General features: G+C 40.7%; 1 protein-coding gene across 2 annotated transcripts; it reads right to left on the bottom strand.

Annotated features, from left to right (window-relative positions):
- Positions 1–16472: 16472 nt before the first annotated feature.
- IL18R1 (interleukin 18 receptor 1) lies at positions 16473–55907 on the bottom strand. 2 transcript variants are annotated; one of them, XM_082672069.1, is made up of 11 exons: positions 55605–55907; positions 50342–50427; positions 46130–46373; positions 42528–42693; positions 39896–40046; positions 33211–33273; positions 29115–29235; positions 25792–25931; positions 23586–23747; positions 20999–21157; positions 16473–18733 (listed from the first exon to the last, which is right to left on the bottom strand). In XM_082672069.1, the coding sequence occupies exons 2-11, from the start codon at positions 50397–50399 to the stop codon at positions 18378–18380; spliced, it is 1620 nt and encodes a 539-aa protein (XP_082528195.1). In that variant the 5' UTR covers positions 50400–50427; positions 55605–55907; the 3' UTR covers positions 16473–18377. The 2 variants fall into 2 exon arrangements, with proteins under 2 accessions (XP_082528195.1, XP_082528196.1); XM_082672070.1 differs by lacking the exons at positions 46130–46373; positions 55605–55907 and having other exon boundaries at positions 50342–50429.
- Positions 55908–60948: the final 5041 nt, after the last annotated feature.

Genomic DNA, 60948 nt, shown 5'->3' with positions numbered 1-60948 from the left:
AAAGACAATTTCCCATGGGATCAGCAATGACTACCCAGGGAACACATGTACATGTAGACATTTGGTCTGGTGTAACAGTAAGTATTTAATTCAAATAATATTATTATTGTTCTCACATGATCCATGGTAGCTATATATCCCATTGCCTAGGAATTACAGAAAATCAAGAGTGTAGCTCCTGCTCTCAAAGATTTTACAGTCAAGACAAGCATTTAAATTCGGCAAAAACTCTTTTTTTTTTGGCGAAGTAAATTGTCCAAAGTCATACATTTAAAAAATGATGATGCTGGAATACAGATACCAATAGCTTAACAAAACCCAATCTAAACTAAACTGCCAATCTTGGTCATACACATTTGTACAACAACTATTTGCTGAATTCTTGTTATGTGGCAAACTTTATGCTAGATATTATAGGGACTATCTATGCCCTTTTTTGTTTGCTTTTTTGTTTTTTTAATTTTTATTGGAGTATAGTTTCTTTACAATATTGTGTTAGTATCTACTGTACAGCAAAATGAATCAGCTATATGTATACATATACCCCCCCTTTTTTGGATTTCCTTCCCATTTAGGTCTCCAGAGCACTGAGTAGAGTTCCCTGTGCTATACAGCAAGTTGTCATTAGTTATTTATTTTATACGTAGTATCAATAGTGTATATATGTCAATCCCAATCCCCCAATTCACCCCACCACCCCACCTTTTTCCCTTGGTATCCGTATGTTTGTTCTCTATGTCTGTGTCTCTATTTCTGCTTTGTAAATAAGGTCGCCTATACCAATTTTTTTCATATTCCACATATATGCATTAATATATGATATTTGTTTTTGACTTACTTCACTCTGTATTACAGCCTCTATGTCCATCCATGTCTCTACAAATGACCCAATTTTGTTTCTTTTTATGGCTGAGTCGGCAAACATTTTGAACCCCTCTGCTCTCCACCTTTCCCACAAAATGCTCAAAGCACTGTAGATAGGTTTATTTCATAACCACCAGTTTTTGTTTTTTTTATAAAGTCTCCATATATGTGGAGATGGAAAATTTGCTAATTAGGTAGCAAATTTATTAGTACAAAATAGTTTATGAAAAAGAATTGTGTTAGCAATCCATTTTGAAAATGATTTAAGTTCTTTTCTCAACTTATATTTGCTGGTTAGGAAATCTAGTGGAAAAAAATATATACCATTGTCTTACCTGTATTTCCTGTCCTTAAGACGTTGAAAAAGAGAAAGGAACTTCAAGTCTTTCTTTCAGTGACTGCCGGCTTTTCTCTCTGAAGATGAGCATGTGAAAATATCCATTTTCAGAGGTCTACAATATCTCTTCCTAGTCAGAGAGATAAAGGGAGAAAGTACATGTAACTCACACAAGTTTGTAAATAATGAGCTAAACCTGGAGAAAAAAAAAAAGGAAAACCTTTAGTATTTTGTAAATGACCACTGACATTGTCAAATTCATGGTCATATGGAGGAAAATCAAATTAATGACCTCTATAAGTAGAAGGAAATGACCTGAAGATGAAGCATCTAAAACTCTCCCCAGACCAACCTCCTTGACTAGATAAGGTTTGTGGTTAGGTTTAGTTGAAAGAGTGAGTAATCCAACTTCCTTTACAGGAATTTCCTGTAAAGATTATTAGCACTCAACAGTTTCTCAACTGTGGGTTTTGGGTTTTTGGTGGTTTTTTTTCGTTTTGTAAAACTAACTCCCAAAAATGTAACCTTTATGATATAACCTAAAACTGTTGTTATGATTAACTTTTTTTGAATTCTGAAAAAGAAAAAAAACATCTCTCTAACACCATTTGTTTGAAACAATAATTTATTGATACAGACAGGGAAATAAATTTAAACTCTGAAATCACCAAGATTTTCTGGTACCTCTTCATTGAAACAAAGATTCAAAATATAACATATAATTGAGAACCCCACTGTTCCTTTGATAGAAGAAATAAAATCACTTAATAAGAACCCTAGGCCACTCTGAGACCACTCTGGTCAGAAAGAGCTTTATCTAGAAAGCAACTTGGTTAAGCTTAGATATCACCCATCCTCAAGAGGCTGACATTCTAACAAAGAGAAGGCTGATTCTTCTGAGCATATGAATGCTCCAGGGCTGCTTCTACACATAACTAGAGGATAACATAAAATACAAAAGAAGACTACATTTGCTTTGGGATGAAGGCAAAATGAGTGTTTCCCTGAGGTGGAAGAGAGAAGAGGGAATTAGCATTTATAACTAGGAATGAACCAAAAAAATATATCTGCCCTGGGTCACGAATCTGCCTAGGATTCCAAGAGGATATGAGGCTTTTTACAGCCCTGCTTCAACACAGGTCATAGGGAGCAGCTGAACGATATTCCGGGCACATGAAGCTCCAGGCTTACAGAGTCATGTGAGAGCAACACAGTGATAAGAATAAAGGCAGGATCAAGTCATACTAAGTTCACAGACACCCCAAAACACACCACTGGCTGCGTCCTGCCCACCAGAAGGACAAGATCCAGCCCCAGCCCCCAGAACACAGGCACCAGTCCCCTCCACCAGGAAGCCTACAAAAGCTACTGAACCAACCTCACCCACTGGGTGTCTGTGACAGGGGCAGACACTTAAAATAACAGGAACTCTAAACCTGCAGCCTGGGAAAAGGAGACCCCAAACACAGTAAATTAAACAAAATGACAAGACAGAGAAACATGCAGCAGATGAAGGAGCAAGGTAAAAACCCACCAGACCAAACACATGAAGAGGAAATAGGCAGTCTCCCTGGAAAAGAATTCAGAGTAATGCAAATAAAGATGATCCAAAATCTCAGAAATAGAATGGAGAAAATACAAGAAACATTTAACAAGGACCTAGAAGAACTAAAGAGCAAACAATGGTGAAGAACACAATAAATGAAATTAAAACTTCTCTAGAAGGAATCAATAGCAGAATAATTGAAGCAGAAGAACAGATGAGTGACCTGGAAAATAAAATAGTGGAAATAACTGCCGCAGACCAGAATAAAGAAAAAAGAATGAAAAGAATTGAGGACAGTCTCAGAGACCTCTGGAACAACATTAAACACACCAACATTCGAATTATAGGGGTCCCAGAACAAGAAGAGAAAAAGAAAGGGACTGAGAAAATATTTGAAAAGATTATAGTCAAAAATTTCCCTAACATGGGAAAGGAAATAGTCAATCAAGTCCAGGAAGTGCAGAGAGTCCCATACAGGATAAATCCAAGGAGAAACACAACAAGACACATATTAATCAAACTATCAAAAATTAAATACAAAGAAAAAAATACTAAAAGCAGCAAGGGAAAAACAACAAATAACATACAAGGGAATCCTCATAAATTTAACAGCTGATCTTTCAGCAGAAACTCTGCAAGCGAGAAGGGAGTGGCAGGATATATTTAAAGTGATGAAAGGGAAAAACCTACAACAAAGATTACTCTACCCAGCAAGGATCTCATTCAGATTCAACAGAGAAATTAAAAGCTTTAAAGACAAACAAAAGTTAAGAGAATTCAGCACCACCAAACCAGCTTTACAACAAATGCTAAAGGAACTTCTCTAGGCAGGAAACACCAAGAGAAAGAAAAGACCTAGAAAAACAAACCCAAGACAATTAAGAAAATGGTAAGAGGAACATACATACCGATACATACCTTAAATGTAAATGGTTAAATGCTCCAACCAAAAGACACAGACTGGTTGAATGGATACAAAAACAAGACCTGTATATATGCTGTCTACAAGAGACCCACTTCAGACCTAGGGGCACATCCAGACTGAAAGTGAGGGAATGGAAAAAGATATTCCATGCACATGGAAATCAAAAGAAAGATGAAGTAGCAATACTCATATCAGACAAAATAGACTTCAAAATAAAGACTATTACAAGAGACAAAGAAGGCCACTACATAACGATAAAAGGATCAATCCAAGAAGAAGATATAACAATTGTAAATATTTATGCACCGAACATAGGAGCACCTCAATACATAAGGCAAATGCTAACAGCCATAAAAGGGGAAATCAACAGTAACACAATAATAGTCAGGGACTTTAACACCCCACTTTCACCAGTGGACAAATCATCCAAAATGAAAACAAATAAGGAAACACAGCTTTAAATGACACATTAGACCAGATGGACTTAATTGGTATTTATAGGATATTTCATCCAAAAACAATAGAATACAGTTTCTTCTCAAGTGCTCATGGAACATTCTCCAGGATAGATCATATCTTGGGTCACAAATCAAGCTGTGGTAAATTTAAGAAAATTGAAATCGTACCAAGTATCTTTTCTGACCACAATTCTATGAGACTAGGTATCAATTACAGGAAAAAAATGTAAAAAATACAAACACATGGAGGCTAAACAATATGCTACTAAATAACCAAGAGATCACTGAAGAAATCAAGGAGGAAATCAAAAAATACCTAGAAACAAATGACAATGAAAACACGACGACCCAAAACCTATGGGATGCAGCAAAAGCAGTTCTAAGAGGGAAATTTAGAGCAATACAATCCTACCTCAAGAAACAAGAAAAATCTCAAATGAACAATCTAACCTTACACCTAAAGCAACTAGAGAAAGAAGAACAAAAAATACCCAAGGTTAGCAGAAGGAAAGAAATCATAAAGACCAGGTCAGAAATAAATGAACAAGAAATGAAGGAAACAATAGCAAAAATCAGTAAAACTAAAAGGTGGTTCTTTGAGAAGATAAACAAAGTTGAGAAATCATTAGCCAGACTCATCAAGAAAAAAAGGGAGAAGACTGAAATCAACAGAATTAGAAATGAAAAAGAAGTAACAACTGACACTGCAGAAATACAAAGGATCATGAGCGATTACTACAAGCAACTATATGCCAATAAAATGGACAACCTGGAAGAAATGGACAAGTTCTTAGAAAAGCACAACCTACCGAGACTGAACCAGGAAGAAACAGAAAATATAAACAGACCAATCACAAGCACTGAAATTGAAACTGTGATTAAAAATCTTCCAACAAACAAAACCCCAAGACCAGATGGCTTCACAGGTGAATTCTATCAAATATTTAGAGAATAGCTAACACCTAAACTTCTCAAACTCTTCCAAAATATAGCAGAGGGAGGAACACTCCCAAACTCATTCTACGAGGCCACCATCACAATGATACCAAAACCAGACAAAGATGTCACAAAGAAAGAAAACTACAGGCCAATATCACTGATGAACATAGATGCAAAAATCCCCAACAAAATACTAGCAAACAGAATCCAACAGCACATTAAAAGGATCATACATCATGATCAAGTGGGGTTTATCTCAGTAATGCAAGGATTCTTCAATATATGTAAATCAATCAATGTGATACACCATGTTAACAAACTGAAGGATAAAAACCATATGATAACCTCAATAGATGCAGAAAAAGCTTTCAACACAATTCAACATCTATTTATGATAAAAACTTTCCATTAAGTGGGCATAGAGGGAACCTATCTCAAGATATTAAAGGCCATATATGAGAAACCCATAGCCAACATCGTTCTCAATGGTGAAAAACTGAAAACATTTCCTGTATGATCAGGAACAAGACAAGGGTGCCCACTCTCACCACTATTATTCAACATAGTTTTGCCATGGCAATCAGAGAAGAAAAAGAAATAAAAGGAATCCAAATCAGAAAAAAAGAAGTAAAACTGTCACTGTTTGCAGATGACATGATACTATACATAGAGAATCCTAAAGATGCTACCAGAAAACTAGTAGAGCTAATCAATGAATTTGGTAAAGTAGCAGGATACAAAATTAATGCACAGAAATCTCTAGCATTCCTATACACAAAGAATGAAAAATCTGAAAGAGAAATTAAGGAAACACTCCCATTTACCACTGCAACAAAAAGAATAAAATACCTAGGAATAAACCTACCTAAGGAGGCAAAAGATCTATATGAAGAAAACTGTAAGACACTGATGAAAGAAAAGACGATACAAACAGATGGAGAGATATACAATGTTTTTGATTGGAAGAATCAACATTGTGAAAATGACTCTACTACCCAAAGCAATCTACAGATTCAATGCAATCCCTATCAAAATACCAATGGCATTTTCACAGAACTAGAACAAAAAATTTCACAATTTGTATGGAAACACGAAAGACCCCGAATAGCCAAAGCAATCTTGGGAAAGAAAAACGGAGCTGGAGAAATCAGACTCCCTGACTTCAGACTATACTACAAAACTACAGTAATCAAGACAGTACAGTACTCGTGCAAAAACAGAAATATAGATCAATGGAACAGGATAGAAAGCCCAGAGATAAACCCATGCACATATGGTCACCTTATCTTTGATAAAGGGGGCAAGAATATACAATGGAGAAAAGACAGCCTCTTCAATAAGTGGCGCTGGGAAAACTGCACAGCTACATGTAAAAGAATGAAATTAGAAGACTCCCTAACACCATACACAAAAATAAACTCAAAATGGATTAAAGACTGAAATGTAAGACCAGACACTATCAAACTCTTAGAGAAAAACATAGGCAGAACACTCCATGACATAAATCACAGCAAGGTCCTTTTTGACCCACCTCCTAGAGAAATGGAAATAAAAACAAAAGTAAACAAATGGGACCTAATGAAACTTAAAAGCTTTTGCACAGCAAAGGAAAACATAAACAAAACAAAAAGAAAACCCTCAGAATGGGAGAAAATATTTGCAAATGAAGCAACTGACAAAGGATTAATCTCCAAAATTTACAAGCAGCACATGCAGCTCAACATTCAAAAAACAAACACCCAATCCAAAACTGGGAAGAAGCCCTAAAAAGACATTTCTCCAAGGAAGATATACAAATTGCCAACAAACACATGAAAGGATGCTCAACATCACTAATCATTAGAGAAATGAAAATCAAACCTACAATGAGATATCACCTCAAACCGGTCAGAATGGCCATCATCAAAAAATCTACAAATAATAAATGCTGGAGAGGGTGTGGAGAAAAGGGAACCCTCTTGCACTGTTGGTGGGAATGTAAATTGATACAGCTACTATGGAGAACAGTATGGAGATTCCTTAAAAAACTAAAAATAGAACTACCATATGATGCAACAATCCCACTACTGGGCATATACCCTGAGAAAACCATAATTTAAAAAGAGTCATGTACCACAATGTTCACTGAAGCTCTATTTACAATAGCCAGGACATGGAAGCAACCTAAGTGTCCATCAACAGATGAATGAGTGGCACATATATACAATGGAATATTACTCAGCCATAAAATGAAATGAAATGAAATTGTATGCTAAAGTGTACATATGGAATCTAAAAAGAAAATGGTCCTGAGGAACCTAGGGGCAGGACAGGAATAAAGACGTAGACGTAGAGAATGCACTTGAGGACACAGGGAGGGGGAAGGGTAAGCTGGGACGAAGTGAGAGAATACCACTGACATATATACACTATCAAATGTAAAATAGATAGCTAGTGGGAAGCAGCTGCATAGCATAGGGAAATCAGTTCAGTGCCTTTGTGAGCACCTAGAGGGGTGGGATATGGAGGGTGGGAGGGAGATGCAAGTGCGGGGCATATGGGGATATACATATGCATATAGCTGATTCATTTTGTTATATAGCAGAAACTAACACAACATTGTAAAGCAACTATACTCCATAAAGATGTTTTAAAAAAATAAATAAAATCCATGGAAGATGAATGATAAAAAAGAAAGAATAAAGGCAAGAGACCTGGGAAGAGATGTGGCTAAGATGGAAGGAAAAGGCTAAACGTAAGGAGTTGTCTATGACCGGTATTCAATACCTATTAATTTGAACTTGATTCAAGTGGGTTGGGGTGTGGGAGCTATCCTTCTGAAGCTTCAGAGATCCTGATCTTGAAGACCTTGCAGACCTTGAAGTTGAGTCTAAAGTTGTTTAGAGAGGTGATTCCTAAAGCCAGTTTGATCACTTTAATCGAGTTTGCAGGAGACAGAATACCCTCCTACAGGCATTGTGGGGATAGTCTCCAAAAATGGCTGCCATCAGTTCCTCTGGTCCTTCGCGTGCATTGTTGTGCATGTCGAGGGGTGGAGTCTATTGTTCCTGTTCTTGGATCTAGGTTGAATTTGTGACTTGCTTTGACCAACAAAATGCAGTGGAAGTGCCCATCTGGATGTAGTTTTTTAAAGGTCTTCAGCTTTCTCTTGGAGGTCAGATACAATATTTCTCGTCCAAATGTTCTGAGATCACCTTGCTGTAAGGAAGCTCAAGTAGCTGTAAAAGCTAGTTGTAAAAACACGAGGAGAGAGAGAGAGTGAGCTGTCTGGTCATACTCCAGTTGCTCCAACCATCTTTGTCTACATATGTGAGTGAAGAATATATTAGATGTTCCAGCCCCAGCAGACACCACATGGAGCAGAAAAATGGTCCAATGGAGTCCAATCTAGATTGCAGAATTGTGAGAAATAACAAACTGTCAATGTTTAAGCAACTAAGTTTTGGGGTGATTTGTTAGATAGCAATAAATAACTGAAACATATAATATTACCATTGGATAAATGAATTCTATTTCACTTGGAGTAAATTGCTGGGAGAAACCAAAATGAATCTATTCTGTGCATTCATGGTTCCAAGCATTTTATGTGTGTCTATTATTGTATCAGAAACATGATACAAGGATAAATAAAATACACACGCTCTACACTCAAAGAGTTCATATTTGGGGGAAAAGGTAAATAATTACAGTGGACAGTAATAAGTTTAATCTAACAAACATTTGCTAACCATCTACTATAGGCAAGATCTTTTTCTGGTAACTGTGAACAGTTAGGCTGGTCAAAGAGGGACTGGACCTCTGAAGATCATTTCTTAGATGGTAAATGCTAAATAGAGGTATGCACAGTGGACCACAGGAGACAGGCTCTTAGCCAAACTACAGACTTGGGGATGTCTCCCAGAGGGATTTCTCTGAATTTTAATTAATTTTTTTCTAACCTCATTTGTAGATAGTTAAATTGATCATTTGTCATATCTTCAAACTCTTCCCTGGACTTTCTTACCCCTTTCTCACCATTGCTATTTGACTCTCTCCCAAGGACATTGTTTCCCTAACAGCCCACTTAAATTGTGGTTGTTTTCTCTCCCAGACCCCTTGAGCCACTGATTTCCAGCCATTATACTCCCTCCTCCCTAAAAATCCCCAGCTTTGAATAGCATGTCTTCACCCTGTAATACCACCCATTACTCACCTTGTTGAGGTTGTCCCCAAACCTCTGGTCACACTGCTGCATTTGTTACTAAACAGAACTTGGGTCTACATGCAGCAAAGCCAGTCTACTTATACCAGGTTGTGGTGAAGGAAAGAACAGCATTCATTGCAGGGTACCAAGCAAGGAGAACAGGCAGCTTGTGCTCCAAAGACCTGAATTCTCTGGTGGCTATCAGGGAAGTGTTTCTAAGGACAAAGTGAAGGGAGAGAGTCTCAGGGTATGAGATCAGCTCGTGTACAATTCTCTGATTAGCTGGCGGTGAGGTAACAGGTCATGCTTTGGAAATCTCAATCGTCAACCTTCTGGTTCCAAAGTGTCTGAGGTCCCCATGCTGGTGGTCAGCTTGCAGTTAACTTTCTCCACCTGGTGGGGGCTTTAGTATCTGCAAAATAACTAGCCCTTGAGGAAGAACTAGAAGTCCTTGACCTAATTTTATGGCTAATCTATTATTATTTTGTCTTGCTTGACTGCTTTCCTTTGTTTTTGCATTTTCTTGCTTCTCTGATTAAATTTGCTCTTTGGAACTCAGGGAAAGCCTAGGAAGATAAAGCTCTACCAACAAGAGGCGGAGGACACAGGAGTCTGTTCCTGGGAAAGCCCCGCAGGGTTCCTCTCAGTTTCACATTCTCTGAAGAGTTTAGTCCCCCCACTTATTCTTATGCTCACCAGAACCCTCCCTGTTTTGATTCTTGGTAATTTTAGTATTCACATAGATGATCCATGGAACACTCTGGTCTCTCGATTCTTTAACTTCCTTCTCTTCCAAATGTCTTGACTTCCACACCTACCTCAGGCATTTATTCCTACACCTGCCATTACTAGTATTTGACATGCCTCAATAATCTCCGTTTCAAGCATCCTATCATCTTACTCCCTGAAACACTGTGATAACAATTCATTTGTGACAATCATGTGGTCACAGAAGAAACTTATATTGCTCTAACCAAATCTTCAACGACACCCTCTATACACGCATTTTCCAACTTAAGTTTTATTGTCGTGCATTATTATCAGTCGCTTACCTATACCTTTAGTTCACTTGACACTCTCTTATTTTATCGCATTAGCTTAAAAATTACTAACTCTCTTCCTTAGTTGAACATACACAACTGAACATGGCTGGAGGAAACACGCAGGCATGCTGACTGGTCTCCATAACCTGAGGGAGACTCTAATACTTGTTAGCAGCCATGCTATATTTCTCTACTTCACTCAGTATCTTATTTTCCTAGAAAACAACTTCATATTTCTTCCTTTCTTCTAAAGTTTCCCCCCTCATCCTCATTCTCAGCTGATGACTGAGAAACTTGCAGTAAACAGAACAGCAAACAGAAAAGAACTTCTTTAAGCTCCGTCAAAAGCATCTACTCACCTGTTTTTGCAGGCGTTAGTAAGGGACATATGTAAAGCAGCTGCTAAGGAGCTATTATAGAGAACACAGGTCCAGGGTAGAACTTCCTGACTGAATATGAAACATGGGAGAAAGAATTAATATAGGTGACCTTCAGTTTCCTGCTTGGAAGAAAATGGTTCTACCATTTTTATCAGGTAGAAAATGGGTTCGTAAAACCAAAACAGAGGTATAGGCTTTGGGAAACTAGAATCAATTCAGTATAAATAGTTGAGTTTTAGATGTTATGTATGTTTCTAGATAAAGTTACCCAAAGTAGACCTGAATGTGTGATTCTAGAGCTCAGAAAATAGACCATAGATGGGAAGAGGGATTTTTTCCTCTTTAGGTTTGCTAAAGCAATGGGCAAGGATAATATGCGGCATGAGAAGGAAAGAAGATTCCAGAAAGGGACCCTGGAAAATTTTAAGGGAGGGGTGGCATGGAACAGAGAAAGAGAAACCACCAAACAGTAAGAAAAGGGAATATGAAAATGGGGCTATGAAAACCAGGAGGGAATCTTTTCACAAATCCAAGGAGGTTTCAGAAGAAAACTGGGGTGACTAGTGTTGACTACAACATAGAAGTCAAGTGAGGTTGAAGAGTTTCCATTAGAGCTGGGGATCCAGAGCCTGCAGACGTCCTGGACTGCAGCGTATGGGAGATATTGCAGCAAATGGACCAGGGATTAATGAGAAAGCAAAGCATAGCCTGCCTTTCTAAGAACCTTGACTTTGAACAAAGTTTTAGATATAATCTGTTGACTTCCTAACAATGAAAGGTGTGATTTACTCCCCAACACCACCACTACCACAAACACATTTTCCCTCCTATCCTGCCTCCAAATATAGTTATACCATAATTTTAGTTAAATAAATGTTGAATATTTACACCATTGTTACAGGTAAATACTATTTATGGCTGAGCCATATAATGCCATTTGACTACATCTCTTTTCGTATACCAACTTTTGTTTCACTAGAAGCTAATAATTATTTTTCTTCATTTGATTAAATTTCTCTATATTTATCATTAACTCATTCCTCAACTTTCCACTAGAAATGTAAATGACCTCTCAATGCGTTAACCACACTGGGAAATCTGTCTTCTTCCTGAAAACGGTCTATCTGGAACTTGCTCTCAATTGCCATCCTGGGATTTCCATTTACCGTCAGCCTGGAGAAACTTTTTACCACTCTCCTAAGTTGGATCCCTTATTTCTGAGCCTTCTTAGAGGATGTTCTCTTTTTTGGAGAAGCACCTCTTCCAGTAGACCTCAGACACAAGGTACATGGGAAGTAAATATTTTGAGGGCTTACATGTCTGAAAATCTCTATTTTGGCCTCATATTGGAGAATAATTGTTTGAGTATAAGGCTGCAGGGAGCACATCACTTTTCCTTCCAAGTTTGGAAGTGATTCTCTGTTTTGCTGGGAAATTGGTAGCCCTTTCAATCTAGAAACTCATGTCCTTCAATTTTGAGATATTTCAATTGCCTTAGTGTATATATGTAAAAACAAATTAGAAGATCACCAAAGAGAAGACACCATTTTGATAGCAAAATAGTCCAAACTTAACATGAAATATCCAAAATCTCCATGAGTAAAACTATAAAACAATCCTGAATGAACCAAATGCATATTTGAACAAGTGGAGAGACATCCTATGTTCTTGGCTAGGAAGACGCATCTCAAAAATAAGTTGATCCTCCCTATATTAATTTTAAATCTTAATGTGAACTCAATAAAATGTCATCAGTTTTTTTTTTCCAGGAGTTAAGCATACTAATTATAAAGTTCATTTGGAAGAAAAAAACATGCACAAAAAGTCAGGAAATCACTGAAAAATAGGAGCTTTGGGGTGAGGTTAGGGACATAGCCCCTACAAGATATTAAAATATGTTTTAAAGTCTCTGCAACTGAAACAGTGTGGTATTACCACATGAATAGCAAGTTGACCAATAGAATAGACTAGATAGTCCAGAAATAGATCTAATAGGAAATGGAAATTGAGTATAAGTTAGAAGGGGCATCTCAAATCAGTGGGTAAAAGTAAAAACGTAGTATTGTGGTAAATGGACTGTCATCTGAAAAATGATTCAATGGATTCATTCCTTGCACTGCACACCAGTACAAATTCCAAATGGATTGAAGATTTAAATTTTAAAAATTAATCTCTATGAGTATTGGAAATATGGGTGAATTCCTCTATAATCAGGGAATGGGTAAATATCAAAAGCAAAGTTAAAAACACAAGGGACAAAGTGGGAAAGAAAAATATTTGCAACTTACATCACAATGTCTTAGTTCTAATATGTAAAGACCTTTCAACAACAGGGATGAAAAAGATCAACATCGCTACAGTAAAATTGACAAAAGCTAAGGGGCTAGCTCTCCTTACATTGCTGATGGGAATGGAAAATGATATTACTTTACCCCTACGAAAAGGAATATGGCAATATCCAGCAAAATTACATGTACATTGCCCTCTGACCCATGTATTCTACATTTGGAATCTATCCCCAAAATAATCTTGAAAAATGTGAAAAGATGCATGCATAAGGGGACTTCCCTGGCACTCCAGTGGTTAAGACTCTACACTTCCATTGCAGGGAGCACAGGTTTGATCACTGGTCAGGGAAATAAGATCCCACATGCCCGCAGCGTGGCCAAAAAGAAAGAAAGATAAAAAAGATGCATGCATAAGACAACATAATTCTTTACAACATAATCTGTAATAGCAAAAGACTGGAAACATCTGAGATTGGCTGTATAAACTATAGTATAACCAAGCCACACAATGGTGTACCACGTAACTCTAAGAATGAGAAACAGCTCCATATACAGTTAGGGAGTGATCTCTGGAATATATTGAGTGGGAAAAGCAAGGTGGAAAAATTGTAGTTAATACACTACGATTTATCTGTAAGACGTGGGGAGATTAAATATGTATGCCTATTTAATTATATTACAAAACAGAAGGGTAAATCAACATCACTTTTAGAAAGGTTTACCTGTGGGGAAGGGGAGAACAAGAAGGGTAGAAGATGGACTTCTCTGCATATACCTTATTTTGCAGATTTGCTCTTAGAAGGATGTAAATATTTTGCATTATTATAAAACAAAATACAATTTAAGCAGCAATTCCTAAAAAAGCACAATAAAAGAAATAAATCTAACTGTATACTGAGTCAGCAAAACTACGTCAAGAGGAATCATTTCACATGACTTTAGGACACACCGACTTGGCTTTACATTCTAATGGGAGGTTCTCAAGGCATAAAACAGTCCCCCCAAAATCTTGAACTGTTTTTAGTCGACAAAATATTGATGGCATTGTTCGTATCGTCATCCTTCTGAGGCTATTGTGTATATTGTGGGATAAAGCAAAGGAATAACTAAGTTGCTGCTGGTGGACTCAGTTGGGTGAACAGAAGCAGTTGGTTTTTTTTAGCTCTCAGCAGCTCCACAGCTAGCCTGCAGGATGGTCTGAGCTGACATCTGCAGCAGAATCTTCATGATTCCAGAGATTTCTTCCTGTCTGTGGCAGGATCAGCAGCTCTTGGCAGCCCAGTGTTTTTCTGGGTGACTTTGGACTATATCCTTGGAAGAATAGACTAGAGTCTATTTCTTCCCCTTTCTGAACAATTCTATAACCATTTCTGTTTAAACTAGCCAGGGAGGATTATGTTCATTACATCTAAACCATGGCCTATTCAGAGGTGTTTGATTTTGCCAAATAAAATTGTTATGTGGAATCTCAACATAAAAATGGGTAAGAGCAGCGCTACTCCTGTTGAAGTACTGATATTTGGAAGGAATGGGAGGTGGGGAGAGGGCTGGGACCAGGCACACATGCGCCCACTGCCCGGGATGGTCGCTAAGGCACGTCTGAAGAGACCTGGGACTCCTGAAACCCAATTTGAAAGTCGATTTTAACACGGCCACCATGAATGATTAAACTTGCACATCGAGTTGTAGCAATTGTTTAAATGGGGTATCACGTTCCCCGGATGGTATGTGCAACCACAAGGTAGGCTGCAAAGAGATGAAAGCTGGTTTTCACAAGCCTCTCACAGAAAAGTAGGCATTGGTCTCAGCACTCCCAGGCTGGACTCTGCGATCGCTATCAGTGCGGCGCGCAGGTGGGGCTGAAGCACTCAGTGTCCTGCCCACAACGCACACAGCCCGTTTCCTGTTAGAGTCGTGGCCTGGCCACAACTTCTTGGCCCTGACCCCGTTTCTCAGAGTAGCTTCTGCTCAGAAAGATGGCTTCCCCCAAACCCCAGCTCTCCTCCCTCAAGAGGTGCACTCGTGCCAGGTTGATGAACTATTTCCTCTGAGTATTTAAAGCTTTGATTCAACTCGGTTTTGCCCGTGTCCCCGGTTCAGACAAGCATGTTGATGGCTGCAAGGAGGTGCACCCACTCTGAGCCTTGCTGACACTCCTCCGCAGCCAGCTGGTCAACCACTCAGCATCAACTCAGGATGAGCTCCCAGTACCTCTCAGGGCTCTTAACTCCCCCTACCTCAGCAGATGCCACAGTCACGTGTACACTTCCATCCTGTGGAGGATTTGAGTGCTATTCTCCCTCCATCCTTACCCTAGTAGCCTAGAAGAGCCCTCGTACTCTTTTAACCTCCTGAGAGCCAGTCCTAAGCAGCCCTGCTTCCTCTCTGCAAGACTGTTCTAGACCCTCCTAGTACAAGGTGCCTCCCCAGGAAAGTGCCTACAGCCTCCCACAACTTACCTGGTCTCCCTGCAACAGGCAATTCCAGAGAGGAGACGGTATCCCTCTCTGCCCCAGCCTGGCCACACTAGCTAATTGCATACCCAGGTCAAGTCCCTGGACAGACCATGTCTCAGGTTCCTGGGTTTAGAATATGTGGGTAATAAGGTCTCTCTCTGCTTTACGAGAGTATAACTCGATTTAATAAATGTTTCCAGCATGTAATAGACATACATGGGTTGTTTCTTTATACATCTTAGACAGCTGGTTGTTCACTGATTCTCTGAAATGGACTCCACAGTGTAAGGACATTTGAAGTCATAGAAGAGAATGACATTATTCTATCAATAAAAGTTAGGTACTGGTCCTGATTGGAAATGCTTGGCATTTAAATTTTAAAATATGCACATGAGTTAACCGGCACGTGAAGACCTAATATTTGTGCTGGATATTGGGTGGCCTTGTGAGAGGGAATGGAATTCTTCTTTTGCTCCTGGATGGATTTTAAAGAAGGTAGGTACGAAGTAATTTGACATAAGAAAAGATAGATCCAAGCATTCATTTTGAATGACCCATATCTCATTTTAAAAGGTGGGAATCTATGTTGAGACTGAGGGATTGAAATTTTTTTTTTTTTTTTTTTTTTTTTTTTGCGGTACGCAGGCCTCTCACCGCTGTGGCCTCTCGCTTTGCGGAGCACAGGCTCCAGACGCGCAGGCCCAGTGGCCATGGCTCATGGGCCCAGCCACTCCGCGGCATGTGGGATCTTCCCGGACCGGGGCACGAACCCGTGTCCCCTGCATCGGCAGGCGGACTCCCAACCACTGTGCCACCAGGGAAGCCCCTGAAATTTTAAACTAAGTGAAAAAGATGTCGAGATTTTTCAAAAATAAAGGCACGAGACCAATGGTTCATTAATGTATTTTAAAGCATATATTTACTGTATACATTTAACATATTTAATACAAAATACATTTAATGTATTTAAATCATACATAATAAAAAAGAAAAGCAGATCATTCTATTAGAGACTATGATGATAGCAATAAAATTTCTCACGACCATATATTTTCACATATAAATCTTCTTAGTAATTAAATTCCTTTACTTTTTTTAGCCATCCAACTAGCATGCAAAATTTTAAGTGCTACAAAAATTAGACCACTTTCTTATACTGAAAATCTGATGAAAATCTCATTTTTCTTTGATTTTCAGTAGTATCTACCACAGCTGTTTTATTATTTAAGTTGCCTGATTTTATTTTTTTTTTATTTTATATTGGAGTATAGTTGATTTACAATGTTCTGTTAGTTTCAGGTGTACAGCAAAGTGATTCACCTGATCCGTTCTTTTTTAGACCCTTTTCCCATATAGGTTATTACAGAACATTCAGTAGAGTTCCCTGTGCTATACGGTAGGTCCTTGTTGATTATCTACTTTATATAGAGTAGTACCACAGCTGTTTTAAACAGTCTCTGCTTTAAATTTTTCTGGAACGTTCATGCCACACCCATATCTTCTAACCAGCCTTCCAAACTTACCCAGCTCTTTCCTTTCTCTGTAAGGCTGCACGCTATTTATCACTCACTCAGTGACTTTCATGAACAGACCTCTGAGGCCGTCAAGAAGGCCCAGTACTAAGGAGACAGATATATGTCTTCCAATGTGAAAAGTTGCAGACGTCCAATGCAGATATGCTGATGTGCTGCTCCTCTATGCCTCTCTGTAAGAATGAATCGCCTCAAGTCAAAACTGCCTTCCTTTCCAGATCTTGTTCTCTTTCCACGGCTAAATAACTGACCTAGGTGATAACTAATAACAATAACAAACGTAGCAATACCAACACTTATTGAGCGTTAAGTTTGTGTCAAGAACTGTTGTAAGAGCTTCATTTGTATTTATTCACTTAGTCCCCCTGTACAGTTCTTATAAATTCTAATGTTACAGATGAGGAAACTGCATCACAGATGAGTTAGAAGAGTTTCCGGAGATCACAGAGGAAGTGGTAAACCCGGGATTTGAGCTCAAGTGTCTTGGCTGCCATGCTGCCTCCACCCAAAGGGCATTTAAAATCTGTCGCCTTTTAAAAATCAAGCAAGTAACCATCCTTTTTTGGCTGTTGAATAACTCATCTGATCTGGCACCCATCCTGTGTCTAAACCTTTATGCAGAATCAACAAATGTTTTAGACCATTTTTTGGAAAGACCCAGAAAATTATTTGAATTAAAACTTGTGTCTGTCGTGAAAGATTAAAAAGTTGTTTTGAGTTCTTTTTAAGAAGTTCCCACAAATAGGTCCAATTAAGCAAGCCCTCTGCAGCATCTTAGTGGGGTTTCAAGAACTGTAGGTCTGCAGCTGTAGCCAGGATACATTAATGCACGTGCTCTGAGGCTGAGGCCCTGTTACAGCAGCTCACACCTCGCTCCCTGCTCTGCTCGCAGCCCTGTCGGTTCTCCCAGAGCCCCACCCTGCACCCCACATCCCAGGCACTGTCAGAGGTGTTTAGAGGTAGGGAGCTACTGTGGGTTCGTGAAGGCACCATTCCAGTTCCTGTGTCACCTACTGGCTCATAGAGAAATGCGACTTTGTGAACTTAAAATCCTTCAGTTCAATTGTTAGCACTGAAAATCTCTTAAAGACGTGCCCTTATTTTAAGGCCTAAGTTATTCTGCACCGTGTGCAGTCTCACAGTTGCTGAATGGGATTCAGCAGAGTGCCTGCATCCAGTTATGGAAGAGGGAGAAACAGGAGACCCATTTCTGTTGAATTCCAGGGTCTTCTGAGAGCCCACGACTATAGCTCAATGTTTAGTCCTATCCCCGGCAACCTAATGACAAGTTTCATCTTCAGACTGTGACTAGGACATTCACAGAGTAGAGTTAAATATTTGAATAATGCCCTTCATTATCAACAGGCTCATACACTCAGTCCCCAGAGTGTCAAGAGTTCTTTCTTCTGCTCAGCTTTTCTGAAGATCAGGGCTGCGAAAAAACAGGCAAGACTTCTGCTTCTTCTCTATATGGTTTGACTGCTTTTGCGGGCATCAGATAAAGAAGATTCTTCCAGAACCTTGAGTTATAAGACAGAGACTTATCAGCCTGCCACTTCAGAACTCTGTGGGATTTCAAAAGCTTCAGTGATTGAGGCAAGAAGGTGAAGTCACCGACTGGTGTAAATTCAATTAAGATGATTTTAATTTTCCTTTCCACTAGTGCTTCATGGAGTCCACTTTCAAGTTCATACCTGACTTCATTAGACATATAACTTTTACTCAGGACAATTATCAGTCTTCGGCTTTTCTCTATCAATGAATGGATTTCATCAACAACAGCTGAAAATACGAGAAGTGGCAGATTAAGAAAACTGAAAGGGTGGGCATGAGATTAAAATCATTTTGCACAGGGCTTCCCTGGTGGCGCAGTGGTTGAGAGTCCGCCTGCCGATGCAGGGGATGCGGGTTCGTGCCCCGGTCCAGGAAGATCCCACGTGCCGCAGAGCGGCTGGGCCCGTGAGCCATGGCCGCTGAGCCTGCGCGTCCGGAGCCTGTGCTCCGCAACAGAAGAGGCCACAGCAGTGAGAGGCCCGTGTACCGCAAAAAAAAAAAAAAAAAATCATTTTGCACAGTCCTATTTTGTATTAACTCAAATTCACTAGTAAGTTTTTCTCTGAGATAAACCATTAATTCTCAACTTTATATGCCTATTAAAAAAGCAATCATCTACACAATGATATAATGAATACCTACTTGGCACTTTTTCTGTGCCATACCTTCTTCTAAATATTTTATGTATATTAACTCATTTAATCATCATAATGACCCTATGAAGAAAGTATTGTGATCACCCCCATTTTACAGATGAAGAAGCCAAAGCAGAGTGGTTAAGTAACTTGCCCAGAGTCACGTGGCTAGTAAATGGCAGAACCAGAATCTGAACCCAAGTGGTCTGGTTCTGGAGTGTATGTTCCTAAACATTCCACTATCTTGCCTCTTTACATGGATGGTGGAACATGGTAAAATTTGAATTAAAAATTTTTTTACAAAATCCTGCCATTATTCTAGACCACAGGTTGCTAATTTTTTTCCTGTAAAGGGGCCAGGTGGTAAATATTTTAGCCTTTGTGGGTCATACAGTCTTTGTCACAGCTACTCAACTCTGCTGTTGTAACTCAAAAGCAGCCACAGACCACACATGAACATATGTGTAGAGATGTTTCAATAAGAGTGGCAGGCAGGACCTGACCTGTGGATGGAACACTGCCAAGACCTCTAGCAGGTTCTAGACCTCTAGCCCTCCTCAGATAGAGTTCTTAGCCAAAACTAATCATATCAAATATACAAACATTCTTTATTTTTATTTAAAAACTAAGAAGAAATCTGTTTTTAAAATGACTCCTAGAAAAATAATGGAAATATTGGGTTGGCCCAAAAGTTCTTTTGGCTTTTTCTGTAACATCTTCCGGAGAAACCCAAATGAACTTTTGGGCCAACCCCAATATAATAAAATTGATGTAATCGATGTAAAGTCAAGCAGAAATACTTTGTACGTGACAGAATGTCTTCTTAGATACAAAGAGTGATGCACAAAAATATCACAGTGTTGAATGCATCTGACAATTTGGCATATTATTCCTTTTGAGAAGTTATCTATTACTAAAAAGTATTCTCTATTTCTGATTTGTAATATTTTCCCTTCTTAATTTGTAACCCAGGAGGAAAAAAAAAAAACACAACTGTTTCTTATTTCCTACTCTGTCCTAAATGCCCAGCTTAGAATTTGGCACAAGGATGGTGCTCAGTAAATGTTGGATGAATGAATGAGTGATGGTAACTATGAAGACATCTGTATTGCATCATCTGTGATGCGTCAGCATCCAACATAATTTGACACCAGATTCCAAATCTCTGGAAGACTTCAAAGCTCTGCAGGACTTTCAGAGAAAACATGGAAATGTTACTAAATTTCTTTGATTTTGACTGTAATATACTTCAATATATGTGTTATAGACATTTGTATTCACATATTAATTAAAAAATAAAATTTCACAACTAAATTATTCTAGAACCACCAATCTCCTTTTATTCATCCTTTGCCATCAGTCCTAATTTCTACTTCAATTTTCTCACCAATGTTAACGCGATAGAGAAGAAACATTTTCTGGTAAGAATTAACCTGTTTTATAGTCCAAAGGATCACATATTAAATTAAGAACTGGTTCTGCTGTACAAAATATCATCAAAAGAGGTATTCTTACTGTGGGGTATTTCTAGATAAATGCCTCATGATAATGATTCTGGACCTGCTTCTGAGAATGGAATGCCCACTTCCTTTCTCCAAGACTCAGAGAACTGTGAAGCCAGGTGAAGAGACCAGGTCCCCAAGAGGCCATTTTTGGAAACAGTGCAATCTTCTCATCTTCTCACTACTGCTTGTATTGATTTAGCTGGTTATTTCTGGTTTAGAGGACTACTTCATTTGTTTGTTTTTAAGCAAGCAGAATAGCCTTCTGTAAGGCTAAGCTCTTCATCTTCTAAAAGTAAAGATGAAGTTAAAGATGAAAACTCCACTAGTTTTCTATCTGATATTTCCTTTCTTACCTCTTCCAGGCACCACATCCCGTTCAAATATGCATAACTTATACCCAAAATGCTTCTCCAACACCCTGGGCAAAATCTCCACAGCAAAGGTGTGCTCCTCTCCGTTCTCGGGCCGACATTCTTTTAGGTAAGACACAAAAGCATCGTACGTTTTCCCATCTAGGAGATAAGGTTGACTCTTTTAATTAGTGTGAAAATAAGGGTTTATTTAAGTACAAATTTGAGCGAAAGTTCTGAAAAATGGGAACAGAATCATTGAAAAAGAAGAGTTAAATATAGCATCCTCACCTCTAAATGCATCGAACAGTGTGCATTAAATATGTGTAGTTCGTTGTATATTGATCATACCTCAATGAAGCTCTTAAATAAAAGAATAAAATATTTTTCATAGAAAACAAATAATTCTATAACTTAATGACAAATTTAGCTCAAAGCAAAGTGAATTAACTTCGTTATTTTTATATTAGTAAATTAGAAGTTGTAAATGTGAATAATAAATCTATAAAAACTCAAAGGAAAAATATGAAAATTATTTTATGACTTTGAGGGGTTCAAGACTTCATGGGAGAGGTAACTGTAGCTATGATGGAAACAGCAAGAGAACTAGAATTAGAAGTGGAGCCTGAAGATGTGACTTAATTGCACGATGAAACTTTCAACGGATGAGCAAAGAAAATGTTTTCCTGAGATGGAATCTACTCCTGGTGAAGATACTGTGAAGATTGTTGACCTGACAACAAAGGACTCAGAATATTACATAAAGTTAGTTGATAAAGCAGCAGCTTTTTATGTGCACTGGGAAACCAAAAAAATTCGTGTTACTAACTTTATTGCGATATTAGCTTTATGCAGTGGTCTGAAACTGAAACCGCAGTATCTTCAAGGTATGCCTGCACATTAAAAAGTCTTCCATGTAGCACACCACTATCAAGAAAGTCAAAAGCACACCACGATCAACAACCTGGGAATAATATTTGCATTTTATATTATAGACAATAGGCTAACCTCCCTAAAATGTAAATAGCTGCTAAAAATAAGCAAGCAAAAAAAAAAAAAAAGTCAACAACCCAGTAGAAGCATGGGCAAAGAATATGAATGGGTACTTTGAAAAAGGAAATACAAATGGGTCTTAAACACATGAGAAGCTGCTCATACTTTTGCACAGTAAGCAAAATGCAAGTGAAAACTACACTTCGATACCCCTCAGATTTTATCTATCAGATTGGCAAATATCCAAAAGGTTGTGGGTAAGGCTATGAGAAAAAAATGTACTCCCGTCCTTTGAAGGTGGTAGGCAGTAGAGAAATATGGAGCGCAAATTGGTAATATCAATCAAAATAACAACTATATCCACCTCTGCACTTCTAGTAATTCCACTTTAGGGAATTTTTCCTTCAGTTACACTGCACACATGTGAAACAATAACTGTACAAAAGTTATCCACCACATCATTTCTGCAGTAACAAAAGGTCTTAAGCAACCCAAACGTCCATCACACGGTGACTAAATAAATAATAATACATCCACAGAAATAAAACACTGTGCAACCCTAAAAAATGAGAGATTTTATAAACTAATATGGAAGGGTACCCAAGGTATAGTACAGCAAAGTTCAGAATAGGGCACATAGCATGCCAAGATTTGTCTTTTAAACAGGTGTGAAATAAGATTCTCTATTCGTATTGGTTTGGATGTACATCAATGTGGGATGGGGTAGGAAACAGGCACGGGGCAAGTGTACGTGTATAATTTCTAAGACTTTTGGTGTTTGAACTACGTATGTCCTACACACACACACACACACACACACACACACACACACACACACACACACACGGAAACAAAAGCAAGTGCAATGGATTAGATTTATTTTTTAAAATTTGGTAGCTATTTCGAATCTTGAGGACTTCTAGTCACCTGCAAAAATAGAGAAACTGAGACAGTCACCAGATAGAAGCTGGAGTAGATGAAAAGTGGCAGATCTAGGGGACTGGAACTCAGGTCATTTGGTGTGCACTTCAAGGTTCTTACAAGTACATCACGCAGCCTCCTTTGCCAGGTTAAAATAATGAACCATAATACAGTTCTTTATTTTTTTGGCCTTGCCACGTGGCACATGGGATCTTTGTTCCCTGACCAGGGATTGAACCCGTGCCCCTGCACTGGAAGCACAAGAGGCTTAAGCACTGGACAGCCAGGGCATTCCCAATTCCATTCAATTTAAATGACCTTTATTGAGTGTGAACTTTGTAAAGGCACCAGATGGCGTGTGAGCAATGACATTCAGACACACAGTCCCTGGGCCTAACCATCTCACAGGGCATTTAGAAGGACACGACACACATGCATGAAACAATTAGAGAACAATTTTTGGCAACAGATAAGTAAGCACAAGAAAAAGACAGACAACATTCATAACGGACAACATTCATACGGACGCTTCGTTTAGATCAATTTTTCTTATGGAAAACTTCTACCGCCAATATGTCTACAATATAATCAAAATGAGGTGAAGATTGATGTTTATTTATATAGCTTCTTAATAAAACTGTAAAATAAGAAATCCCAGCATGACAACATTCGTTACCTGTTAAGGTTTCATCTCTTCCCAAGAAATGTCTATAAAATAGAACCAAGTCAACTCTATAAATGGCACACACGGTCACTAGGCACACAATGACCACTGAGATCAAAGCAGCTACGATCATTCCTCTAGTGAAGATGTGGCCGGGGATGTCAACTGGGTCTTCTAGAAAGAAAAAGAAAATGGGAAAAACTAGAGAAATTTCACCAGCATCTTTCGCCATCACTCTGTGGTGGTCAGCTTTCACCTTTAACACAAATCTACTTGTCTACCCAACACATTCCATTGAGTTACTCTGCAGTCCTGCCTCTAGTCTCCAGTGGTGACCTCTCTGCTCCATAAAAATGTGTACAAGGGTATTCAGAGACGTGAACTGAAAGCATTACGATGTAGTCTGTCCACACTTTTGGAAGTTGGATCTCTAGGATGATAAGACACTAGGATGAGATTCAGAGGGGCCCACACCGAAACCTCAGCTAGCGGCTTGGGAACATATATGGAGGCGCAGAACCTTGAGAGAGCAAGCACTGAGCTGAGTCTGTGTGGGCTCCAGCCTGGCTCCATCATCTACTTTGTATCCTAGGGAAAGTCACTGACGCCCTAACTCTAAGAATTTCATCTGTACACATAATACAGCTATCAAGCTAGTGATATTTTCTCCTTCACTTACAGGGTTGCTGTTTTGGAGGAGGGTTAAATATTACACATAAGTAGTTGACACAGTGCCTGGCACTCAGCTCTGAGAATTTTTGTATATTTTTATATGAAAGTGTCCTTTGAGAAAAAAATTACGTTTCCTAGATTGATTCAGTTTACGTTCATTGTGGACAACATGAGATAACACAGAGGAGTATAAAGGATAGAATAATTACTTAATAACCATCCCACAGTGTGGCAACGGCCACCGCCAACAGGCTAGTACATTTCCTTCCAGGTTTTGTTTTTTCCCTGAAAACATTTACTTAGTTGGAACCATCTGGTGGTCACTCTTTATTTCTTAACATTATATTAGAAGCATTTCTCTAGGTCTTTAAAATTATAATTCATATTATCTCAGTATTTAGATCGACTGCAATTTTTCATAAATATACAGAATGCTGCAATGAACACAGGCATAAATCCTTATCTATGTTTCTGATTATTTCCCTAGAGTAGATTCTAATGGAGGTGGGGTTTCTAGGTCAAAAAGAGGAAACATACATAAAACTCTTGCCATCGTGACACAATTTGAGGGATTATCTTTCCGGTAAAATTAATTATTAGGATGTAAGTAAGCAACCATCGTTGCTTGGTAAGTGAACTCTGAATAAAGCCTGCCCCTGGGGTTCCTGCATCTCTGAAAGGCTTACATATCTATGACTGTGCCGCAGAAATACACACCCTCTCACGTTGGCCCACACGCTCCTCCAGGGATAATGGTGGAGTCAAAGACCCTATTCCCCACACAGCATTTGTGAGCCCAGCAGAAGGAAAAAATGATCAGGGTAGAAACGTCTAAGGCAGAGAGAGCACAGCCACGCATTGATCTAGGACAGTTTACAGAACTACTTCTGAGCAGCTCCTGAGTCTGTGGCCCTCGGGTGGACTGTTTCGGTGGAGGATGCCCTCCATCAGGTGGGCACTGAAAAACTCTGAGTCCAGTGATCAGAGCCATCAACTAACTGTCCACTTGCCAAGTTCAGGGACTATCCCAAGAGAGGGAAGCCTAAGTGAGTCTCTGTTGAAGGAAAGACCACACCCAAGGGCCCCTGTGCCCAGGGCCCAGCTAAGGTAGGGTGGAGGCAGCAATTACTCCTGGACCACTGGTCTCATCCTACACGGAGCAGCAAACTTTCCTCCTGTTGTTCAGAGTGTGCCAGAGCTGCCCGGACCACCTCCCCTGTGACTCTCACCCACCAGCATCTCCAACCCTGAGCTCTACCTCCCTCCCCGCTCTGGGCCCCTGGTTGCTACACAGGATTGGAATATGTTTGAGAGCAAAAGAATACACTTGAGGTTTTCATTCTCTGCTTGGAATCAGGGCAGAGGGGATTGCAGCAAGGGCTGAGCACCAGCTCTGCCACGGAACGCCTGTGACACAGGGCAAACCCTTCACCTCTCAGGAGCTTGGTTCCTGGTGTGTAAGATGAGGAAGTGATGAGCGACGACAGGTCTCTCAGCTGCTACATTCTAGGTTTCCACAAACTGCCAAAGATAAAATTTCTCACACCTTTTTTCAATAAGATGAAGCTTTTGGTGTCTATGCCTCCCTCGCTGGCTGCAGTGCAATTATATGAAAAGTTCAGATTGTTTTCATTAACAGTCTCAATTCTCAGTATTTTTGAAGCAAGCCATTTGCCTTCTGAAGTCCTGTAAGAGAGGAAGATGGTTTAGCAATAGGCTTTGTGGCATTAGCCAACACGTTACCCATGAAAGAGGAATTTGTATGTACAAATACATCTGCACAAAGACACGGCTCTGTGGACTCCAGGGAATCGTCCCCTTTTGGTGGGTTCTCTTCAAGTGTGAGCCTCCTGCTCCCCGGGGGTCTCAGCCCTCCTGAAACCATCTGGGGACGGCGCTGCAAACTGCCTAAAATCAAAATGCCTGGGAGGTAACGATGCTCAGTTGAAAACACAAGAAAATATTCTCTCTCTCAATTACAGGCACACTTCACTTTACTGAGTTTTGCTTTATTATGCTTCGCAGATACTGCACTTTTTACAGATTGAATGTTTGTGGCAACAGGGTCTCAAGCAAGTCTTTTGGCGCCATTTTCCCAACAGCATTTGCTCACTTTATGTTTCTGTGTCACATTCTGGTAATTCTCAAACTTTCACATTTTTTCATTATCGTTATATTTGTTAAGGGATCTGTGATCAGTGGTCTTGGATGTTACTATCATAATGGTTTGGGCATTTATTTTAGCAATAAAGTATTTTTTTTAGCAATAAAGTATTTTTAATTAAGGTATGTACATCATTTTTTAAGATGCAATGCTATTGCACACTTAATAGACTACAGTATAGTGTAAACATAACTTTTATATGCATGGGGAAATCAAAACATTCACGTGACTTGCTTTATTGTGATATTTGCTTTACTGTGGTGGTCTGGAACTGAACCCTCAGTATCTCCCAGGTGTGTCTGCGTTTTCCCCCATTCCTCCTGTCCTGACGACTCAGCATTCCTCCCACTGTGAAGTCTCCACCAGCTGTGACAAGGCCGCGTATCGTTAATACAGACGCAGATTCATATCAAGTTTGTCCTAGCAGTCCTAACGACCACTCTTCTTTTGTTCAGCATTTAAAATAAATTAAAACCACTATTCTCAGACACCCCCAAGCACATGAGAAACGCCAATTAAGCTGCTCCGTGAGTGTCAGAAAATGACCGGAGGCCACCAGGAGCGGCCAGCTCTCTTTCTCTACTAAAAGGACTCAAGCCACCCTGTCCCTGATGCAGGGCACACGCTCTTGGCGCCTGCCTCCTGCTAGGGGCAGGCTCTGAAGGTGCGCCGTCAGCCAGCACTCCCAGGTGTAGTCGCTCACCCGGCAGGCCCCCGCAGCTGGATGTGGTACCCACTGTAACCTCTAACTGTCTCAAATGCATTTTAGAAGAGAAGTCATAAATCTGTACAGAAGTCACCCACCCAGAAATATCAACCATCTAACATCAATGTAAAATCCACAAAGAAAGTAAAAAAAACCCCACCGAGAAGCCAAAATAGATGACATAAGTTCATGCGCCCAGTATAAAGAAAGGTTTAGCCTCACTTAAGCCCTTAGTTTAGCTGAAGCTCCGTTTCTAGTAAGGTTGGTGAATTGGTCTTCTGTGCCTCCAGAGATTAACAATGGATCATGAGAAGGAGGAAATGCAGGAATCCGGTGGGGGACAGACACTGAGGACAAGATAAAGTGGCAGGATAGCCACGCAATCCAGCTGAGCCAACACTCCATGAGCACTAATCACACACCCGGCTCTGGGCGAGGGGATTAAAAAAAACCTCACAAGTGCAGCTAAGGTGACAGACACCTTCGGACCACTACTCCCTAGAACCTGAGTGTATAGTTACCTTAATAATGACAGTAATGACCCAAAGCCATTCAGAAACATTGTAATGGCCACAGGCTTAGCATGTTTTGTTTTAATAAGTATAACCATTCCTTAATATAGGCTATTTAAACTAGACGGCATTTGGAAATTTTTGCACCAACTCTGCCTCCTAGATATTTATATCTAACCATTGCCCTGTTTGCGTTTTCTAGCTGTTCTTCGTGTGTTTCTAGTTTCCATGAATGGACTCTGACAGGAGAGTGCTGCCATAATTACGATCAGTGGCAATGGACCAACAACGATGTCACAGGGCAGGAGACTGGTCATTTAAATTAGTATTTTCTTGGGTCATCACTGGCATCTGACAATCTTTGGGGACCCTTCTGGACTCGAGAAAATTCCTCACTTCTCACCTTTAAGAAAGATAATCCCTGTAAGGAATGTTCTAGAAAGAAGCTCTGAACTGTCTCTAAAGAGCTGGAAGCAGCGTCTGTGTCAGCACATCTCACGCCCAGCAAAGAAATCCACCCACCCAACTCCCCCTGCCACGCACACAAAGCTGTCTCCAGAGGGCTATTTCTCTCTTTGTGATTTCTGGTAATTCTCAAGTATCTTATAATGAATTCTTTTCAACAATCAGAACAAAGAAAGCTGTGTGTGTAAGCCAAGTACAGGGCATAGATCTGGACAGGTAGCCATAGGTGGATGGCCTACCTGTGCCCAGGGCTGCCCCCAGGGTCCTCAGGGAAAGGTACTGATGATGTGCTTTGTCACCTATGGATACCCAGCGGGCCCCCGGTGACACGTGAGCAACACAGCTAGGCACGCCTACTGCACACAAGGGGCCCGGAATAACTTGTACGTGTCCCAGGCTCCTGACCTGGTCTTTTCTCTGGTACACTAGTAAAAACAAAGCATTTAATACAATTTTCAAAATTCAAATGACAGTGGCCTAGGTAATCGCTCTTTTATAAGATGCTTAGGTAAAGTCCCCACCCCCATCAGATCCTGACTGACCAAAAGCTACTTCTGTAAGGCGATGCTAAAAAGCCTCATTGACCTTCTTTTTCTTTTTCTTTTTTGTTTTTTTGCGGTACGCGGGCCTCTCACTGTTGCGGCCTCTCCCATTGCGGAGCACAGGCTCCAGACACGCAGGCTCAGCGGCCATGGCTCACGGGCCCAGCCACTCTGCGGCATGTGGGATCTTCCCGGACCGGGGCACGAACCCACGTCCCCTGCATCGGCAGGCGGACTCTCAACCACTGCGTCACCAGGGAAGCCCTGACCTTCTTTTTCTAATTTAGGTCTCAGCAATAAATTTCTGCATAATGCGTCAGCCTAGAGTATGCGAATTATAAAATATGTAAGTTATAAGTTAAACTCATCTCAAGCATCCTGTCAGCCATTCAGGAGTCTGCTGTTTTTATCTCATATATATATGACACTATATGATTTTTGTATATCATGATATGTATTATATATATCACATATTCATACCTAATTCTTGTCCCTTCCTCTTCGTGTACATTAGGATCCTTTCCATTTTTTTTCCAGATGTTCCAGTAAATCACATCCTTTTCATTCAGCAAGGCAGAGCAGTTGAGCTGTACATCTTTTCCTAGGTAGAAGTTGACAACCGATGTTCAGATTTTAGAAACTCAGGTTTCTCAAAGGTTGAAATTAATACATCCAACGTATATTAACCTAATATACAACGACAATATAGAGCTGCATCTAAGGAAAAAAATGCCTTGTTTTCCAATTAAAAAAAAATTATAAATCAGAGAAATTAGGTTGCAATTACAAGTCATCACCAAACTATGAATTGGCTTCTCTTCAAATGTTTATGTCTAAATCAATTATTAAAACTTAGGATGGCCAGTGGACTTTCTTTTCAACCTATAGTCTAATAGGTAGTGTCAGGCCTACATACCCACTGCAACTTCTGGAAAAACAAAATGGATACAAAACAACAAAAAAAATTACATTAGCTAAAAATTAAAGACATCAAAGTGCAGGGAAAACAAAGAGAAACAGATGAACTGAAACTACAGTCAGGAATAAAGTCCTTCCAGGGTGAGCTGAGATAGCCACCATTTTACTCCTTGAAGGAATTTGCTTTGGTTTGTACAAAATAGAGGGAACCTCATGGAGAAAAGAGAGTCCAGTGGAGATGCTGACAGCCACATGGGCTCACAGGATTATTGCTAAGGGCTTGGGCAGCATAGGAGGCTGGAAAGGCCTAATGATTTCTGCTGCAGTCTCACAGTACTTAGCAGAGTAAGTCCCACTGGAGGACAACACACACGTGACTGGAGTCTCCCCCCAGCCATAAGAGATGAAAAGCAGGTTAATTCCAACAAACCTGCATCCTAGCTACTGCTCAGCTCAATTCCTGACTGGATTGAGATGATCAAACCCTCACATTATCTGCCTAACAAAGAAAAGGCAAACACTCTTAGGGAAAAGTAATACAAACTTCATTCACCTTGGTTGTTTTAGATACAGAAAGATCAACAACAACAAACAACAACAACAAAGAGAGACATACAAAGGGCAAAAAAAGGGGACAGTAATCAATAGAAAAAATAGGTAATAGAAGTTGACCCAAAGACGATCCAAATGCCTGACTTGGCAGATAAAGAGTATGAAATAACTAATATAAATAGGTTAAAGAAAACAGAGGAAAAGATGGACAAGTAGATGAAAAGATGGATGTTTTCAACAAAGAAGAGTAACCTATTTTAAAAGAATCAAATGAGCAATTGATAACTGAAAAAAACATGAATTTAAGACCTCAATGGTTTTAACAGAGTCTGAGCATAAAAGAAGTCAGGATTGCTAAGGCTGAATACAGGCCAAGATCAAAACTAAAGTACAGAAGGGAAAAAACTAAAAATGACAGAACAAGAGCGTAATACATGTAATTGGAGGCCCAGGAGAGGAGAGAAGAAAGGGGCAGAAGAAATATTCAGACATAATGGCAGAGGATTTCTCCCAAATTAATCAAATACATCCTTTGCAGACTCAAGAAGCTCAGAGGGACCCAAATCAGGATAAATGCAAAGAACACCACACCCGGATGCATCAAAATCAAAGAGAAAGAGAAAATTCTGAAAGCAGCCAGAAGAAGAAGACACATCAAAGTACCAGCAATAAGACTAAAGGCCAGTCTTTCAGCAGAAACTATGGAAACCAGTGAACAACAGAAGGGCATCTTTAAAGTGCAGGAAAAAACTGCCAACCTAGAATTATTGAAATTATTGAAAAAAATCTTCAAAATTGGAGGTAGAGATATTTTCAAGTAAATAATAGCCAAAAGGATTTATTGCCAGCATAACCACACTACAAGAAATACCAAAGGAAAATTTTCACTCTCAAAGAAAAATTATCCCAGATGAAAGCAAGGACATACATTAAGAAATGAACAGTGCAATAAAGGACAGACATTTGGGTAAATACAAAATAATTTTTGTGTTTCAAGCAATAATAATGCCAAATTATTGTGAGTTTTATAACATACGCAGGAGAGAAATACATAAAATAGTAGCTTAAAGTGAGATAAGAGGATGAATGAAATTAACTGTTGTGAGGTTCTCACGTGTCTGTGAAACTGTCAACGTACTAATATGTGCATTTGCCTTATTGTAGTAAGAGGATATATATTGTAATCTCTAGGAGAACTACTAATGAAGAATACAAAATGGCATAACTAAGAGGAAAACAAAACAGATTAAATAAAAAAATATTAATCTGAAAGGAAAGGAGAATAAAAGGAAGAAATAAGACATAGGACAACTGGTAAACAGCAACGTGAGAGGTCTCAAACCGACTGTATTAGTAAGTCATTAAACGTAAATGTACTAAACACCATAGACTGGATTTCAACAAAGATCCAAATATATGCAGTTTATATGAGACATATTTTGTGTATAAAGACAATGAAATGTTAAAAGTGAAAGGATGTGAAAAAAGATAAAACATGCCAGTCCCAAACAAAAGAAAACTGGTGTGTCTATCTAACATGAGAGAGAGTAGGGATTGGGAAAAGATAGTATGATAGATAAAGAGAGAAATTTCATAATGTTAAAGTGTCAATTCAAGAGGCATCAATTTGTATGTGCCCATAAGGTAACCTCAACATACATAAAGCAAAAATAGACAACTTGATATGTAGACAACTTGACCATCACAGCTGGAGATATTAACATCTCTCTTGGCAATTAGTAAGGATATTGATGATTTGAAGAGTACCATTAACCAACTTCACCTAATTGATATTTATAGAAGGACTAAACTAAAATCTGCAGAATATACATTTGTTTCAAATGCACTTAGAACATTCTGGTCCAAGTAAGTTACTACAAATTTTAAGATTTAAATGATACAATGTATACTCTTGGACCATAATGGAACTAAACTGGACATCAATAACAGAAAAATAACTGGAAAATCCTCCACATATTTGGAAATTAAGAAACATTAAGTAATCCATAGATGAAAGAAATATCACAAGGAAAAATTTTTTAAATAGTTAAAACTTTGAACTGGATAGTTATGAAAATATGGCATATCAACATTGTTGGAAACAGCTAAACAGTGATTAGAGGGAAATTTAGAACTTAAAATACACACACTACAGGAGAGGAGAATTTAAATTAATTCTCTAACTCTCCATGTGTACAAAGGAAAAATGAGGTGCAAATTAAGCCTAAAATGAGAAGAAAAAATAATAAAGTTCAGAAATCAATAAAACTAGAAAGCAGGCAAGCCACAAACACAAATGGCAAAGTATCTGAGCTCCACTGGGCATATGTGGTCATATACATGACTGTGGCCATCTGTAGTCAAAGGGTGTGTGCTTTGGAAACAATCAACAGGATCAAATGACAATCAACAACAAACAAACAATGTAAGAAACTTGAATCCCAGCTCTGCCCCTTTCCTGGGGTTTAACTTCAGACAAATTACTTAACCTTTCTGAGCTTTGGTCATTTAATCCAAAGCTTAAATGGGAACAATACCCCTCAGAGTTGCTTTCAGGATTTAAGACAATAACATATTTCAGTTACCTAATCCAATACTCAGTTTAGCATACGTGAATTTATTCTTTTCCTTCCGTCCTTTCTCCTCTGAAAGAAATTACTCAACTGGACATATCGATTCATCAAGACCCGTCTAAACAAACCCTAAATGCAGAGTCGAGTCCCTTGATTCAAAGTGAACCCATTAATCAAATATTCAAACCACACAATAAGTTTGAATCATTTCTCCAGAGTATTCTCATTGAGTTTTCATATTTAAAAATGATCATAGATACTATTAGAGGAAAGCCACATACAAAGTGACTAAAACCACAGGTCTGCAAACCACAGGCACTTCTATAATCTTTTGAACAGACTGTTAACTGTAATTATTACTAAAAAGGGCAACATTCAAACAACGACAAGGTTTTCCTGCTTTTTCAATATTCTTCAGTAAACATGGTATGTGTTACGAATACCATGTTGATCAATAAGGAACCAGATTTAGCCTTGGAAGACTATTATGACCCCCATTCACAAATCCAAAATATACGTATGTCAAAATATACCTAATTCCACTTTAACATGCGTAAGCTTTGGTCCAAGAAGAGCTGGAATTATATTACTGTTGTCTGAAAGTGAAAAAAGAAAAGAAAAATGCATTAGTGTTACAAGGAGTTTTGCTAAGGCAGACATTTGTTGTAATACACTTATTATTCCATGTAACCAAGATTCTAACTAAAGTCATCACTTTACATTTATTATTTAATGTATTTTCATTAAATAAGGGTTGCAGGGAATACTGATCGTTGTTTCACTTTCCATCAACTCAAAGCTCACCTCACTGGAGAAAGCACACTGAATTAGGTCTCCCCTCAATTCCAGCCTCTGCCTTCTGCCGCTTCAGATAAAAGCCAGAAGAAGATGCTCATCCAGGGAGACAATGAAACTTTTAGGACTTAGAAGACGCAAAGTCACTGGGATATGTCTTTCTGCTCTGCCTTTCTTCCTTCCATCTGCTCTCAACTCCTCAAGATAGATTTATTGGGTGCAAGGTCAAGACTCAGGTAGGGTAGGCAAAGCACTTACTCTCAGAAGCCTCCTGAGACCCTCCCCTGGCAGGACAGTGAGAGGAGTGCCCCTGGATGCCTCACTTGCCTCACCTTAGTCCCAGTCCTGCTGGGGTGTCCACCCCTGTAAACTCAGTTCTACTTCTGTTCCTTAGTGACCTCTGACCCAGACTGGAGGTACATAGATATGCTCTACCTCAGCCCCATTGAGTAACACTGAGGAAGGAAGCAATCCCCCAGCAACCTCCCACTGAGGACTACCCCACAACCTAGGATGCTAATAACTGCAGAACACGGACAGCCCTGTGGTCCCGCATTCACAAGGTATGTAGTCCAGTCCCTGCTGCTCCCATTATCCATCGGCAACTTTCTTCATGACCTGGACTCCCCCTTCTAAGTGCTTCCGGTGCTTCTGGGGCATTTACAAGTAATGTCCAGTGCTTCCCTCATGGGGGCTCCCAGGCGCCCAGCAGATGTGCTTGCTCACGAGGACTAAAGGGGACTCAGGTGCTCTCCTGCAGCACCCACGCCCTCCTAGGCTCTCCCAGGAAGCACGCGCTACAGAGTGAAGAGCAAAGAAGGGAAAGGAGGAGTAATGTGGGCAAGGATACAGAAAGAAACTAGTGTAGCAAAACCTCAGGGTAAAGGACTTCCCTGGAGGTCCAGTGGTTAATAAGACTCCGTGCTTCCACTGCAGGGGGCACGGGTTCAATCCCTGGTCGGGGAAGTAAGATCCCGCAAGCTGTGCAGTGCAGCCAAAAATAAATAGATAAATAAAAATTTTAAATAAAATAGTTAACATACGGTGATCTTCAACTATCTTTGTAATGAGCTGAGAGGTAGATCATAGATAATTAAAAACAAAAAACAAAAATCCCAGGGTAAGAATCTCTTCTGGGATTCAGACTCCAGGCAAGACTAGAATTCACGTCGGCAGGAAGAGCTGGAGGAACCGCTGCCAGACGAGGAGCTGACCCTCAGGTCTGAGCACAGAGGAACAGAGGTTGCTTCAAGCACACAGGGGCAGGAGGTGGTTCTGAGTATTGGAGAAAATTGCTACTGATTATTTTTCTCTTCATCGATCTCCTTTTCTCAGGAATTTGGTGGGAGTCCTGGGAAGAGGAGGTGTAAAGGACATCTTTATGAAAGGACATCTTTGAGAAAGGATGCCATCTACTAGAACTCAAAGCAGATCATGGAGAACCCAGAGCAGTACTGGGTTTGTAAAACTGGTGTAAAGTGAAGGGTACGATCCTACTGAAGGTAACAGAAGGAAGAGAACACTTCAGTGTGTGCCCCTGGCATGGCTCGTCTACCTCTGAAGTTACTATCCCTGGATCAAAATGGCACAGAGACGGTCAGCTGCAGGAGGAGAGACATCAGCAGGTCAGCCAGAGAGTGAGAGGAAGACAAAAGGCAGAGGCCAGGTGGGTTGAGAGGCCTGTGATCCACAGCAGTGATGCTCCCCATGTGACAGTGCAGAGCTCTACATCCGTGACCACAGGTGAGCACAGACAAGGTAGGCGCTCAGTCCCGCTGCCCTCAGCAGAGGCCATGATACCTCCTGATCATCAGCATCAACTCTAAGCTCCACATTTTAAAAGAATGGTGGCAAACTTCACCAAATCCAAAGGAAAAGGGCCAGGATGGTGAAGAGTCCTGACTTCCTGTGGAATGAGGCACGACTGAAGAAACTGTTCCTATCTCAGTACAGAGCGACCTTGGAGGTATTGCGGGTTCTGTCCAGACCACCACAATAAAATGAATGTGACAATAAAGCAAGTCACACAACTCTTTTGGTTTCCCAGCACATATAAAAGTTATGTTTACACTGTACTACAGTCTATTAAGTGTGCAATAGCATTATGTCTAAAAAACAATGTACATATTTTAATTTAAAAATAATGCTGTTGGAAAAATGGCGCTGATACACTGGCTCAATGCTGGGTTTCTGCAAACCTTCAATTTGCAAAAAAAAAAAAAAAATGCAGTATCTGCAAAATGCAATAAAATGAGGTATGCCTGTAATTCACTCAACAGACATGTAATGAGCACATGTACAAAGGTCCAGCCGTAAGTACAGGAGAGACCAACATGAGGAATAGAACACAGGTTAATCCCTTCTTTCCAGGAGCTCTCATTCTAGTGACAGGAACAGACATGTCATCTGATTCTGACAGCAACCAGAAATAAGAACAAGAGGCCGTGGGAGCACGGAGGAGGACGGACACTTAGCTGAGTCCTGAAAGACACAGGTGGCGTTCTCCAAGAAGACGAGGAAAACAAGATGGGTGGTTAAGACAGAATAGCACGTGGGGCAGTGTGGGGATATGGGAGTGAGGAGACGGGAGACGGTAATACTAAGATGGTAATAACAGAGCTTTCCATGTCCCTGGCACCACTATCAAGGCTCTACAACCTCACTCACTCGGTCCTCAAGGCAACCCTCTGAGGGACGACTCAACTCATTACTGTCCCATGTCACTAGTGAGGAATGAGAGGCAGAGAAAAACTCAGTCATTTAACTCAGCCAAGGTCACAAGCTCACAGGGTTCAATGATCTGGCACAATTCCTGGTCTTGTGCACATGCTCTTTGGATAATGGATATTCTTCTTCTTCTTTTTTTTTTTTTTTTTTTTGCGGTATGCGGGCCTCTCACTGCTGTGGCCTCTCCCGTTGCAGAGCACAGGCTCCGGACGCGCAGGCTCAGCGGCCATGGCTCACGGGCCCAGCCTCTCCGCGGCATGTGGGATCTTCCCGGACCGGGGCACGAACCCGTGTCCCCTGCATCGGCAGGCAGACTCTCAACCACTGCGCCACCAGGGAAGCCCAATAATGGATGTTCTTACTGCTCCTTCCAAGAAGGAAGGAAAGAGGAGCTGATGGGCAGAAAGCAGAGATGGATGAAGGGAGGGAGTTGGCGGTGGAAGTGTCAAGGGACCAGAGATGTAGGATTTATACGATATTAAAGAAAGTCAAACTGAAGGATTTAAGGTAGATAAATAGAACTTACTGAGTTTAAGAATTTAGTTATGGGATACGCAGGTTATGGGGCGTGACAAGCAGGATAATGTCCCCCCACCAAAGGTGTTCACATCCTAACCCCCAGATGCTGAATATTATACCTTACACGGCAAAAGGGACTTTGCAATATGATTTAATTTAGGATTTCCGGATACAGAGGGTGTTCTGGATTAGCCAGGTGGGCCTAGTGTGATCACAAGCATCTTCATAAGCAGGACGCAGATGGTCAGAGTCAGAAAAGGAGATGACGAGATGAAGGAAGAGGTGAAAGAGATCTGAAGATGCTGCGCTGTGGGCTCTGAGGATGGAGGACGTGGCGTGCACCAAGGATGCAAGGCGCCTCTAGAAGCTGCAGAAGGCAAGGAATCGATTCTCCTCCAGAACCTCCAGCAGGAATGCAATCCTACCAAAACCTTGATTTGAGCCCAGTGAACCCGGTTCAGATTTCTGACCTCCAGCACTGTAAGCTAACACATTTGTGCAGCTTGAAGACAGGAAGTTTGTGGTACTTTGTCCATTCGCAATGCGTGGAGTACAGCTATATAAGTGGATGGCTGGAGAGAAGAGGGAAAACGCTTCTAAAGTCGACGAGCTCCGGTAACCGTGAACCCACAACGTTGTTGAATGAGTCATCCCAGGAGTTTACAGCTTCCTGGATGATGGGAAAGAACGTGAAGGGTGGGTCAGTCACCTGTCTTCAGAGACTCGAAGGAGCTGTCATTTTCAGAAGGGACCAGACAATCTGTGGGGTTACTCAAGGCCAACACAAACAGTGAGTGGAAGCTACAAGAAGGAGTAATTGGACTCAATAAGAAAAAAAGACTTCTCTACAATCAATCCTTAAAATCTGGACCCAGGGCTTCCCTGGTGGCGCAGTGGTTAAGAATCCGCCTGCCAATGCAGGGGACACGGGTTCAAGCCCCGGTCCGGGAAGATCCCGCATGCTGCAGAGCAATTAAGCCCGTGCACCACACCTACAGAGCCTGTGCTCTAGAGCCCGCGAGCCACAACTACTGAGCCTGCATGCTGCAACTACTGAAGTCCGCGTGCCTAGAGCCCGTGCTCTGCAACAAGAGAAGCCACCACAATGAGAAGCCCGTGCACCGTGATGAAGAGTAGCCCTTGCTCGCCGCAACTAGAGAAAGCCCGTGCACAGCAACGAAGACCCAACGCGGCCAAAAGTGAATTAATTAATTAATTTAAAAAAATCTGGACCCGTCTGCTGTGTGATTTGGTAATTTCTACGGTAGTTCCTGAATGATCTATTATTGGTTGAGTCATATGAAGGATATCTTCACTGGATAGGGTTTAATTAAATTACTTCCAGGGTCTCTGTCACCCTAAAATTCCAGGCTTCAGTTTTTCCATTATATATGGTCTGGGTTCATGATAAACCAAACGAGTAGCCATCATCCCAAAATATACAGCCTTTTTCCACAGCCACGTCTGTGCTCCTTATACGTTCTTATTCCAGCCCGACCCCAGCACGTCCTTCTGCCCGTCCATCACACGCAGCCTCTGAGAACCAGCTCAAACAGAGCCTCTGACATCTATTCTTCCTCTGGACTCTCTCTGCACCCTGAACACCTCACAGATGACTCCAATTTCATATTCTACGGTGCTTCTGTGGGGCAGGACCCTGCGGGGCTCCTGGGCACAAAAGCCTTTCTATATCCCCCATTTCTGGATTACAGGAAATAGGCTTCATTCAGCCTCCAGGACCTTCCCCAAGTTCCACTCACAGGTTCAAACAGATGCTAATCAGGGAAGGGAGGGGATGCAGAGACAAGGGAGGAGCAGTCAGGACACAACAGTGCAGCCTTGGGGCAGGGTCCCGGTTCCCTTCAAGGGATATACACAACGATATATTTCAGCTGTTTTGCAGATACCGAAACCCCCTCCAGGCGGGAGAAGTTAATGGTGATAAATGGAATATTTCCTGCCATATCAGTAAACAAAGGATGTCACAGTCATCAGCGATTGCAGCCCTCCAAGGGAGTTGGTGAGCCCTGAGGAAACCCAGGAAGGAAAGAATACCTACCATCCAGCAGCCATCAGACTGCAGCCACTCCTTAGGGTGCCCTGAAGAAACTCAGGGTGAGAAAACACAGGATACTGGTCCCAGATAGCTGAGGTGCACATCAGAGGAATGATGCCAGACAGCCCAGACTCTTGCATCTTCCCATACATAGAAAAGCGGTAAATTCCTTAACTTGGGATATCTGGCTTTCTTTAATTAACAATAATCTTTTGACGTTCAGACTACCTGCCCTTTGTTGCAAAACTTCTATATAACCTGGGTCCCCCCCTCGCTTCCTCGGAGCAGTTCTCGCAGGGTTACTTGAGATGCTGCCTCCCAGGTTTGAAATCCTAAAAATTCCCACCGAATAAAACATAACTCTCAGCTTTTAGGTTGTGCATATTTTTTAGGTCGACTACAGTAAGCACCTAGATCCCAGACCGGTTGGAACCAGAAGGTTGATGATGCCGACTCCCGATGACCTCACCACCAGCCAATCAGAGGAGTGTCCACGAGCTGACCACGCCCTGCTCCTTGAACGCTATAAGACTCCTCACGACCCGCTCCAGGGCCCGACACAGTCTAGAGGGCATGAACCCGCTGTGGTCCCCTTTGCCTGGCAAAGCAATAAAGCTGTTTCTTTCTACTTCACCCACAACTCTGTCTCAGAGATTTAATTTGGTGTCGGGGTACAGAGGCCGGGTTTGGCTTCAACCTTTCCTGACTATAATCAAATTCCTGAGAATCGTACATTATTCACTCCATTTTGTATTTCCATGCTTCCCTTACCTCCCAATACTCAGTACAGTTTACTGAGTATAGACACCCATCGATAAGTATTTACTGAGTGCAAGCAGATGCTTAATAACAAAAGATTCCACAATTGAGTCAAATACCAAATAAGAGAACTGACGCATCAGAGGTTCACCTATATAAACCTTCATTATTATCCCCCCCCCAAAATTTTTCAGCATGGCAGGTGATGCCAAAATGATTTTCACCCTTAAATTTGAACTAGTGATGTGGTCACGACTCCAACTAAGTTTGCCTCAGGCTTTACGTACGGCTTTCGAAAAAAAGAAAATATTCCATTTTACTACGATACATTTGTTTTTTCCCGATTCTAAGATTTCTCTTACCTCCAACTATTGTTATATTGAAGGTTTTGGTGACGTTAAATAGTTTGCCATTACGAAGAAGGAAAAACATGCAGGTATAATATCCCTGATCTTTAAACTCTGCATTCTTCTTTAAAAATGGGTTTTGATTGTTCTCTATCTTTTCACAGTTCTGTTATTAAAAAAAGCAAGTTAAAATATTTTAAGTGAGAGTGGTATCATAGGACAAGAATTCAAAATGTTAAAGTTAAAGATCTTTAGAGAAAGAGGGAAATAGAATAAAAACTAGCAATTTCTGAGCAAACGTCTCAGTGATCTGGCACTGCCTCTGCTGGAACAATGAAACAGAGTCCCACTCCTGGTATTATCATTATTATTAATTCATGCTGGGAAATAGAGTATAGGAGGCGCTGTAGTTGCTTTCCTCATTTTCCTTTAATCTCTCTCTTTACACACAAAGAGAGGGAAGAAGAGAAGAAAGGAAAAAAACCCACTACAACAAAAAAAAATCCCCGCTTGGATCAAAACTTTCCAAGCAATTCTATTTCTTAATGCTTTTAGCTGAATTCCATGTATTCAGGACTACCCATCCTGGGGATGGGTAGTGGAGGTGGGAACAGAATTACTCAGAGAACCAGGTACCTAGCAGACTACCCATACCCATTGATGTCCTCCACCAGAAGACAGTGGACTGATGAGAAATGCATGAAAAATATTCCAATGTATAGGCACACACAAACATGTCTCTGTATCACAAATTTCTGTATGCTGTAGGAATGAATAATAACAAAAAGGCCACCTTTTTCAATCCAGCCATCAGGTACCAATAAATAGGTTCTGAAGCAATCTAAGAATGAGATGGGGAAAAGGGAAACTAAATTGCTAACCTTCACTAGGTGACACTGTTCTTGTAAATACCAACCAAGGAGCAGCTACTGCCCACAGACTCCTCTCAAAGCTGCCAAAGCTGGTAGCAAGTGGAGATAGACCCAGAGGATGCTTAGAATGGGCTTGTGAAGCACCCACATGTGTATCTCACATCAGTGAACTGTTTCTGCATACACCAAATTTTTATAAACCCCAACTTATTTTTCTAAGGCATATTAAAATGTCAATTCCAAGGCATATAAAAATATCTTTATTTTTTTTCCAATCGTTTACTGATTTAGCTTCCTTGTTCCCCTCCCCTCAATTTTCTAGCTAAAAACATTCTCAATACGTCTATTTTCTAAATTCAAATACCTGCATAGAGGGATTTCTTAAAACCCAGTACACTGATCCCCACACATTTATATATACTGTAAAAGCATTTGTACACGTGACAGGAAATAGAGTCAAGTCAACTCAGGGCTGATACAGATATTTGGAAAACATTTCGGATAAGAGCTTCCCTTGAAAAATCACAAGTAAACAGTGTTCAAGCAAAAGCTACAAACATTTCTAAGGAATCATCATCAGTAGCTTGAACTTTCTCAAGGTCATCTCTTCAGACCACCGTCTCTCACAGCTCTTCAAAGTTTCCATGACAGTTACACCTTTCAGATTTGTTCCTCTATAGAAATAATATCATTTGTGTTGTGTGTGTGCATGTATGTGTATGCATATTATGTAAGTACATGTGACTGCATATATACTTGTGTATATACAATTTCCATAGGATTGTCTAAAGGAGCCCTTACAACTCAACAAGTAAAAGGTACATCAACCGAAGAAAGTAGTTCACAAGAGAAGTAATATTAAGATGTAGTAAATACATAAAAATGTTTAACTTGTTATTAAGGAAAGAACTGGGGGAAGGATACTGAGTTACAGAAGGTTTGCACGTCAGATTTTTAAATGTTCTTAAAAAGTATTCATTCCCATGTGGTAGTGATATGAGAAAAAGAGGGTTTTAAACTGGTGTAGCTGCCTGGAGAGCAGCTTGATAATTTAAATCAAAAGCCATAAACATGCTCATAGCCTTTGATCCAGTTATTCTACTTTTAGGGATTTAGTTAAAGAATAAAATCATAATACACCTCCTGAGTTATGGGAATGATATTTATTTTAGCCTTATAAATAATAGTGAAAAGTAGGAAATTAACAAATGTCCAATAACAGGGGCTTAGATACAAGTGTATACACATGGAATCCATGTTTGGGAAAATGTTTAAAGATGTGGAGAAATCATCACAATATAACTTTTAGTGGACAAAGGAAAATACCACTTTTTAAAAGTAGATGTTTACATGGAGAAAAACCCCATTCTCTGGCTGGTGGGATTATGAATGATCTCTGCTATCTTCATCATTCATTTCTTCCATCTTCCAATTTTGTAAATGTATATATTCAGAACAAACATATACAACAGAATTTAAATTTTTAAGTATATGCAGCAGAATAAAATGAACTAGCATTCCTAAAAATTAAATTTTTTGAAAGAAAAGGAAAATTAAGGAAGGGAGAGGAAGCTGTTATCATTTATTGAATGCCCAACACGGGGCAGGAACCTTGACACCTGCGTTACATGTAGGAGCTCAGACAGGCCACCTGAGCTGAGTGGACTCACAGTTTGTATGTTACAAGACCAAAATGCTTCACAGCCATCAGACCCTCACTTTGGAATTTTGTCTTTTCTGTCAAGTTTTAAGTTAAAATATTTTAAAAGCGTTACCTTATACAATAACGTTCTGTTGACCAGTTTTTGATAGTAACTATGTTCACAGGCTATCTGCAAAGATTTTTTAACTTCCACAGATTTACTCATTATTTGTTTCTCAGTAAAACAGCTGTGTTTAGGTCTTCTGATGACATTTAATTTCCAGTCATGAGTATCATTTCTAGGAAATAAAGGGTTAGACATATTTTATCATTAGTACAGAGACTTTGCAAATACCACCTTTTAGTAACCAATCCAGTGAAAAATTTCCCTTATTTTTGTATAAAGAGATTCATTCATTGATGCCCCAATCCTGCTCTGTCTCTTTTTGGTTCAGTGCAGCAAGAAATTTAATAACTGCCATGGGAGCGGGGGTAGGGGGCAGTAAAGGAGAAAAACCCGAGATGTCCTAAACACACACACACACACACACTCACACACACAAACCTACATCAGACCATATGTATTATGGATGTCAGGACAGAAATGTTTAAAACGTCAATGGTCTTTAGAGATGGACAGGTTCAAAGATTCTTAACCCAGGATGGGAGAGTGGAGGTGGTTTCATGAGGACTATAATGCTTTCTGAAGGTCTGTATATATACACTGCATTTTATATTTCTCAGGACACTTTGTTCCTATCCTCTTCTCTTACTGTTGAGTAAACCATGTCTGGAGTGGCTGCTCTCCATGTAGTTATATTAGCACTTTAAGTACCTTACTAAGCAAAAATTAGTTTGAATAGATGCCATTGTTGTTCCTTCTGGTTAGAAGTTAGGAATATAGAGGAGGAAAAAATTTTAACAGCATTTTTGGAAACGATCTTTTTGTTAACTTTTTATTTTATACTGGAGTATAGTTGCTTAACAATGTTGTGTTAGTTTCAGGTGTACAGCAAAGTGATTCAGTTATATATATACATGTATCTATTTTTTTCAAATTCTTTTTGAATTTTTTGGGGGTTAGGTTGTTACATAATATTGAGCAGAGTGCCCTGTGCTATACAGTCGGTCATTGTCGGTTATCCATTTTAAATATAGTAGTGGAAATGATCTTTTAAAAAAGAAAATGTTTGCAATCTCATATTTGCTTGAACTGCACGTTACATAGAGATCCATCTACTAAACACGACACGAGGTTACGTTGTCCCGTGTGCCTGACACATCTGTGCTCGCCCCCCAGAGGCTCTTCCAGCTCTCCTTTTGAGTCTACAATCAGATGGACAGAAGACTGGCACTCGCAGAGTTCCAGGTATTGTACCACGTGTGTGCACTGAGATGACTCTTTTCCTTACATTAGATGAGAAACCTAACCTTCAGGCAAGGTTAAGTAACTCGCCCAAGGTAACACACCTGGTACACAGTCGGGCCAAGATGCAAATGCACATCAGTTTGGCCCTCAAGGCCAGGAGTGCTTGGTACAATACTTTACTCTCACAAAACTTTGATCAGACAATGCGATTTTCACTGTAGGATTAAAGTATCAGTCTCCAGAGACATTTGATTATTAGTAGAGGACTCCTGAAAAATTAAAGGAGGATTCCAGGAGTAGGGTCTGGTCATTGATGACTCCCACACAAAACTACAAAGACTCACTCACCCAAATGATGTACACACACATACAGGCACACATACACAATGCATACACACACACACTCACACCTCTGTGCAAAAACAGAATACTGTTCACCAGTTGCACTATATTTGAAAAAGTTTCTATCTTCAATGCTCTCAGGTGTTCAAAACCACCTTCTCCTGTGTAGGGTCCCATTTATTTTCAAAACCACAGTCAAGGCTGCTGCGCCCACCATCGCTTTAGTCTCGTGTTATCCATCAGCCTCCAACCGCTTCAAAGCTTATCACACAGCACTCTGAGCCCACCACCCTCCCTGTCCTATTCCTGGCCCCTCCATGCCTCTCTGACATCCTGCCTCCACCTGACGAGTCCACTTTCTCTTCCTACCCCAGGCTGTGTTCTCCACCTTTCACATCAGAAAGACAGTTAATGCCCCTGTCCCTCCCTGTCTCCAAGTGAAATTTGTAGATGACTGACTCTCCCCATCAATTTGTCCTTTCTGCCTTGTCCAGAATAGTTTGTGCATTTGAATCACGTCTTTCTTCAATCAGGATTAGGGAGAGTATACATTCTGCCTTAGTTTGAAAAGACCCAGTTGTGACCCACTTCTGGAATCGTCCCTCTTAAAAGGTCACATAAAATTCATTGGTTAACAAGAGTTTCTGAACTTCTTTCTAACTCCTGGGAGTTCCCATATATAAAAACAAACCAAAATGACCCCTTTTTGTGCAAAACCACAGGAGTGCTATCAAGATTTCACTGTGGGGCTTCCCTGGTGGCGCAGTGGTTGAGAGTCCGCCTGCCGAGGCAGGAAACACGGGTTCATGCCCCGGTCCGGGAAGATCCCACATGCCGCGGAGCGGCTGGGCCCGTGAGCCATGGCCGCTGAGCCTGCGCGTCCGGAGCCTGTGCTCCGCAACGGGAGAGGCCACAACAGTGAGAGGCCCACGTACCGCAAAAAAAAAAAAAACAACAACAACAACAAAAAACACACACACACATACATAAGTACAGACACAACATCACAAATGTACTGGATAAACACTATGCCATCGATGTTCTCACTAATGGTTCATCACATAGAAGTTTTCTTGTCCCAGTTACTCCTTCCCCATCTCACAAAATAAAGTATAAAGAGAACCAAGTTCAGTAATAATCATGGACACATTCAGTGGGCTGCCGTCATTTCACAGAATTTAGGATTCTTGACTACGAATATCCTGGAAGACTCTAGGGTTAGCCTGAGAAGGCTGTGCAAAGCCCTTTCGGTGTTCCCCTCTTTCACTGTCCCTGGCTATAAATTTGTCATTGGCTGACACACACGTCTTTCACCAGTACCGCCACCTGGCTCTCAACAAACCCCTGAAAACTGGACTAGGATGTGTCTACACCAATACCAACCCATCTCCCCAGCTTGACGTTACCACCCAGGAAGCTGACACTGCCCTCCTTCACTACCTGCTCATAACACTACAAAGCGCTCGCCATTTATTTCCTTTGACCGGCAGCTCTAGGCAATGGAAGCAGCTGAATTTAAAAATGAATTTCGGGCTTCCCTGGTGGCGCAGTGGTTGGGAGTCCGCCTGCCGATGCAGGGGATACGGGTTCGTTCCCCGGTCCGGGAGGATCCCACATGCCGCGGAGCGTCTGGGCCCGTGAGCCATGGCTACTGAGCCTGCGCGTCCGGAGCCTGTGCTCCGCAACGGGAGAGGCCACAACAGTGAGAGGCCCGCGTACCACAAAAAAAAAAAAAAAAAAAAAAAAAAGAATTTCATTCAATCCTCACTTATCTTTGGCAAGGATCACCTAAAAGTAAATCATACTAAAGTCATCTCCTTTCATTATGATTACTAAGAAAATAAACACAGGGCAGTATTTAATTTAATTTTTCAAGAATGAAGTATTTATTTCATGCTGTAGGAAGAGTAGGGAGAAGGAAATGGATGGAGTATCTGACCTTCCCAATGACTGTATATTTGATTTGCCGAACAAAGTCCAAGAGTGCTATGAAATACGCCAACACAAAGAGAAGGTATACTCACCCCATTCGGATAGAGTAAGATCCACTGTCATTCAAATGAACTGGCCAAAACTCCAAAACATAATCGAGCAAAATAATTCTGGGTGAACTACTCGAGCTCAGCTCAAGGGGTCCATGCGATTCATTTTTGTACCATTTTATGGTGGTTGTTTTATTCTCATGCTCAGATGAAGATGAACAATACTTCAGATAGAAAGGTTCCCCTTCAACTGCAGTAATGTGAAGGCGCGAGGTACAAGTTTCTTCTAAAGATTAGCAAAGTAAAAGAAAAATATAAAAACAGAATAACAAAGGTAAATTTTTTTCCCTAATGCATTAGGTGAAGAAGCTGGGTCAGTAGCATCCTGAAAAGTCTCAATGTCTCATTTCTGTGGATTCTTTTATTTTAGGGTCAATCTTTCCAACACTAAAAAACAGGAGGTCAATCTTTCTAACACTAAGGCACTTTCAGAATATAAATGAAGACAGAAAAACCTTCCAACAGCTTCTCCCAAACAGGAAGATACCGGAACTTAACCTACCAAAGCTAGAAGACACATAAATTCACTGTAATCTTTTAAAAGAAATGTTACACATTACAGCTTCCTCTTAAGGAAAGCCACCAAAGTCACAGTGTTGCCACACCTACCCCAAAACATCCCTAGCTGAGGAATCTCCAAGGATAATAAAAACAGAAACCTAGAGACCGCAGAGTTTTCCACTTGTATCGTCAGAAGTCTCACGGGTCTTGTTCTCAACCACTCTACCTAACCATTGCCCGGGCAGACGTGGGGATGGTTAAAGGTGCGCCTACATGTGTATAAATCCATTACCTCTCTAGGTTACCATGTGGATACTCAATACATGATGCAAACAGTTCATACTGATAATTAATTCATATTGACTCACTGCAAATCTGGGTATCTGTCACTTCCTCTTTCTGAGATCTCTCTCTCTCCCTCTCCCTCTCCCTCCTCTCTCTCTCTCTCTCTCTCTCTCTGTCTCTCTCTCTGTCTCTCTCTCTCTTCTTCCTTCTTTCTCAACTAACCCAGATACTCTGGCTTTAGAAATTTATCTGATCCTTTGTGCTGTACAGGGTCATCATTTCCCTCCTTCTTCACTTCCAGCAGTTCAAAGTCAGTGTGAATGGACCTTCCCTGTATCCTGTCTTTCAGCAGCAACCTTTGGCTGTATTTTGAGAATGAGAGCTCTTAAACTGAACAGAGCAATTCTCTGAGGCCACAGAGAACATGCTTTCTCTATAGTCAGGGTTTATTTCTCAAAGCAACTGTCTGGTTTTAACCACAAGGTTGTTAACCACAAGGTAGAGAGGAGGTGGCTCTAATGGCAAAAACACTCTTTGAAAACATGGCTGTCAAACCTACCCGGAAGCACAACATTTAGTGAACATCAACCTTGCATCTGGTGGTTGTTATTAAATCTTCATCTCACAATTCAGGACTTCAGCTTAGAAGGTGTGATGCATGTGTAAATGTGGGTGTTAGTTTTAACTGACACCTAAAAGGATGGTAGGTCATTAACAGCTTGATTTATTTTCTAGTTTTAGAGATATAATCTACATATAGCAAAGTACAGAAGTCATACATCATGTGCTCTATTGTGTCTGGACTTTTTGTACATCATTACGTCTATGATGGGCAATCATGTTGCTGCATGTCATGGTGATCTGTTCTCTTTTTCATAGTTATGTAGTATCTAATTGTGGTAGTATTTGACAATTTATTTATCCATTCTATTGGTGTTGAACATTTGGGTGATTTCGAGGTTTTGGTCAATCATGAAAAAGCTTCTATGAGAGCTACCATATGATCCAGCAATCCCACTCCTGGGCATATATCTGGAGAAAACCATAAGTCGAAAAGGTACATGCACCCCGATGTTCACTGCAGCACTATTCACAATAGCCAGGACATGGAAGCAACCTAAATGCCCATCGATGGAGGAATGGATAAAGAAGATGTGGTACGTATATACAGTGGAATATTACTCAGCCATAAAAAAGAACAAAATAATGCCATTTGCAGCGACATGGATGGGCCTAGAAATTGTCATACTGAGTGAAGTAAGTCAGAAACAGAAAGAAAAGTAGCAGATGATATAGCTTATATGTGGAATCTAAAAATATGGTACAAATGAACCTATTTAAAAAAATAGAGTCACAGGTGTAGAAAACAAACATGATTACCAAAGGGGAAAGGTCGGGGGGGGAGGGATAAATTGGGAGACTGGGTTTGACATACAAACACTCCTATATATAAAATAGATAACTAATAAGAACCTACTGTATAGCACAGTGAACTCTACTCAGTACTCTAATGACCTATATGGGAACAGAATCTAAAAATGAGTGGATATATGTATATGTATAACTGATTCACTTTGCTGTACAGCAGAAACTAACACAACACTGTAAATCAACTATACTCGAATAAAAATCAATGAAAAAAAAAAGCTTCTATGAACTCCTGTGCCTGTGTTCGTACAGACATAGGCACTTATTCCTCTTTGGGGACAGTTATCACTTAAAGAAACCTAGCCTGGAATTCATACTCTCCAGGGTGCATGGTTGGCAGTTGAAAGCTCATATTCCCCAGGCAGCTAATGGCTTCAGAGATCTAATCTTACATTTAACATTGCAGGCTCTGTTGATTTGAAATGGCTTTTGATTGGAGAAATGAGTGGAGCTCAAAGTGTATAGATGGCCCAGAACACCCTCCCCATCTTACAAGAATGGAGCACCACGATCCAGTAGGGTCAAGAGACTACAGCCTCTGCAATGATGTCTGGGTTTGGAATTGTCTTGAGTTTCGGCAATAATAGGAGGTCATCCAACTTCAGCTAAATGAATCTGACACGTGAAATATTGTCAAGTCTGCCTAGAGAGACCCCTTCACAAAAGGTGCTCTTCAAACACCTCAAAGGACATAGAGCTGGGACCCTAGCATCCTTACAGCAAAGGCTGCGTGGCTGTTGGGAGCCTGCAGCATGTTTTCATAATAACCTGGGAGCAAGGTTATCAGCCTATGCCCATAGGGGCCTTTAGAGCAGGGGGCCTTTTCATGTGGTGCACACTTTCCTACACCTTGGTCTCTCACCTGTTCTGACAGGTCCTTCCGTATCAACAAGAAGAGGTCTGTCTCTTAACACCTGGGTAATGTTGCACTGTACGGATCTCAACGATACATAGATCCTCTTAAGTAAATATACCCAGATATTGGACCTGAATTATTTGAAAGTATCAATAACCCAACTGTAATCTCTTCATTAGTAATTCTCAAAGTAGGGGACATGCGCTCATGTCTTCCCTCCTCCAGATACTGGATCAAGGCAAATCAACAATCGTGCCCCTTCTTTCTTCTCCAAAGCCTTTGGAGAACCTTGTTAATCAATCACAGAACTCTTCTTCAGAGAACCTGCTGAGGTCTCAGAACCTTCTCAGTGAGAGTCTCCAAGCAGTGACTTCTAATAAATTAAAATCGGTACCTGACACCGGACACAAAGCCTACCTGTCTTCCTGGTCCGAGCAGACTCTTTCTAATGTATTCCTTCTAACTCTCATATTTTCTTTAAGATCTGTAAGGTATTCCCACTCACTTTCCTCACTACCTAGATAATGAGATGAATTTTTGCCTTCCTTTCGGGGAGGAAACAATGTGTTAAAACTTTGTAAAAATCAGTAACAAGGACGGCTGTGATCGCTTCAGTTTCAAATAACGTGAAACTAAGCAAATTTTTATCTCAGACAAATGTATTTCAGGATAAAAGTTTTCACTTCCTGCTCTCTCTACATAAACTCATAGGGCTGAATCCTTTCTTTTTTTTTTTTTTTTTTTGCGGTACGCGGGCCTCTCACTGTTGTGGCCTCTCCCGTTGTGGAGCACAGGCTCCGGACGCGCAGGCTCAGCGGCCATGGCTCACGGGCCCAGCCGCTCCGCGGCATGTGGGATCTTCCCGGACCGGGGCACGAACCCGTGTTCCCTGCCTCGGCAGGCAGACTCCCAACCACTGCGCCACCAGGGAAGCCCGCTATGAATCTTTTATTCTCTATTCCAGGCATACCAAATGGTTGGCAACTTTCTTAAGTAAAATTTTAAACCACAAATTTTAATAAATCCAACATCTTCAGTAACCACCCCCACATAAATAAGCCAAACTTTGATATTCCCTCTAGACGACCAATGAAGTATGTTTGTGATTGATTATAACTACTTACCTGAGGTTCTTATAAACATAAGCACCAAAAGTGTCAGGGGTATTTCTCTACGATGCATGTTTATGATTCTGCTTCAGATGGTTTCTCTGGAAAACAGAATAAGACAGGTTCGGCCAAGACTTTCAAACAAAAGCATACCTGTCTCATGCAGGAGGTTTTAAAAAGTCGTCTGGCATACAGACTTTAAAAAAATCAGCCCAGCAAATTTTCATATCCCTTCATAGAGTCACCAGTTTTCCTCAGAACTTCCAGCCATGTAGAATTAATAAAATTTCAAGGCATAAATTTGGGCACCCAGGAGAAATCCCTAATAATGCAAATTTCTAAGACAAGAGAGCTTGCTGTATTTTAGGTCTGGTCTACTAAATCTTACCTCCAAAGTCAAAGTTGAGGACGACAGTATTTCCAGAAAATTTACCATCCTATGAATGGACAGTCTGCCCATGTAGGTGTGTGTGTGTTCCAGCCGCTTTTTTTCCCTCTCACCACACCAAAATGTTCATCACAATCTTCACTTATGGGCTGAATTTTTAAATATTGTTCTTTCTTCAGAACTAAGTTAGGAACTAAGTCTGTTTTGTTCATCACTGTATCACTAAAATCAACGCCTCCCACAAAGTAAGCACTGATTAACCCTTGTTAAGAGGAAAAGGTGTGTGCACGTGTGTGCACGTGTCTACACTCACATGCCCCTAGTGTTTATTTTAGGAAATGAAGACACAAATCTGGGAGTTTCCTGCCATCCGGATGCCTAATCCACACCCACTCAATGAATGCAAACCTGTGTTGAATTTTGATCCTACTGCAACCTATCTTTGGTTCTACTAATTACAAGTTGAGAGAATAGAGGAAGGGTGCATGGGGGCTCATACACCAAGTCTTTTTCATAAACAAACACATGCTCCCTGTATACCACACACCTAGCCCCATTGGGCGTAGGAAGCACAGCACGATGGAAGGAGCTTGGATTTTGGGCCCACACCACTGGACTGGCGTTCCTGCTTGAGTCTCGACAAGCTGTGCAACGTTGGGCAAGTTACTTAGAAGTCACAGAGCCTGTTCGCTCATGACCAAAATGGGTTGATAAGAAGGTCTATCTGCCAAAAGTACTGAAGTAAGTATTTATGAAGCCTTCCTGGGTGCATGGTAACCGTTCAACCCCAAATAATTCTTTCACCAACTGTCACTCACCGCCCCTGCCGTACTAAAAAAGAGTACTGTTAATGCCCAAATCCTTGGTGAAGTTTAATGGCTAAACTGCCAAACCTTTCACATCAAGCCTTATGAATAACATCGCTGAGCCTTTGATGAAATTTCCGAGAGGTGATAATCAATAATGTAAAGACAGAGGGAGAGTATGTGTGGAAAGTGCCAACTATTCATAACCAACTTAGAAGATGGCTATGGTTTGAAATCAGTCCTCCAGCCCATACACACCACTCTATTATGAACTCTCTCCATCCTCTTATCTCAGGTAGAATGAAAAGTGTTGTTTCCTCTGGTTTAGGTCGACACAGCCTCGCAAAGGGCACTGCTGGGGATTTTTGTTTGATTTTTTTTAATTATCAAGGTTTACTAAGAGATAAAGTTATTATGAGATTACTCAGCATTCTGATGAGTTAACTCTGAGTTTCAATATGAAACATGTTAAGATCCCAGCATGCAAATTAGCTGACATTTGCCCTGCTCTATGTGTCTATATAAAATTTTTAATGTACTTACCATGGATTTAAAAGATTAAGATATTAAATAATGGAACTCATTTCCAAAAGACAAATCTGTCATAGATACCCTAGTAAGTATTAACGAAATATATGTAGGAGGATATAAATATTACATTTCTTGCGTATGGGAATTTTGGGGGTTCTTTTAGTGTTATATTTGATGATGGTCCCATTTTTTGGCCTTTTCATAATCTTTAAATTTCTTCTTCTCTTTCTTTTGTTCTTCTTTCTCTTAAACAATTTTTCTGATTTCTAAAGTAACATATTCCCATTATAGGACACTTATAACATGAAAATAGAAAAGGAGAAAATAATCTCAACATGCATAATACTTTAGCACCGTCTTATACTTTTTCTATATATCTTCAAATAATTAAGGTTTTAAATAATCTCATATCCTGCTGTTCCTACTTAATAAAACAGCATTTTCCTGTGTCAGAAAATACTCTGTTATCATTTGAATTGCCACACAATATTCCTTCTGGAGGATATATTATAATTTACAAGATGTATTGTACTATAAAATAACCCCATGACCATCTTCTCATGTAAGGCAGTACAGATCAGTTTTTGGAGCATGAGCTCTGGCACCAGACTGGCTGGTTGAATCCTCATTCTACTCTTTACCAGCTGAATAACATTGGGCTGGTCACTTACCATCTCTGTTCCTCAATCACTTCATCCGTAAAAGGGAATAACAATACTATCTCCCAGAGTTGATGTGAAGGTTCCATGAGTTACTACGGCAAATAGTAACTGGTGAATAATAAATATCACTAAGCTATTATTAGTCATCTACATTTCTTATTATTTTCTTGGTGCTACTTCATGGCAGTATAGTCTATGAGTCAAAGAGTACATTTTAAACAGGATGAATGCATACCGCCAAGCCGCACCCAGAAATGTAATCATTCATACCCCTCAGCAGTGAAAGACAATATCCCTCCCCTATACCCACAGAAGCATTTGAGCACGCTCATTCTTTAAATCTAAGTAGGTATTTAAATTGGTAAAATGGTATCTCATGGCTTATTAATCTGCATTTCTATTGGTATAAATGAGGCAAAATATTAATCATGTATTTTTTAGCTATTTTATTTCCATTTTTTAATGCTTTTTTGTCCAGTTCTTAAATTTTTAGTGTTTTTTTTCAACTTGTTGCACAGTTTTCCTTTCCACTTCCTCTTCTGATGTCTTAACATATGGACAATTTTCTATTTATGCAGTCGAACCTATCATTCTTTTGTGACTTTTCCATAACTTTTACATTTAGAACATTCCTTTGCCCTCAGTAGTCAGATAGATACCTACCTGTATTTTCTTCATTTTTATGGCTTAATAGGGTTTTTTTGCATTTAATTTTTTACCCTTTAACAATTAACTTTGTTGTTTGGTATGAAGATAGGGTCTAACTTAATTTATTTTTCCCAAATGGCTCCTAATTACTACTCTATCATTAGTTAAAAATCCTGTCTTTCCTTTAGAGTTGGTTGATACTGTAGTTATATTGTACAGGGCCTCCCTGAGCAATCTACGGAAAATCTAACATAGATAAATCTAACATCTGCTTGAGAGCGAATACATACAAGCGTGTGACCGAGTGCACACATGCAAGCACGTGCGTGCGCACATACACACACCTCTCTCTGTCTTTGCTCTCCCACTTTGTTTTGTTCTTTCATTCCTAGCACTTATCACCAACTGACATACTATCATCTTATGTTTGTTTGCTTGTTCGTTATTTGCTGAATTAATGAATGCATCAAATTCATAAAATATGTACAGTTTGGAGTCTTACGTGATTATCTGATCCATTGTTAAAAGATTAAGATAATCTTCTACCTGTGACCTGCTTCTTAAATCATAACATCCTGCAAAGTATGTTTTAACGACTGATGTTAAGTCTAGGGCAATCATCCTTGCAGACACAGATCCAGGGGACTTACTTCTATACTTAAAAGTAAATTTACAATATCCTAAACATATAATTAATAAGAATACCTAATAATTAAGATATACATATACGTGCATGTATACGTACGAATACGTGTATGTGTGCACATGTAGGTACGTATGTGCATGTACACACACACACACACACACACCAAGAAAACTCACAAACGTTCCGTAAATCACCCGATGGCATGAAGTTTTCTCTAAATGAAAAAGGCTCTCTTCCAAAGATTGTGTGACCCTGGGTGAGGGTCAGATCCAAGCTGACCACTCCCTCTGCCCCGAAGGCTACACAGTCAGAGGTGCCTCCAGAGCATCTGAAGGGTCATCTCCTGAGCTCCTCGTTCTGCCCAACTGCCCTGTGTATAGACCCCATTCTGAGCAAAGTGACGGTTCTCTAGAAAAAATAATGCACAGAAACTCAGAGTTGCTAGGCCACTTCAGAGCTCCTTCTCTCAAGGAACCTGAGACTAGACCAGGTGAAATGATCAAACAGTGTTTGTTCATTCATCTTTTGAGATGACAAAACAATCAAATGCCAAGCGGAGAAAATGATCTTGGACATCACGCACACGTACAAGCGTGTATATGCGTGCACACACTTCCACTCTAAGAAGAATTTATGTCAAAATAGGTTTCTCTTGGGGAGGCCAGGAGAATCATTCCCATCCCGCAGTCCTGGTCACACAATGTCTGCTGTTGCTACCCTTACGCTTCCCCAGCCTCCACCCCTGGTCCTGCCGTTGGGGTCACCCTCCACACTTCCAGCTGCACACTCCCTGAGGTCCTAGCAGTTTGGCCCAGTGGCTGCCTGCGCATGGAAGCTCTCTAGCTAGCCCAGAACCTGCACAAACCCAGTTTCCTCCAAATTTACCCCCTCCTGGCCCATCCAAGGCCCTCAGATTTGGAAAGTGGGCCCCAGAGCCCAGCACTGCACCGCACCAAATGGGTGTTACGTAATACAGCGAGCTCAGGTGCCTGTACCTGAAGGGGCTGCCCAGTCATCTGTTGGTCTGTTAACCGCAGTACAGCTGCCGGGCTTCTAACTCCTGGAGGCACCTGGGATGCAGACGAAGGTTTTGAAATCAGGAAAATCTGGGTGTGAATCTGGGATCTGTTACTTAGTAGCTGGATGCCCTTGGGTAAACTACTGAACCTCTCTGGGCTCGGTTCCCCTCCTCTTAAGAAGCATACTGCATTTGGCCTGTAGGAGGCTTAAGCGAAAATGATGCATCTAAAAGTGTCAGACACAAGTAACTGCTTAATAAATGAAAACTATCACTTCTTTTAGCTGTTCTCACCTTTCTAGAAAAAAACTGGGTCTGGTTTAACCACTAAAACTACACTATTAGGGAAAGTTGATGACGCTGAATCACCAGTTATTCGTGTGGATACACACATATGTATGCATATGTGCTAATTATTTAAAATAATATATATTATATATAACAGCTATATGTATATGCATGCATTTTTAACGGATCTTTCAGAACCCCTGCCCCTGAGGCTGGGTCGCCCCTTGTCCGCAGCCGGCAGCAGAGGGCAGTGGGAGGGGCCGCAGGTGGCAGAGGCAGGTCTGTCCTTACCTTCAGAAGGCGTCCGGAGGCTGGGGAGGGGGCGGCTGTTCCCCTGGACACCCGATGGCGAGGCAGTTGAGAAAGAGCAAAAGCTGCCTTCCTACCACCGTGAAACCAGAAAGGAGAGGAGCCGCAAGCGTAACGCAAGAGATAAGGCAACCAGAGAAAGTTGAAAAAGAACAGAAAGTCTGAAGAAAGAAAAAGCGTCTGGCAAAACTCGGCTGGCCGAGGCCGCGGGTGCGGCGCTGCTTCCGGCCCCGCGGCCTGGGCTGTGTCCTGGGTCTGGGATGCTCCTTGACTGGGTTTGCTCTCCGTCCGGGTCCTCCCACTCCCGCTCCTCCGCGGAGACGCTCTGGGTCCGCAGTGCTTCCGGTCTGGGGCTGCCGCGGCCCGCGCCGCTCCCAGTCTAAGGATGCTCCTCCGCGGGGGCGTTCCTGGTCGTGGGTGTTTCGGGTTCCGGGCGCTTCGGGGCGGGCTCCCGCCGGTTCGGGGATGCTCCTCAGTGGGAGCGCTCCGGGTCGGCGTGCGCGCTCCTCGCGGCGCTCGGGGTACTGGCTTCTCTGGCTGGGCGCGCCGCCCGTGGGTTCCGGGAGCGGCTCGCTCGCGGGGGTAAAGGCGCGCAGCTGGAAAATCCGGCACCTTGCCGGGGGCCGAGGAGGCTGCGGCCGGGGGCGGCGCGCCTGGGTCCCGGGAGCTGGCGGGCCGTGGGCGGTGGCCGGGCGAGCCGCGGGGCCAGGAGGGGGCGGGCCTGGGCGGCTCTTACGCACCCTCCGGGCGGCGGGGCACCCGGCACCAGAGCCAGGTGAGGAGGTTGTCAGCCCCGGCCTGGCGGAGGGGCAGCACCTGCGCTTACGGGAAGGGGCTGGGGCCGGCTGGGGCCACGACGGAGGCCGAGGAGTCGTCCCAACGCCACCGGGCGGCTCCCCGAGGCCAACCAAAGGTGCGGAGGACTTGTGGTTCCAGCCCTGGGGTCCTGGCTCCGTCCTAATGCCTTCTGCTTAACCTGAGGGGTGGGTGGTTCGCCATTGGGAAGTAGAAGAGGGGCGCAGAGGTGTTAAATTGAGATTTTAAATTGGTTAGAAGAAAAGGAGGCCAGTGGAGAAAGCGTGTTAATAAGTTTTTATGGTGTGGTGGAACTCAGGATACATTTTTAGACTGGTCTGTGATTGGACCTTTCAAACAAAAATGAAAAATGAAACCCACAGCAGGCAGCGAAAAGGTTTAATGAGAATGAATTTCATTCTTTTTATCCAATCAAAGTCATTCACCACATAATAAAAGAGAAAAATCGTATAAGTATCTCAGTAAATGCAATTAAAAAGCATTTTGCACTCGTCAATACCCTTTCTTGATTAATAACACCTGAGAAACTGAGAATAGAAAGGACCATTCTTTTTTTTAACATCTTTATTAGAGTATAATTGCTTTACAACTGTGTGTTAGTTTCGGCTGTATAACAAACTGAATCAGCTATACATATATCCCCATATCTCTTCCCTCTCACGTCTCCCTCCCACCCTCCCTATCCCACCCCTCTAGGTGGTCACAAAGCACCGAGCTGATCTCCCTGTGCTATGCGGCTGCTTCCCACTAGCTATCTATTTTACATTTGGTAGTGTATATATGTCCATGCCACTCTATCACTTCGTCCCAGCTTACCCTTCCCCCTCCCCTCAAGTCCATTCTCTACGTCTGTGTCTTTATTCCTGTCCTGCCCCTAGGTTCTTCATGACCTTTTTTTTTTTTTTTAGATTCCATATATATGTGTTAATACACGATATTTGTTTTTCTCTTTCTGACTTACTTAACTCTGTATGACAGACTCTAGGTCCATCCACCTCACTACGAATAACTCAATTTCGTTTCTTTTTATGGCTGAGTAATATTCCACTGTACCCATGTGCCACATCTTCTTTATCCATTCATCTGTCGATGGACACTTAGGTTGCTTCCATGTCCTGGCTATTGTAAATAGAGCTGCAATGAACATTGTGGTACATGACTCTTTTTTTTTTTTGCGGTACTTGGGCCTCTCACTGTTGTGGCCTCTTCCGTTGTGGAGCACAGGCTCCAGACGCACAGGCCCAGCAGCCATGGCTCACTGGCCCAGCCGCTCCACGGCATGTGGGATCCTCCCGGACCGGGGCACGAACCCGCGTCCCCTGCATCGGCAGGCGGACTCTCAACCACTGCGCTACCAGGGAAGCCCCGATGACTCTTTTTGAATTATGGTTTTCTCAGGGTATATGCCCAGTAGTGGGATTGCTGGGTCATATGGTAGTTCTATTTTTAGTTTTTTAAGGAACCTCCATATTGTTCTCCATAGTGGCTGTATCAATTTACATTCCCACCAACAGTGCAAAAGGGTTCCCTTTTCTCCACACCCTCTCCAGCATTTATTGTTTGTAGATTTTTTGATGATGGCCATCTGACTGGTGTGAGGTGATACCTCACTGTAGTTTTGATTTGCATTTCTCTAATGATTAGTGATGTTGAGCATCCTTTCATGTGTTTGTTGGCAATCTGTATATCTTCTTTGGAGAATTGTCTGTTTAGGTCTTCTGCCCATTTTTGGATTGGGTTGTTTGTTTTTTTGATATTGAGCTGCATGAGTTGCTTGTATATTTTGGAGATTAATCCTTTGTCAGTTGCTTCATTTGCAAATATTTTCTCCCATTCTGAGGGTTGTCTTTTTGTCTTGTTTATGGTTTCCTTTGCTGTGCAAAAGCTTTTAAGTTTCAATAGGTCCCATTTGTTTATTTTTGTTTCTATTTCCATTTCTCTAGGAGGTGGGTCAAAAAGGATCTTGCTGTGATTTATGTCATAGAGTGTTCTGCCTATGTTTTCTTCTAAGAATTTGATAGTGTCTGGCCTTACATTTAGGTCTCTAATCCATTTTGAGCTTATTTTTGTGTATGGTGTTGGAGAGTGTTCTAATTTCATTCTTTTACATGTAGCTGTGCAGTTTTCCCAGCACCACTTATTGAAGAGGCTGTCTTTTCTCCATTGTATATTCTTGCCTCCTTTATCAAAGATAAGGTGACCATATGTGTGTGGGTTTATCTCTGGGCTTTCTATCCTGTTCCATTGATCTATATTTCTGTTTTTGTGCCAGTACCATACTGTCTTGATTACTGTAGCTTTGTAGTATAGTCTGAAGCCAGGGAGCCTGATTCCTCCAGCTCCGTTTTTCTTTCTCAAGGTTGCTTTGGCTGTTTGGGGTCTTTTGTGTTTAGAAGGGACCATTCTTAATCTGATGAAGAGCACCTATAAGAAAGCTACAAGTAACTTCTTAATAAATAGTGAAACACTTGGCGTTTTCCTAGGATGGGGAACAAGATGAGGATGTTTGTAACTGAAATCGTCTCGAAATAAAAATACAAGGCATAAATATTGGAAAGGAAGAAATAAAACTACTGGTTTTGACAGAGGGCATCATTTTATGTAGATCACCCTTTGAAATCTACAAATAAAGCCTGTTGGAATCAATAACTGAGTTTAGCAAGACCATGGAATACAAGGTAAATATACAAAAATCAGTTGTAATTCCATATACTAGTAATAGAAATATGAAAAAATGAACTTTGTTTAAAAAAAATGAACCACCTACAATAGCATAAAAAATCAAATACCAAAGGAGAAATTGTTTGAAAGATGTACAAGGTATCTACTATAAAATCTACAAGATATTACTGGGAGAGATGAAAGACCTCAGTGAATGGAGGGCTATACCTTGTTCATGAATTGGGAAACTCATTGTTAAGATATCTGTTCTCCACAAACTGGAGAGTTTATAGAGTCTATACAGTTTTAGACTCTGTAGCTTATAAAGTCTATCCAAATCACAGGAGGAATTTTCAAAGAAATTGAGAAACAGTTTCCAAAATTTATATGAAATTGCAAACGATCTACAATAGTCAGAGCAATCTTGAAAAACAAAGAACAAAGTTAGAGGAATTACACTGACTTGGTTTATAATAAGGCAATAGTAATCTTGGCAGTGTGATATTTGCACGAGCATATAAGTAGAAAATAAAAGAGAGGAGAAGAATAGACCCATATATATATAGTCTATAAATATTTGACCAAGGCACCATGTCAGCTCAATAGGGAATGAAAAGCCTTTCACAAATGTCGCTGAAATAACTGGTCTCTCTATGGGGAAAGGAGAAAAGAGCCTTGACCTTTACCTCATTCTATATACAAATATTAATTCACAATGGACCACAGACTTAAACATAAAAGCTGGAACCATCATCAGTTTATATAAATACATAGGCGAATATCTCCATGACCTTGGAACACGCAAAAAAAATTTCAGGACACAGAAAGCACTGACCTTGTAAGAAAATTTGATAAATTGGATGTCATCAAAATTTTAAATGTCTGCCAATCAGTAATACCATTGAAAAATGAGTAAGTAAAAGCCTAGGAAATTCTCACCTTACATCTCTCTGAAAAGGAACTTGTATCCAGAATATAGAAATAATTTCCACACATCAACAATGAAGGGAAACAACACCAATTTAAAAATGTACAAAAGGTTTTACCTTCCCTGAATGATACATGAATGATATGTTGTGTGGAAGTAATGCTGGCTGACTGTATTGATATGAATTCCAAGATCAGACAAAACCAATCCACGGAGATAGAAATCAGAACATCGTTTGCCTTTGAGGAAGGAGAGGGATTGACTGAGAAATGGCAGGAGGAATCTTTCTGGGATGAAGGAAATATTTCTGTCTTGTTTGGGGTGATAACTACACAGGTAGGTATGACTGTCACAACTCATCAAACTTAGGAGCTGCATTTTATCGTACTCAGGTTTGACTGAATTAAAAATAATTCCTTGTGATTTTTATAATTCACGGGAATTTTCACCAGGATCATATGGTAGACACTCAACAAGTTTGACTGAATTCATTTTATTCACAGGATCTTGTGTGGAAGGTGAAGCATCTATTACTCTCACTGTACAGATGAAGCACAGACTTAGAAAAACTTATTTGTTTGCAGGGGATAAATTGGGAGTTTGGGATTGACATATATATAGCACTATATTTAAAATAGACAACCAACAGGGACCTACAGTATAGCACAGGGAACTCTGCTAAATATTCTGTAATAACCTAAATGGGAAAAGAATTTGAAAAAGAATAGATACATGTATATATATATAACTAAATCGCTTTGCTGTACACCTGAAACTAACACAACGTTGTTAATCAACTGTTCTCCAATATAAAATAAAAATTTTAAAAAGATTTAAAAATAAAAAAATAAAATAGGTCAACAATTGTTTAAAAAGAAAGAAGAAGAAGAAACTAAGAGAGGTTAGTGGCACTGCTGGTAT

This window comes from Grampus griseus (genome assembly GCF_964374135.1).
Source record: "Grampus griseus genome assembly, chromosome: 15".
NCBI classification, from domain to species: Eukaryota; Metazoa; Chordata; class Mammalia; order Artiodactyla; family Delphinidae; genus Grampus; species Grampus griseus.
Note: the sequence above shows the minus strand (reverse complement) of the source record. Positions and strands in the feature narration are given on the sequence as shown.

Bases quoted from the DNA above. Each gene is read 5' to 3' on its own strand.
- IL18R1 (XM_082672069.1), bottom strand. From the start codon at position 50,399: ATGCATCGTAGAGAAATACCCCTGACACTTTTGGTGCTTATGTTTATA. The intron at 40,047-42,527 runs GTAACGCTTTTA...TTTTAATAACAG, and splicing joins ACAGAACGTTATTGTATAAG to AACTGTGAAAAGATAGAGAA. The intron at 25,932-29,114 runs GTATGAATATGT...CCTCTCTTACAG, and splicing joins GAGGAAGGGACAAGAATTAG to GACTTCAGAAGGCAAATGGC.